The 59324-nt window shown below is 40.5% G+C and overlaps 1 protein-coding gene across 8 annotated transcripts; it reads left to right on the top strand.

The window, feature by feature from the left end:
- Nucleotides 1-1192: 1192 nt before the first annotated feature.
- Nucleotides 1193-51752, top strand: LOC120573638 (multiple PDZ domain protein). Of its 8 annotated transcripts, none has more exons than XM_039823486.1 (49): nt 1193-1304; nt 4026-4111; nt 5793-5959; nt 9423-9584; nt 9961-10100; nt 10716-10929; nt 12224-12346; nt 12631-12828; nt 13418-13520; nt 14001-14089; nt 14666-14900; nt 17238-17324; nt 17651-17730; nt 17955-18101; nt 18996-19166; nt 19844-20029; nt 20352-20561; nt 21660-21818; nt 22134-22286; nt 26386-26730; nt 27029-27143; nt 28076-28274; nt 29198-29239; nt 30512-30619; nt 31406-31486; nt 31750-31927; nt 32156-32266; nt 36726-36788; nt 37023-37091; nt 37891-38050; nt 39086-39282; nt 39480-39571; nt 40177-40255; nt 40494-40562; nt 41549-41644; nt 41727-41801; nt 42066-42174; nt 42256-42401; nt 43098-43181; nt 44363-44556; nt 44708-44722; nt 47449-47596; nt 47692-47778; nt 47882-47978; nt 48080-48243; nt 49057-49161; nt 49574-49668; nt 49892-50015; nt 50105-51752. In XM_039823486.1, exons 2-49 carry the CDS (start codon nt 4096-4098, stop codon nt 50249-50251), a joined length of 6234 nt encoding a protein of 2077 aa, XP_039679420.1. In that variant the 5' UTR covers nt 1193-1304; nt 4026-4095; the 3' UTR covers nt 50252-51752. The 8 variants fall into 8 exon arrangements, with proteins under 8 accessions (XP_039679420.1, XP_039679414.1, XP_039679422.1 ...); XM_039823480.1 differs by having other exon boundaries at nt 41979-42174; XM_039823488.1 differs by lacking the exon at nt 18996-19166 and having other exon boundaries at nt 41979-42174.
- Nucleotides 51753-59324: the final 7572 nt, after the last annotated feature.

Here is a 59324-nt window from a genome sequence, read left to right as displayed (position 1 = left end):
AAATTCTGGTTTTATCAGCAGGCTGTGTCCTTTTCCAAGGTGCCTCCTGGGCCTAAGAATACTTTACTTTCTACTTGTAATCAAAAATCACACCAGTTGATTGATTACACTGGAATTCTTAGTAGTCTAAAACGTGTAGCTTTTACATGTACTTGTGTGGGAGTATTATTGATATCTTACTTGTTCAGTATTACACTATGTCTGCATGTGGCTGACAGATAAACTAAATGTGTATTGGAGTTGGCTCGCTCATGTTTTATTTCTTGACTGACCAAAAATGGTCAAGAATCATTACAAACATTTGTGTCAATTCTGCCAAGAATATTTCCCCTGAAGCAATGTTGGTAATAGGCCTACATTAGGAATTCAGGTCTGCTTTCTTACTTATTTGCCCTACAATGACTCCAATATGTCGAAAAAAAAGAATGACAGCATTATTTCTCCGTATGAATGTTAGATACGGAGCTCAGCATTTTGCTCAAGGGCATGTAAACAGTGCACTGCTGCATCTGTGACCCGTATGGGTCACTCAGGCCAGGTACTCTCATATGTTATCATTTTAAGGAATTAACTCAGCGGCTTTAGACTAAACAGCATGATGTTAAGAAGTTATCCTTCAAAGTATCTCTGATGTAATTCACATTCATTCACAATCAACATTCATTGGTGCCCTTTAAAAACTGTCTGAGTGGTTTTCTAGGGCTGAAATATTCTGTGATAAGAAGGGTTGAATTAACACAATATGGGGGCCCTCAGCAAAAATAACCTGTTAGGCCCCTGTTGACCCTGCTATCTGTGCATTGTGTACAAGCTTGACTCTAAATACCCCTTAAGTGCACACTGCTGACTACAGCATTTCATCTACAGACACACTAAACTAGGGGCCCTGGGTGTCTGGGACAGTTACCCAGTTGGTAAACCATCAGTCTTATTAGTTATTTTCTTATTATTAGATAGTATAAAAGTTAGAGGTAGCCTACATGTCTTAGTTTTCTCCTTCAACGTATCAAGTGGACCTCTACTCTAGAGACAGATTTTATTATTTATTTTTATATTTGACCACAGCCCTGACCCCTGGAGCTGGGAGTCAGGCCTGACATCTCAGGCCTAGGTGTCAGGGCAACCAGCAAGCGGCGCTTCAGCCCCAGCTCAGCTCTCGGTGCCGCTGTCGCTGAAAATGTCCATAGAGGATCGAGTTACACTACGCCCCATCTTTAAGCCCCAGTCAGTGCGCCGTTAGCCGCAGGACAACAGAGGATAGGATAGGATACTGGCCGCCGGGAAAGCAAAGGCTCCACACCCATGTAAGTGTTTATTTTTGACAGGTTTCGCTTGTTACTGAAGATTTGGGAAAATATTACCAACTTTCGCTTTTGCGAGACGTGCCTTTGTTAGCTACATTGTCGCTTATGAGAGGAAAATATCTGAGACGCCTGTTGTCGCGGTGGGTCACTCAGCAAGAATGGCGGGATTTAAATTGCTTTTAGTGTCTCTTTTCAAGTATAAAGTATTATCTGTGTACTGTAAGTAGCCCCCGGGTGGCGTTTTCTGACCCAAACTAGCGACACTATCTAACTTCTTTACCGTCTCTCTTTCGGAAGCCTGTTGCTTTCTTGCTCCATGGATGAGATGGTGAAGGAGGAGGAGGAGGAGTTGAGAAAAGCGGATTGTCCCAAGTGCCTTGGCGACTTTATTCAAAATACTAGCAAACCTGACTGGATTTACAAACAATACGCATACTTCTATTGTAGCAAACGCTTTAATAAGATAAGAAAGTGTTAAATGGGGACGTACTCGACCGACATTTGCCAATTATTTTGGCGAAGAACTGCACGATGAAACGACAACCCGTTATCATTAGCTATTTGTGGTCACGGCAAAGCTCACACATGACTTCAACTGTTATTTTCGGAGGTAAATGTCACCTTAAAGCTCCCGTGTTTTGGGTTGAAGTCCACTGTGTCACAGTAGCTAATGAGTTCCTTAAGCCTCCTGTGAATCATTCCAAGCAACTGGATGTGCTACCTAAAGAGTGAATCACTTCTGCTCTTGCTTAAGAATATGTAAGAATATGAACCATAATACACGTCCTATACATTTAAACGGGCACTCTGCTTTATGTCCCTGAAAGCAACACCAAGGCTATATTATTTATCTTATTATAGCCGTATTATTGTAATAGCATCAGAATTTTTTTTTTTTTACACCACTACTGGGCACCCTACAGAAACAAACAAACTGCTAAAGCCCAAGGCCATATTGGAATATAATATACATGTGTATTTGTTAAGTCTGAAATGTAGGCTATATTCTTCTCTGGAACTGGGTGCCACTAAGTCATTTGAATCATTGTTTGAGGGGTCATACAGGATCAGTAGCAGTAATGAAGTAGTAAAGATAATCAGATTTATGCTGCACTAATATATTTTCCTGCAGCAATGTATTATGTAGCCTATACTAGTACAGAGAATTTAACACTAATCAAAACTAAAATAAACCCAATAATATACAGGTCTAAGATGAAGAAAACGGCCACATACAGTATTTAGGACGCTCAGTCCGGTGGAAAGTTATTAACATTTGATGACTCAAATGATGAACATAAACAAACCAGTGCTGTGGTGATCCTGTTGCCACATGTACTGTAGCTATTCTAAGCGTCTATGTAGGGCTTTTAACGGTCTTACCAATCTCCTTTAATCGTGTAATGTCTCCCTGAGTCATGCCATGCTTCCAAAGTCAAGTGTGACATTCCTAAGATGGGAGTTGACAGCCATGACATCATTGATAACAGCATTAGTCAAATCTAAAACACATAACTACCTATTTATGTTATTTCAAGCATGTGACATATACATGTATGTAATTTAATGGCAACATGTTTATGTTTAACCGGAGTCAAATTCCTTTTGTTTGTTTGCACAAACCTGGCCAATTAAGCTGATTCTGATGTATATAGTCTTCTTACTGTCAATCATATTATAAATCAGATGTATAAAGAGCTATGGTGGGCTGGGAAAGAATGAGGACCTTCAATATACCTTAATATATATTTTCATCCAAAGAAGCACAACAAATAACAGTATATGCAACCTTTGATTTGAAGAAAAAAAGCAAAAATCTACATTACAACTGGCTAGTGAAATCATGACTTAGAGCTGCAACGATTCAAGGATTAGTCAATCGACAAAATGAATCTGCTGAGGATTTTTTCTTTTCTTTGTCATATGTGATAGTAAACTGAATTTCTTTGGGTTTTGGACTGTTGTTAAATAAAACATGCTATTGCAATAGATCACCTTGGGCTGTGAAAAATTCTGATGGCCATTTTCACTATTTTCTGACATTTGAAATACAACAATTAGTAGATTAATTGAGAAAATAATTGGCAGATTAATATATGATAAAAATAATTGTTGTAGCCCCATTATGATGCAAGCAGGGTCTTACACTAGTTTTAAAATAACTGATAAGACTGTTTACCTGAATATGATTATTAATCATCAGAATGTTGTTTAAGGAAGAATTATGGCTATATTTATCAGATAGGATTAAAATGGATAATCATATTTAATGCGGGCTGCAGACATGTCTGGCCTATTACAAAACTACTAACAAAGTGCACTGAATGAAGTCCCAGGAATCTAAATTGCCAGGTGTTAATCCATCAATCAGAGCATTAGTCAAATATAAGGGAACTAACAACCTACGGTGGATGTGCGCTCAGACAGACACGCAGCACCATTGCGCTGGGGACTCAGTAAATAGCCTACAGTTCTTCAGTACAATGGTTACTCTGTGATGTTAAGGTGAAGCATTCTTAAGAGATAAATATGGCCCGACGGAATTTAAATATATCCATTTTCTCTTTCATGTTGACCTTTCGAATAGAGGAGAATGAGCCTTTCCAAGCTCTTATTTCCTGTTTGCATCCAGTGTGCTGTGGAAGTTAAAACATATCAGCTGATATTCAGTTCTCTGATTGTTGAGAAAAATACATAACACCAATGTGTTGTTCTTTGCAGCCCTTGAAAAAGGAAAGAGTTTGAAATTGCTGTTAATGGGGAGAAATCACATTCACATGGAGTTCTAAAAATGATAGAAACAATGGGTAAGTCATCTTTTATTTTTATTTTATTGTTTTATGGCAGCCAGATACACCTAATTGAGTCAGTGTGTTATTTATTATGATTACATATATACACGTTAGGGAAATGATAGTTACTTGTGCATATGGCTACAGTATGTATTCATTGCATCCATCAAATGTTCTTTTCTCTCGTTCCTCTGTCTCAAATTTAGCAGGCCCAAGCTTTAATGTCTCCAATAGTTAACATTCAATTCTATCATGATAAGACAAAACATGAAATATTGCTTCCATCTCCATCCAATCTCCATATCTAAAATGAGTGTTTTTTGCAGAGGGGTTTGGTCTAGTCAGTTGGGTGTCCGTCTTTGCTGGCTCTGCATCCGTATTTGGCTCCTGCTGTGAGTTTTTCTCAACCAGTATAAGAGGCACTGGATTCAGTTCAAGGCGTGTGGACTGCCAATGTTGCCATATCTGAAAATGTTGCCATATACTTGATTGTTTGTTTGTCCCCATAGAGGTTTATTTGTCCAACTGTCAAGAACGGAGACAAATTGGGGCTGCCAGCTTCTTTCTTTAAAGCCGCAATCTGTGGTCACTGTCAAGACTGGCATGTTGACCATGTACTTATGTACTATCAATCGCGTCTTGGTAGCATGAAAATTGAGGCTTAAATCATTTCAATTTATGTTTTACCTCATACTTAGAGAAACTGTATTCGTATTGTATTTATTTTTTGAATGGATCAAACTAGGCCTGCAATTTTGACAATTTTAATAGTATCATCCTGATGCTATGCTCCAGAACCCATCTTTTGGAACACACCCAAATGCAAACAGAGCGACGCACACGTACATGCCACACTCTGGTGGGTTATGCTCACTGAGGCAGGGCCAATGAAAAAAGTTACCTGCACAGGACCAGTGGCGAACAGAAAAGAACCTGCTGAGACCCCAATGTCATTGGCTTGTTTACAACCTTTGTTCCAACAACAAAGCTTGTAAGTGCAAAATGTGCTTTTGGACATTGTGCACGCCCTATTAGGTGTTAGTCACAGTTGGTGAGCTTCGGAAATTGCTTCATTTTTGTCCAGATGACGTTGGGTCGGCCCATCCTTACTAACAAGCCACTCTGGAGTTTGACTGTGGGGCTTATGCAGGGTCCAGCAAGCAAACTGTGGAGGGCCTGGTTCCTTTATCCCACCTGATACCCATTCAATGCTCCTGCGCCACCCACCATTAGCCCTAAAGGCAAAAAAGGAACCATTGCAATTTTGAAAACTTACAGAGCATGTTTTCTTTCCTCTAATACAAAACCTGATGCTACGTGATTTCAATATATTGTTAGGTCTGTTGAGAAAGAACCAGTCAGCGTAAGGCTACGAGATGTGTGGCTCTCTCCAACATTCTTCAGTGCTTATTTACATGCCATTGTAGACATAAAGAAATAAGTTAAAGGCAGTCTGGAATACTGTATATTTAACAGGAAGCATACTATTAAAAGTAAAATGAAATAAGGATACTCAAATGAAACAATGAGGCCATGTATAAACACCCTGCCCTGTTTCACTATCCATGCCCATGCACTGATAAAGCCTCTGTCCTCATCACCTTTCTCCACCTCTATCTCTCCCACGCCTGCTTCTCCCTGCATCCACTCCTTCACTCTGGCCGACGCTGTCACTGAAATATGCGGCGGCTTGCAGATACGCAGCGTGCCTTGCAGGCTGTGGAGCGTCTCCAGGCCAAGCTGAAGGAGCGGGGGGAGGTGCCCACTGAGGAGAAGCTCAGCCTGCTCAAATCAGTGCTCCAGAGCCCTCTCTTCCACCAGATCCTCGCCTTGCAGAAGTCTGTCCAGCATGTCAGAGATCAGGTAAACTCAAAATTATTTCATGGTGTCCACTTTTTGTCCCTGTACCTTGTAGGCCCAGGTATCCATAATAATGCAATACACATAACTACAGTATGACTTTTTTTTTTATCTATTAAAAGTTGTTTTTATTTACATGTAAACAATGCAGTATTGATTATTGTAAGCCTACCTGGGCCTGCGAGACTGTAAACATGTTAGATTAGAATGACAATGCTGAATACAAACGAGTGATGCTTGGTTCCCAGGCTGTGAAGGCTCCATGGAAGGGCATCAAAAGGTTATGGTTATTTAGAGCTCTGCATTATTAGTGTATGACTATAAAATGCCAAAATGCCAGATGGCAGCGCCACACTTTGTTAGCACAGAAGTAATATAAACAGAAGTAGTCATTAAGTGGGGTGGTGGGGGCTATTCCCATAGCTTAGCTATGGTGACATTTTGATGTTAATACATTAACCCTTGTGTTGTCCTTCGGGTCACCAGGACCCGTCCAGTTTATTTGACGTTTTGTATTGGCCTGGCGTTGAGCTTCGGGGTCCCACCCCCCTCCCCCCCCCGGTGACCCTCGCACACTACGTGATGTCATTTCACATGAACCCCGAAGCTCAACGCCAGGCCAATACAAAACGTCAAATAAACGTATAGCCTAGTTAACCCTTGTGTTGTCCTTCGGGTCACCGGGACAACACAAGGGCTAACTAGCCTTTAGGCCCAAGCATTATTCCAACCACAATGCATTTTCCTAGGTTACAATGGATTCGGAAGAATAGGTTCACTTTTTTCCATCTTAATAATGAATGCCAGGCCATGTACACTGAAAGAGTTCCCATCCTGAAGCAAAATCAATGTAGGTGATGGGGGACAAAAACCTTGGTCGTCCTGTGCACAAATGCATTCTACAGTTCAGCTGAAGCAAATATGGGGGGTGGCAGTAGCTCAGTCTGTAGGTAGTTGGGTTGGGAACCGGAGGGTTGTTGGTCCAAAGTATCGTGGTGGACTGGTAGCTGGAGAGGTGCCAGTTCACCTTCTAGGCACTGCCAAGGTGCCCTTGAGCAAGGCACCGGACCCCCAATTGCTCGGAGCGCCTTTCCATTAGTGCATGTATAGGTACTGAGCATGTTTGTGTAATTCAGACATATGTGTAATAACAACAGAGTGAAAACATTGGAATTTCCACTTGCGGGATTAATAAAGTATACATTATTATTATTATGAGGCTGCCAAATTAATTGTTGGTCTTTCAAAGTCTTGTCTTTTAGTGTTTTCACGAACAGTTAACTGTGGAGGAACTGTGGAGGAACAGATAACACATTATCAGACACAAGATCCCCACAAACTAAAATGACTGTGACCTTGGGAGGATATCCACTTAATCAGACAGTTAAAGCCTTATATTAACTTTAGAATGGAGTTTTGCACAGAAAGAGGACTGTGGAATCACATTAGGAAGGCTCTTAACAGCTGCTACAGACAAGAGAACCAGCGGGTACAATGTTTTTGATGTACATATGGGCATGTAAGTACTGGTTTAAGACTGACATGAAGTCTTATGTCAATGGTTACATGTTAAACATAACATCGCCAAGAAGAAGGTCAACTTGAAACTCCTGCGTTACCCGTATCGCACAGTAAGGTTAGAATATTTTCCATATCCACATTTTCCACAATTGCTACTGCCTTTATCTTTCCTGTTTCCTGGGCGACCTCACTGATTCTGTTTTTGGCTCACACACTCCCCCACCCTTTTAAATCCCCATTCCCAATAGTGTTGCTGCTATGGCCAAATTGCTGTCAGGGTTCACAAGAGCCAGACATAATATGGGTACATGAGCAGAGATAGTTGGTCTAAGTCAGGAACTCTTTTTCAAGCTGATTCTCTCCATTGAGAATAGAACATTTGAGTGGAAGGAAAGAGCTCTTAAGTCGCTGTGGAAAGGGGCCAGGGTAAGCATTTGAGAAATAGAGATGAAAATATGTGAGCTATGCAGTGGGAGGCAGGGATGCTAGAGCTTTTTTTTTTACCCCTTGTGGAATTTAGATTATAAAAGTCCTGCTGGCATTTTTGTGTGCTGGAGATTTCGCTTATTTCAAAAGAGGTACATTCCTACTGCGTGTGTTCATGTATGTTTTTGTGTTACTGAGCAAAATTTATCAAGCAGCCATTCATCATAAATTCCCTTCTGGATCTTGAAATGGATCCATTCTATGTTGTAAACACTGTAAAGAGACGTATATCAGAAACTGCAACAAGTCGTTGTTATAGAGCGTCCAAACAACTGCCTTTGTTTGTCCCGCATAAGCAAAATCAATTTGGAGAGAGGGTGTGTTTTTTTTTGTGAGACAAGAGCCAGACACATAAACACACACACTGTCCATCTTTTGGCTCTGCTAGTTAGGCCTTGCTCAGGCCATGTCGCTATGGCGACAAGGCCCTACTCGCCAATGAGAATGAGGCCGCCGTGTGAAGTGGGGCAGAAATAATTTCTTAAATGTGCAAGAACCAAACTGGAACTTTAATCCTCTTAGCCAGGCCCCAGCTAACAAAGCTCATGCATGAGGACAGCAACTTAGCAGCATGCTATGCTAAGTTAGCCCCTGGCCCATAGGGTTTTGTTTGCAGCGTGCAGCACTGTCCAATTGAGTTTTGTTTCTCAGGACTAATCTGGGACTGTATTTATTAAAGGAGGCATCATTTACAGTATGCATTTCCTAAACTGAAAGTTGTGCAGTCAACTTTCCAAAGTGCAAATGCACAAGTTCACAAGGCCAGCTTTAGCAATGCCATATGCCGAATGGAGTGTTTATGAAAATACTGCTGTATATTATGCCCATCCTTTTGAATCCAATTCAGATGGTCATAAACATTATGCCCTTTGGCTAATGAAATTGGAAAAACACCATTTTATGTAGTTGTCTCAGTCATGTAATTCATCTGTCACACAAGTAAAGTCATTGCACTAATTAAAACCCAAGCATATTAAGGCATCCAGATGGCCAGTGATGCTTCCCCCCCCCACCATGATAGAAATATTGTATTTGGAGCGTAGTCATTGTTAGAACATCAGCTAAGAGCCATTATACCCTGAAGGATTAGGCTGCCATAGATCTAGCTAATCATGGTGGGATAAACTGTCTGGCATCCCAATGGTTTCAGACTTTGGGGTTTTGGTGTCTAAAATTAAACTTGCTTAATGTTTACGTCCACAGTAGGAATGAGTCATGTTTTTTGTTTGAACTTTTAATTGTCTTTGGTTGGATTGTTGCTAGTAATTACTAGTCTCTGCAGGATCAAGTTGCAGAAAGTCAAAGCTGTTATCTAGCTGCAAACTGGAAACCTATCAGACAACATCACATTTACAGTAAATTTAGGTATTTAGTTGAAAATGCATATCAGAATAATTCTTCAGTGTAACATCTGCGGTTTTCCACATCACTCACTACATTTATTTCTTTATTTTTCCAGGAGAGTGTCCCAGCGTCACGTGGGAGTGACCTTAGCGATCACGTAGCAGAAGTCAAGCCCAATGGCGGCCATGTTTCCTACTCAGACATATCAGCTTCTACACTCATCACTGGCAAGACAGCATCTGAAGAATTTGAACACCTTATTCACACCATGGCACAGGTATAGACAACTGTAAAGCCAAATCAATCATTGTACTGTGTGTACACTACTTTTGAGTTTAATGTCAGTGTAATAACTTAAGCTTATATGTGACATTCTGCTGTTGGCCTGTTGTTTAGTTCCCAGTAGATTTATCACCACATTATTTTATGTTTTGGTCATTTTAACACAAGCACAAAAATCAGCACCTCATCTGTAAACAGGTAGATTACCTTGACTATGTCTTTCATAACTCCAACCAAAGACGAGAGCTACAGGCTGCTCACTGCGTTCTTTTCTCTTGAGACACTTCAAATAGACTTCTAAAGACTGCCTGCAGCTTTGATGCTATAGTGACTCAGCCTTGAGCCAAATTGCATATGTGTGTATAACCCAGGGGCGCTACGTGACACACGTGGACCTGCAGAAGCCAGAGTCAGGAGGTCTTGGCTTCAGCGTGGTGGGCCTAAAGAGCGAGAACCGTGGAGAGCTCGGCATCTTCATCCAGGAAATTCAACCAGGAAGTGTGGCTGACTGGTATGTAAGAATCAGCATGGCATGCAATGACTGATTAAACATATCTTTGAACAAAGTCCACTTTCCAGAAAGTGTTTCGATATTTGGTGAAGAATGAAGGAGTTAGAGAAGTCCTTTTCAGACCGTCACGGACGTTCAGGGAGATTTTGTGGAATCTTACAAATTGGCCCTTTTTTAGAAATAAGTTTTTACAACTGGTTTCAAAAAATTTCTTTTTGCCTAGACTGTGGCTTTAGATGTTTTCTTACACACACACACACACACACACACACACACACACACACACACACACACACACACACACACACACACACACACACATATATATATATATATATAGTGTCTTCATACAAAACAAAAATAGGAACTAAATGTGTACAATTATTACCTGTCAATTTCTGTCAGAGAGACATTTGACATAAATTGTAAGAACAAATGACACAGTAACACTGTCAATGAGTAGACAGTGAATATCCTATATCTGAAATGAGGAAACAGATGAAGAATAATTACTTGATCAGAGGCAGATTTAGTTCAAATATCAGCGGCTCTGACACCATATACTGCATTATGTCCCCCTCTCACTATGACACTCCATGCTTCTTTCCCCTACAGTGATGGGAAGCTCAAAGAAGCTGACCAGATCTTAGCCATCAATGGCCAGCTCCTGGACCAGACAGTGACCCACCAGCAGGCTATAGGCATCCTGCAGAGTGCTTCAGAGAGGGTGCAGCTCACTGTGGCACGAGGACCAATACCTCAACTGACCAGTCCCGCGGTGTCCCGCACGCCCTCTGCTGCCAGTACACTATCAGCCAACTCCAGCGCGGTATAGATACATTCTCATTCATGTCACACATGAAAACTTAAAGGGGAACTATGCAGGTTTTTTTTAGCTTAATTTACCTTAACTGAACGGCTTCGGAGTCATTGGAATGGTTATTTGACTTTTTTCGGGTTGAATGGTGGTCGTCTCGCTCCCCCCTAGCGCCTGTGAGCAGAAAAACCACCCTTGCAACTTTCGGCCGGCGAGCCACCGGCCACAGCGTCAGGAAATATCGCGTGATATCAGGTCTCGCGATGTAACGAATTGCTTCATGGCACTGCACACATAAACGCTGCTACTTTATTCACTGTCTATGACCGCTACACACCCCCATCCAGGAACCAGCTAGCTATAAGAACAAGGTAGCGATGGAGTTTTTCCACACTATCATCATGGCTGAGCCGGCAAAAAATAAGCAGAAAGCTAGGAAAGCATTGTTGGAGGAATAGACGGCAGACTGACCTAACGAGGAGTCAGACACGAGTAAATATCGGACCTGCGTTTTCAGAATGGCGAGAACTGAGACAAACACAAGCCTGCAAATCCGATGCTGCACTTGTAAGTATCTTTGATCAGAAACTTTATCTGCCACAGAGTTTCTTGTCAGCTTGATGTTGGCAAACAGCTTTTGACTTTGTTCTAAGGCCATTGTAGGAAAAAAGAATAATGTTACGGACCCGGGAGAGAAGGGTAATATTTCGAGAAAAACCTCAGTGGACATGGCTCCGTGCGTTCGCTGGCTTCATTGAAAACAAATGCACATGACCAGAGGGAGAAGATGGGAGGGGGGAGAGTTACCAACGAGTTTTTACAACAGCGTTAAAAATTCTTCTTATTATTATTCTAAAGCTTTAGGTGGAGCTCTATAGAGAAACCTGCGAGCAAAAAGCGAAATTGCCAAAACTGCATAGCACCCCTTTAAACTTGCACGCCCACTTGCTAATTTTGGAACAAGTATTGTGCAAACTGATCTGACATGATACAAAAAACTACACACACATGCTTGCCTTGACATAAGAGTGTAACACACATGCAACACAGTCACACACTTACATGTATACACAATTGAGTCAACATCAATCCAACATGGCAGTAAAATGTGACAACAGCAGACACAGTTTCTTATAGGAAAAAATTTAACTTTGCTACAACTACTGATTAAAAGTTATTCTTATAGGACACTGGAGAACACTATATTTTCAGTGACAACACCAACGTTTATGGTTGATTAAAGAAAGGTTTTTGTTCAAAAGTACATTTAGTAGCTTTATTGTTTCTTGTCTTTTACGATGCCTAGTGGCAGCACGTGGAAACAATTGAGCTGGTCAACGACGGCACCGGTCTTGGCTTCGGTATTGTGGGAGGAAAGACCACTGGGGTTATCGTCAAAACCATCCTTCCTGGAGGCATAGCTGATCAGGTGATTGCAATAATGCATCCCTACTTTATTTGGGAATTTGCTTTAGCATTGTTAATAGTTGTGTATACAGTGTTTACCATGAAAAGGCAATTTGTTTGTATTTTATGACACTTTCAATGTTCTAAAGAGATGGCTCTTTTCAGTTAGGTATAATGAGAATTGCAAGCAAGCACATAATTAACTGTCACTCTTGTCTTTTGTTTGGTACTGATATTGTCATTATGGGTTTGAATTCTACTGAAGCTACACAGACTTAGACAGAAAACCTACTTTTTCTACCTCAGGATGGCCGCCTGCGCAGTGGGGACCACATCCTGAGAATCGGAGACACTGACCTGTACGGCATGGGCAGCGAACAGGTGGCCCAGGTCCTCAGGCAGTGTGGCAACAGGGTGAAGCTGGTGGTTACCAGGGGTCCTGTGGATGAGAATCCCTCCGTCTCTGCTGTCATGCCTGTGGTGCTCCCCACTGTCAATGAACAGGTGAGAGGGGCTGTTTCACTCAGAAATGTGACACACATTCTTACAATATGAAAATGTGTCACATTCAAATGGATTTCATTATTTGGAGTGTCAATATAGCAAAGCAGTTTCTCTTTAACAAATGATTGAGATGATGATTGATGACCATACATGGCACACTCAATAGTCCTACACTTATATCAGAAACACTTAAGACTTAAAGTTCAGGTCTTTCATCTCCCGTTTTATCAGTTCTAACTCTTGACAGCTTTAAATAAACACAATTTAAAGAAAAGAGCAGGTTACATTTCCTGTGACTCATGTTTTGGAGAGCAAATGTTCCTTAACTACTCTCAGAAACAGCACTTAAAACAGCGATTTCATGACTATTATCAACACTCATCCCTATTTAAACATGAATGAAATGCAGTGACTCACTATGTGACATCATATCCTTTTGAATGCAAACATTAGCTCTGTTTTTATAGCTACGAGGTATTTTGGTCCCAATGTGGTGCCATGACTTGCTTTTCTGCTGTTGTCAAATGAGTCATCTTATACTTTTATTTTGTTGTCAGTGGATGTTGACCTGCCATTCATCTTTTCACAGGGCTATGAGGAAGAAGAGGATGAAGCATTTGATGTGAGCCTTACCAAGAACACGCAGGGACTGGGGATTACTATTGCTGGCTATGTTGGAGATAAAAATGCAGGTGAGAAATGGCAGAATAGATGACCATTTAATTTAAAGTGTCATATTGATGCTTAATTACTTCCGTGCTTCCCTAAATGCACATTTAAACTGCAATGATTAATACCTTTCTAGCCTATGAACAATAAATTAAATGTGTAATATGAAAGGGGTTGCTCATATTGATTACCGGTATTAACATCCAACTCTACAGCGTGTTTTAGCATCTTTTAGCTTATTGTTTTGGATGTATGTTAGACTTACGGTCGTAATATTGAATGGCCTTGGCTTAAAAGTCTTTATTTTTCAAGGCTAGCATAAGTGCACTGGGATCACCCCATCTTGTTCATGACTTATACAATATTGAAACATGCTCACTAACCCTGACTTTTAACATCAAACTAAAACATCTGTTTGCTTTTCTCCTTGGGTCTTATTTAATGTCACGATTCATGGCTGTTCCTCATCTCTTAAATTTTTTGTACTTGTTCCGACTCCTCAGAGCCCTCTGGCATTTTTGTTAAGAGCATAACAAAAGGCAGCGCCGTAGATCAAGATGGCCGAATTCACGTTGGAGACCAGATAATAGCTGTAAGTACCCCAATTATGCTCTTTGTAGCTATTACTATTTTCTCTGTCTTCAGTGGCATGATGTAAAATATGCAGTGCATGTTTAATATCATCTAATATAGTGATCACATTTAGTCAATGCAAGGCCATTTTGAGATAATGAATAATTCACAATGAACTGATAGTTCATAAAGTGTTTTTTTCTTTAGCACACTGAGCAATTAAGTTTATCATTTTGAAACATGATTTAATGTTGCCTTGTGTTGTGAATGTGTGCTTGATTAAGTTTTGTTCTTAAAGCATATATGGTGAAATGTTTTGGGGCCCAACTTAAAAACTTAGTAAAACACTTAATTGTCTGATTTTTTTCATCTTGAAATGATCCAAATAAATAAAGTGAATGGCTATAAATAGATGGGAATAGTCATGTGCAACACTCTCTATGTCTGCTGGTATTTATAACCACTGTAATTCATGTTTCAATCTCACCTCTATCAAACAAGAATCTAGATGGCAATTTAGCACACTCACAATGTCAGCACAAGCTGTTCTGGCCCTCGTCTAATCAATGGGCTCACAAATGATGGCCCTCTGCAGGTTGACGGTGTAAACATCCAGGGATACACCAATCAGCAGGCAGTGGAAGTGCTCAGACACACGAGCCAGACAGTCCACCTTAAGCTGATCCGGCGGGACTTCAGGCCTGATGAGATCCCCCCTGCTGTGGCCCCTGGTGTCAGCGCCCTGTCTCCTTGCACCACCATCCCCACCACCGCCGCTGTCATGATGGAGCTGGAGCTAGAGAGAAAGAAGGCTGAGGAGGCTGCTGAAGGTACGAAGGATGAAGCGAGGGAAATTTAATGAGGATAGACAAAAACACATTCCTTATCACCCTGCCAAAAAAATTTGTCATTTGATGTGTAAATGTGGCGCAGAGAGAAGTTATCACGATGTAGTAATGAGTGACTCCAAATGGAAATTTCTGTCACTTTTATCAATATAGTTAAAATACAGAACCAGGACTTTCTCCAGCCGCAAATAAAAACACTTACATGAGTTATACTCCAATAATACAGTCCAAATTGATGTCAACATTGTGATTTATTATAGAATGAGAACGGTGGCCCTCTATTTAATATGTAGCAGGTGTCTTTATTCTGCTACTGAAGGATTTATTTGTTAATAGTTTGAGTATATTTTACACCATTTAACACTTTGCTTAATGCTGAAAAATTAATTACATTTTCCTCTCAGAGGGTTCTTCCTAATACCAGCAATAAAATGAGTACGCCCACGTTACTGGCCATCTTCACCTAAAAAGAGAGAAATGCACTCATTAATAATCACTGACAGAGGCCAATAGGACACAGCTATTTTCTCATACATGAAAAACACATGGAAAAGAAATGTAAACACTTCTGTCAAGTCCTACCCTTCTCATTCATTACTGTATTGCACTGGCAGAATAACGCACTGGATGGACTGACCCAACAACCACAATTCTAAAGAAATAACCCACAACCCTTCCTACCATGTTGTTTAGACCCTAATATATCCAGTAATGAATCAGCATATGATGCCCAACATCACCTAAGACAGATCTTCAACAGGGGGTCCGGGACCCCTAGGGGGTCCTCAGAGTCATTGCAGGGGGGCCTCCAAATTATCTTTAAAAAATGCCTTAACATAATAACATATTATTAGCAAATATAAATTCCCACTGATGATAGGCTTACTGGTCTATAGGTAAGGTAGTCACTAAGATATCAGCCCACAGATATAGTTTATCCTAGATTCACTGTGCCACATGTGTAACATTAAAATATGATTTATAAAATCATGCCAACAATTAATATTTGAATAGCTTATGCAAAAAGGATATGTAAGATGGAAGTTATTGTAGGCCCAGTTTAATATGCAACTTAATTTGATACAATATGTAGTAGGGGGTCCCTGCTACATCTCACTTTCAGTTAAGGGGTCCTTGGCTTAAAAAACGTTGAAGAACCCTGATCTAAGACATTGACAGTTGGGTTACAGCTGAGGTCTGTATGTGTGTGCAAGTACCTATAATAATTTTGCAATTACTTTTTGCATTTTTAAAATGTTAACAAGATAGACAAAGAGTAAACAGAAAGATTCTTGTCCCCAGCTGTTCCGACAGGACCTCCAGGCTAGTACAGAAGCAAGAGAAGCAACTTGCAAAAGTTGTCAATAGTGATAGATGGAGCTTGAAAGTGATTCGATCTGGCAACAGGAAGTTCTAGCCCCAAAAACCTGCAGGAAAACTAGCAGCAGGCAGTCGACAGACAGAGGATTTTTCTTGGCTGCTTTGCAACCTGTTAGAAATAATAGAGTTTGCACTTCTGAGTATTTACAGATAATAAAAAAGGACTACATCAGTGCATCCCCATATTATATGAGGTTATGTCCATAGAGCTCCCTTGTTAAAAACACAAGTTTGCAGAGTAAGAATATATTTTAGCTAACTTACTGAGCATGAGCTCATAGGTCTGATTTACAGAGTTGTAATAGGCCATTAAATGGTTGGGATTAACAAAAGAAAATGAACTACTCACTTAAATTGTTGTCAAGTCAGTGTTAAGGTTGTCAAGCTCCTTTTCACATAGCAGACTAGCTAGTATTAGTTTTATGTTAGCACTTAAAGGTGCTGATGTACAGCGTAGACCCATGGCTTGCCTGGGCGCATGGGTACTAATTTCATGGGTGACTTCAGTGCCCTGTGGAACTCCAAAGACATAAACAGTGGTATTAAGTCGTAAAAAAGTACCAGGGTCATTAAACAGATATTTGAAGTCCTGGAATGTTTAAGTCTGTCATTATGGATAACATCATCAAGGGCATGTATATCCGTTTTCGGGCTAATAAGGACATGAGATAGGTGGGTCCTTCTTCTAAAGTGAGCGTCATTATTAAAGAGTAGGAAATGCTCAAACTATTTTAGAACAGTGAAGTAGTAGTGTGTCAAATAAAAAAAGACACTATTTCAAATAAATTCAGCATTGGTATAGGTTTGTGTTTTTTTTGTCTGTTGGTGTGCTGTTAGTGGAAAGTAGATGACTTTTTCCAGTGGCTGTGTGCCTACATTGTCATGTGTCTGTGCCGCTGCCTGCTTTGGTCTGTCTCACTCTTCATTGTGTGTTTACAGTCACCACAGATGAAAAGCCACTCCAGACAAAGAGTGGAGGATCTGATGTCAGCCCAGCAACGGATCAGCTAACAGAAGACACACATGGTACGAGGCTGGGATTCTTCTCTAAGTGCACCAGCAGAGATAATGGCCACACATCTGACAGATAAGGGGTTATTGTTGTCAGTACCACACTGACTAGCGACACACATGCTGAGGAAATACTGAGATGGGTGTTGGGTAGTTTTTTTAATAAGCAAAGATAAAGATTTTTTTTTTTTTAAGAGGGTCTTATCTCTGATCTTAAAGAAAACATTAGTACCTTGCAAATAGTTAGAAATGTATGTTGCATTGCTGGCTATGAATGATTTATAACAATTTTCCTTAAATGTTGTCTTGTATATTAATACTGTTGTATTGTGTTTATCAAGGGATAAAGCTAACACCCGTTGAAGAGGAAGATCTAATGAAGAAGTGGCTCGAGATTCTGGGTCCAAGTAATGAAGTTGTAGTAAGTTTCTTTTTCAAAGTCAATTCCTTTCTCTCATGCATCGAATTGTATTTACCAGAACTTTGTTCCTGCTTGAATTGACTTATAATGTTAAATAACTCAAAACTGCTACCTTAAAAGGAAGAATGACCTTAGTCGGCAAACACAAGGGACTGAGTCACTAATAGATTTAAAGTGAATTACTACCATGCTAACTGAGATGTGATTTCTTCTTCCCGTAACAGGTGGCTCAGGTGGAGAAGTTTAGTGAGAACAGCGGCCTGGGCATCAGTTTAGAAGCCAACAGTGGGCATCATTACATCCGCTCTGTCCTACCTGAGGGACCCGTAGGTCGCTGTGGCAAGCTGTTCAGTGGAGATGAACTGCTTGAGGTGTGTGGTCTGTTAATATTTGCAGAGGCTTAACAGTAACACTTTACTTGACGGTATCGACATAATCGTGACATGACACTGTCATAACTATGACATGACACTGTCATGAATGTGTCATAAACATTATAAACAAGTCATAAACGTTTATGACTTCTGTCATTAAGTGTCATTCGGTTTTTGTCATGACAAGTTGGCCATTGTTTGGGTTGTCTTGATTATGTCAACTTGACATTAATCAAAGTGACATTACCAGAAGTTGTCTTGGTCATGACAAGTTGACATTAAATTTGTTTGGGATGTCTTTGTAATGACAACTTGACATTAACCAGGATGACATTACCAGAAGATGTCTTTGTCATGACAACTTGACATAATGTCATCCTGTTTAATGTCAAGTTGTCTAAATAAGGACACGCCAAAGAAATTTAATGTCAACTTGTCGTGACAAAAACTGAATGACACTTAATGACAGAAGTCATAAACATTTATGACTTGTTTATAATGTTCATGACAGTGTCATGTCATAGTTATGACAATGTCATGTCACCATTATGTCAATACCTTCAAGTAAAGTGTTACCGGCTTAACTACCTACATGTATTTAAAGCTAGTTTGTTTATGGAGCAGTAATGAACAAGTTATTTTGATATACTGTATACACATACCAGAGCTAAAAGGTGGCCAGAGACATGAGTCCACATGAATGCTAATGTTGCTCTGTGTCTGCTGGATGTGTGAATAGGAAACCGTTTCCACATGTTTGCCACAACAAGTTGAAATTTGTTCTGCTGCCCTCAAATCACCCAACAAAAGAAAACACTATCATATAATGCTGCTTTAAATCTTAGCTACTGCATTTAGTTTTGAATAAAGCTAATGCTTACCTCTCCTTAGGTCAATGGTATATCCCTGATTGGTGAAACCCACAAGGAAGTAGTCAGGATCTTGAAGGAGCTTCCACTTTGTGTATACATGACATGCTGTAGGCCCGCCCCTTACCTGCAGACTGTTATGGATGCTGTCCAACCAGAATCAGAGACTTTATCCAAAACGTCTATATTAAAGGTACTGTGCTGAACCATCACAAATTTACTCATATGTATTGTTTTTAAAATGTACATTTTTCAACTTTCATAACTCCTCGATATTTGTCAAGTATTGTTATGTTTAGGAGTAAAAACCGTGTGAAAAGTGATGGAATCTTTGCTTGCTCAAGGCTAAAAACACGCAGCTTTTTGAAGCAGCCGATGCCTATACGAGATGGAAACTCCTTGCATCACCTCGACATGCAGCAATGCATCATGAAAAATATTCCCCTCCCTCTGCATATGAGCAAGGAGATATGATTGGAGAGAAATACTCCTAAAGTTCTCCTCCTGTTATTAGTTTAGCTCGAGCTGCCAATCGCTCCATTGGCTTCCCACATTGTCAACCATGATAGATTAAGACTAAGCAATAAGCAGGGGAGGCTGAAAGTTTATTAAGACCAATTCTAGTAATACCTCAGCAGCAGCCAACAACAACATTTGCTAGAGATATGAGACATCAAAAGCAGCTTCCCTTTGGGGAAGGGCTTTTCATCTCTCCAGCTTTATCTGTGATAATGTACTAAGGCCCTAGCATCCCAAAGATATTTCCCTTTTATCTGCTGCCAGAAACAGGACTAGAGGGTAGCAGCCTATGGGGTTGGGAGTAAAAGTGAGGAAGCTGTTACATAGAGATTTGGGGCTTTTCCTCTGCAGAAACAAATAGACCTGAGCAGCGTTCTGGTTGCTGAAGACTCAGAGGTGAATGCAGCAGCAGCGGCAGAGGATAATGTGACACAGGAGGCGATAGGATCTCCTTTGGCTATGTGGGAGTTGGAGATCCAGAATATCGAGCTTGAAAAGGCCGAAGGGGGATTGGGATTCAGCATTCTGGACTACCAGGTGGGAAATCTTCCTGGGACTTATAGGTTTTTATCAAAAAAAATTGGGTAATTGTTATTATTTTTGACCGTATTTGTACTTTTATAGATGTTGTATTTTTCTATCATATATGTGTGGAGCAGTAGGATGAAATGTTTGATAGTTTTTTTTTCATCCACATTGAATTTCTTCATACAAGTATTTCCACTGGAAAAAAAGGACATAATGTACAATGCTAACCATATACATTCATTTTCCTGTGATTTCCATGTAAGTTTAAGGCTGTGATAGTTTACCTGTTGACCTCTTGTCACTGAACTTTTCTGGACTGGCTCCGCCACAGGACCCACTGGACCCCGCCAAGACGGTGATCGTGATTCGCTCTCTGGTTCCTTGCGGTGTGGCCGAACAGGATGGCAGACTGTTGCCAGGAGACCGACTCATGTATGTTAACACTACCAACCTGGAGAACGCCAGTCTGGACGATGCTGTCCAGGCCCTGAAGGGAGCCGGCCTTGGCAAGGTCCAGATAGGAGTTGCCAAACCACTGCCTGTAAGCATTAGAATTAGTATTGTTTCTTTTTTCTTTGCTTTAAACATGTCTGAAAATTGAAGGTAAAATATGACTTGTGTGTCGGGGGATAAAGGGACAAGTGTATCCATATCTGTTGGGGTTACTAAGAGTTTTTAAACATATTGCTTTTTGTCAAATTTGTTCAGCATGTCAGGGATTTATCACTGCGTGTGTGTGAGGTTGTGAGTCCGGTTGTCTTTATATCATGTGCCATTGTATCCAGTCATGAGGGTTCAGCTTACAAGGGCTTGAATATTTCATGCAGGAAATAGAGTGGAGGTTGGCCGCAAGGTTTAGCATTCCACCCACTGTTTCATTCAGAGGAGGCAACCAGCTTAAAATGGCCTGCGCCCTTTGTGTCATGTATTATGTTATTGAATTTTCCAAAAGCACAGACCCTCTTGTACATTTAAACACATAGGGGCACCTGTCAAAATATTGGGTCAGTCCAACGGCATGTTCGTCGTACCAGGCAACTGTACTCTTTGTACGGGATGTTTCTCTCTGCAAAACCACTTGCATTCTTTCTGCCTCAGTGCTGCATTTCTCTTGTATTGAATCTGCCGTTGGATTACACAGTGAGACCTCTGAGCGGCCAAGGTTAGCTGGATTACTGAGCTGTAGGAAGCCTCTGTGGAGTTGTCCAACTCTCCTGCAGGACGTGGAATGTACTTCTGTGGGGTATTTTGTTGTATTGCCTCTCAAAATTGAGTCTGACAAGTGTAATCCTCCAGTATGCCTTCGTGGTTTTCTTCTATCTGTCTAGGATGCATGCGACAACAAAATCGATATCAAGAGCTATTACGAAAGAATACATATGAAATGTTCTTGAGCTTTTCTGTTCAAATAATTCAAAAAGAGTCATGAATGTGCAGTTTTGAGCAATTTCTCTGCTTGAACGCTTGTGCACCAAGATCAATTTTTAACTTTAATTAGCATTGGAAAAATCTTAACTTCTAACATCTTTTTTGATTCCATACTAATTTATTTGTACTTGATTTGGTCACACACAAAAAATAATCAAAAATCAAATTACATGAAACTGGAGACACTGAAAGAATTTCTCCACTTTCCTAGGGAATATGTGGATATTCCCACTCTCCACACCCATATGGTGAGCAGGAAATTACTTCATCATCCATCATCCATTCATTTGACTTCAACAATATTTTGGTTGAAGAAGGAGAGGAAGAAGGACTGACTGAGGGCATCGTTTACCGAGCAGAGCCTGCATTGGTTAGTTAGCTTTTGGGAAAAACTGATAAATTAATCAGAACATCCTAAAAAATGGAAAACAAATTGTACTAAACATGTGATATTTGCTTCAGCCTAATTTTTTACCAAGAGAGGTGTGTTTGTTTGTAATAGTTCATACAGTTAGCCTATATATGTATTATTCTGACAAATAGATGCCATTAATTAAGGGATACATATATGTTGTCTCAACAGTATTTTTTGTAGTTCAATGTGATTGGATAGTTCACCAAATTGATTATTACTAAAGGCCAGTTTTGTGTCAGTTGGTTACACTATTTCCATTCATTATCACAGATTGACACCAGCGAAGCAGACCTGTCTGATGAAAAGGTGTTCGATCACACTTACTCTGGGATGGAGGACGACACTTTCCAGGCGTCCATGATTGCTCTTCATGGTAGCAGCTGTAGCGCAGACCTGGATTACCTGCACGCATCTACGCCCAAGGTAAGCATCCGTTAGACAGCACGGCAGAGGAAATCCACTACTAAAACCAAAAGCACAACTTGAAATTATTCCCTTATTTCATCAGATGTTACTGCAATAGTAGTCTATATCCACGACGCTCCACTTCCGCGGTTGCTACGTTGCCGCCGGATTTCACTCTCTTCGGCTGGATGCCTGTTACCTTACGCTTTCTTTGTGTTGGAATTTTAAACTCCGGTTGATTTAGGACTATGGTTAACTGCTCCTCAGATCTCTGAAGGGTAAATCCAGACAGCTAGCTAGACTATCTGTCCAATCTGAGTTTTCTCTTGCACGACTAAAAAAAACCTTTGAATGTACACATGTTCCACCAAACAAGTTCCTTTCCGAGGCTATTTTGCAGCGGCACCGTGGCTCTGCCTGGTGCTTAGCGCAGCCCATGACAATTGTGATTGGTTTAAAGACGTGGCCATAAACCAGAGCACGTTTTTCTCCCATCCCGGAATGCTGTGTGGACTAGCCAGACCCCCCTCCGCAGCGTGTGGAGGAAGGTCTGGCAGAGCCAGACTACTGCAATAGTTACTGGCCTTTGTTACAATGAGCTATGCAGCATGTAGTCATTATTCTCTGTTTGTTTTTTTTGCTATGAAGAACCAAAATATCATGAGAAATGTTTTTTTGTTTTGTTTGTTAAGGCAGTAACAACATTATTGACTTTTTTGTTATGTGAGGGCTGTAGCTGTGTCTGCTTCTGTTGCTCTGGGTGCACAAGAGCAGCAAGTCCCCAAATGGATATTCAATTATAAGGAAAATAAACAAAGAAGAGCAAGGGGTACACAAACTGTTTCCCCAAAGGTCACAGCTGAACTTATTTGTAGGCCTTCCACAGAAATCTACACTATAACAGGGGAGCCTAGAGGGACAGCTATGGGCCAGGACAACATGGGGAATTTTATTTTACTGGGGGATTTCACAAAACAGATCAAATGTTTGTATGAGGTCAGACAGCTCAGTCTTCTTGTGATGATTAAATGTTTTTTTTCCCTAAAGCTTGAGAGAGAGGCAACAAGTCTGTTGATAAAGCTCAGATCTTCTTCAGTGACAGTAAATGGTGGACCAGCTTTTTTCACACTTGCTGACACTATCTAAGGTTATATTCTTTTAGGAATATAAATGTTTTTTTCTTTCTGGCCCATACATGTGAAGGTCAACTGGGCGTGAAAGATCAGATGAGTGAGTCCACAAAGTCAGCCTCCAAGCCACTGTCAATAAAACAGTGACAGCTCTTTTCCTCATGAGTGCATTGATAGATTGCAACTGTACTTCTTGCTTTTCTGGTGTCTAGCTTTGAAGAGTCATTCATGTCCACATGCATTAGTTGTTCTGTCCAAGACCATAGAAAAATATATTTAGCATAAGTATTCTAGTCTTTTCTCTTCCTATATTTAAAATAATGCAGCCAATTTGAATAATTTAACAGACCAAACCAATATTATTTAGTGCTGTGAAATAGATTTATTTCAAAAGGTTATTTAAAAAATTATGAGTTTATTGGCATCCTCAGCTTTATCTGGGTACGCCAGAGGGCTGTTTTCACAAAACCAAGATAAGGGATTAGGCCGGGATTTCCCAGTTATCCTGGATGACTAGCCTTGACTCACAAAAGCAGAGGCACCTAAATTACCACGGAGAGTTATTCTGTGCAGCTAGCCTGCTACCGACCAGGCTAACAGCCAGGATTTATTAATCCTCAGCAGTGGTTTTACCTTATTATTATTATCAGCCTGCATTAAAATACATGTGCATATTGCTGTTCATTTAAGTACTGTTATTATTTAAAGTTGTAATTATTCATGTGACAGTCATTGTTACTGTTATATGTATGAAGACTGCTGTTCATATTGTTGTTAGAAGTTTGATGAATATATTATGGCAGTTGTTGAGATAATTAGAAAAGGTTGATCAAGTTGTGTTTTAAATGAAGTCAGTTACTAAGGGCAATATATAAAGTGCTGTACATGTGTGTTTCTATAGTGGACCAATGCACCTTAAATTATTTTAGTTGATTTTTTTTTTTATTCTTTAACAATAAAGGATTCAATAAACTGGCATTCTTATCACACAATTTGTGTTGTCCAATAAACTGGGACTATAATTTGGGAGGATTGTACAATTATAAAACCTATCCTAATTGTCCAATCCTCCTTTATTATAGTCTTAGTTCACTAAACCAGTAACTATATAGTGTAGACTACTACACTATACATGTTGTACATTCATGTAACAACAGGGAGAGGACACCATAGTGTTTTTTGACTTTATATTTTGCTGGGGGGGAAATAACTGATGAATATACTCCGTTCCATTCATGTTTAGGCCTACAGTGTGCATTATAGTTATCACTTAATTATCTTTATAAGTTTCTAGATTTTAGAGACCAATTTCTTCAGTGTCTTTCTTTTCTATGTCCACATATACGAGGGAGCAAAGCATATACTGTAATATGTAAAGAAGGAAACTCGTCCTCTATAATAATAATAATAAAAAAAACGTAACAAATATCGTGGCAGATAATAGCGGACCGACTGAATGATGATAGGCTAGTCTAAAAATATACATTTACGAACTACTGCTCTTAACTGAAACCATTCAATGAGCCACTTGTCATTTGCAAAAACGAACAGTTGTACACTTTGCATTAAAAGCGAGCAGTGGAAGTTAATATGACTTAGGAAATTTATATTTTAGCCCATTAGAGAGAGAGGGAGAAAGAGTGAGAGAGATATTTATGCATCATATTCTAGCATTTTAGAAAATGGATCTTCATGGTAAATTTCCTGAGTAACATTATCTTATGCTTACTTTTAAGGCAAAGAGTAGGTACGGTTAACGGTTAATTTGTGCAAATGTTTAGTAGCCTAATTCTTGAATGGTATGATTATGACGGTTTCAATTCAGAGCAGTGGTCAGTAAATGTATATATTTAGGCTACTTACGCATTCAGTCGGTCCGCGATCATCTGCCAGGCTTTCTCTCGCTTTTTTACTACAGCGCCCGTGTTTCTTTTTTCACAAATAATGTGTTGCACATTATCATACTTCCACAAGAAGCTGCTGCTCACTCTGTATTAAGTATGAACAATGCGTATTCTCCATTGTAGCATCAGTAAATCTGTGATCGACCTCGCGGTCTGTTAAGGAAAGCTGTGAACGCGCATCTATCCAAATTACTTCAGCCCGGCTCGACCTAGTCGCTCCTCCTCAGCCTGGCTCGGCCTTCGTGAAACGCACTAAGCCAGGCTGCACAGATTAGACTAGGTCAAGTCTCGCTTTATCGTTTATCCTGGATTTATAAATTCTACTTTTGTGAAACAGCCCCCTGGAGCATGACAGTCAAAGTTTGATGTTTTAATTGTTTTGATACATTTTTAGAGATGTCTGACTTATTCTGCCCTTAGATATTTGCAAAAATGTCTATGTATCACCCTCCTCTCTGGTAATCTCTGCATACCATTAATCAACCCATTACATGTAAAGATGGACACTTTTTAATGGTGTGAATTTACTATAGACATACCATATACTATACACACTATATTATAATACAGGAATTCCAAAAACGTTTGGCTAAAAACTATACATTTTTCACTGTTGCCTGTAAATGTCTTTTCTATTTTTATAATTGCAGTATAGGAATACTTATACAGCCCAGTTCACCCTAAATTTATAGCACTACCTTATTAAAATGAAACCTATTTCTTGTTCTCATGTCTGCTTATTGAGCCCCACTTGTAATACATATTTGCATATTTTAACTTTTTCTAAAGATTTATACTTCTGTTCTGGCTCCCTGAGGGAAGTGCTTATTGAGATTCATCACTACTCAGTCTGGTTCTAAAAAAGTCTTAAATGCTGTTACAATAAAACTACATTTTTTTGCACGGCCAGCTCAAGATCACCAGTAGTTCCTGTTGCTCTCTATTGGCCACTGATGGCTTTTCTATGGCTCATTACAAGGAGGGTGGGATAGCGACTGAGCAAGACAAATTCCCCCTGTTGGACAAGTGTCTAACTATCAGAGTGGAACGTTCATTCTGCTGCTATACTTTGTTTTACCCTAGCTGACAGCTCGCCTGGACTTGTTGGATGAGCATCCCTGCTTTGCAACACCATCCGGCCTTGCAGACAACACTCAAGCGTTCTCCCCGAAGAAGTCCGCCTCTTTCTCTCCTCCGAGTTTGAGAGGTCACGTCCCGACTTTGAATGCCATACTAAGCAGTTCTGATCAGTTTCTGGCACAGCACTCGACCAAAGAAGAACCTGTGGAGTGCTCAAACTCATACAGCCCGTTTGCTGAAATAGGGACCAGATCGTCTGTCCCAGATGAACCTGTGGAGTCTCTTCCCTATCAGAAGGAGCCACCCATGGCTTTTGAAGACATTAAAGATATAAAGATGTTCATTAAGGTAAATTACAAACTATAGATTTTGGAGGATTTACCATATAATAAGTTTGTAGGAAAAAATAAGATGAGCAATGAATATTCTGTTTGATTAATGAGTATTAGCGATTGGCATGTCGTGAACATCACAGATATTTCGAGGTGCATTATAAAAAGTAAATAGAAGTTCTACGTATTTTTTGGCTTCACTTCATTCCTACAGCCAATTGGCTGAACATATCTCGTCTGTTAAGACCCCTGTTTTGTATGGCCTGATATTTTCATTTACTCGTGAATAAGTGTGTTGAATTATCACCCTCAAGGACGAGGAGGCTGGTGTGAAAGAATCAGCAGAAGACGGTGACGAAGAAGAAGTACTGACCTCAGGGAGCAATTTTGAAAGGACTATCACAGTCGTCAAGGGCAACTCCAGCCTTGGTTTGTCTAATTATTTTTTTTTTATTAACATTCTTTTATTTGTTGTTTTGTTTATTTTCTCCTTATTCTTCACATAAGTGTAAATTAGGTTGCAGGACTGAAAGTATTGGTCTTTTACCTTTGTGGCATTTTTCATGAATGCCAGATTTGAAGCAAAATGATCGAAAAGATTTGTCAGTCTGAAAGGGTAATTTCTTTGCTATACGGGGTTTTCAAAACCTACCCACGGGGCTGCTACTGGCTCAGAGAATACTAAGTCTCAGCTTCTAAAACAAATAGGTGTTATGAAGACACTGTTTATCCTCAGTGCCTCATTGAAAACAGTACCTTGTTTTGCTTTTTAGTACTCTTAGATTGTTTCTATTTCATGCTCAATTCAAAATGTTTTACAAAATACATTTGGGTTTTGTATTTTTTATCTGTTTCCCACACTGAATATAAACCAAAATCCACTCCTAAATAGAACATACTGATGTTATTTTTATGATCTTTGCAGAAGAACCCCTGTACACTGCACTAAAAGTAAAGAGTTTAAAAGTTTAAGATACTCGTCTCCAAATCCACACTCTGAAGTAACTCCGTTGAGAATGAACAAACCAAATGTGTGAATACTCTGAGAGTTTCTAGGATACTTTGCTGCGATATGAGGAGTTTTTCTATTTTTCAGACCTGATACCGGTGCCATGAATCAGATTTATTTTGATTAAAAATGATCAATGAAACTATATCGTTTTCTATATTAGGGGACTTTTTCATTTAAAATGGAGTTAGTCCTGAAAATGTTTCTTGGTGGCATTGAGGTTTTGTTCTTTACTCGAGGTGTTCAGTTTTCAGTGATTGCTCTTCAGTGTCAGAGCTTTAAACTATTTGTTATCAATTCAGATCAACATGCAAACTTAGTGCTTAACAGTTTCTTATAATCTACCTCAAAGGGATGACTGTGAGCGCCTTGAAAGATGGTTTGGGAATGCTGATCCGCAGTATTATCAACGGTGGATCCATTAGCAGAGACGGACGGCTGGGTGTTGGCGATCTCATCCTCGCCATAAATGGGGAGCTTACAGCCAACCTGACTAACGCTCAGGCTCGCGCCATGCTCAGACGACACTCTCTCATTGGACCAGACATGGGGTAAGAGACTATGATTAGACAGCAGTGGCCACACATGTTTACACATATTATTGAAACTCTGCAAAGGAAGTAGTTGATTGTGCCACAAATACAATTGTTGAAATTGTTCAATAGAAGTACCAATATGTTGGTAAGTTTTAGAACCAATAGCAAACATTTTTTCCCTACTACTTTGCTTGGTAAAATATAACAAAAACTTGTTTTGGGCTAAATGAATAGTGGGAGGGCACAACATAGACACAATTGTGATTTAAATAAGGAAATATCCAAAATGTTTGAAACTTATCAGTCAATAACTGATCCCTCAACTCTGCTGATCTGGCATTGATTCACAGTAAATTACATAATGGATTCCTCTTCACAGTGCAGTTGTTTAACACACTTGCAAGGATACAATGTGGTTGGCCATTTACATACTGTACCAGTTTGCAAAGTGATTACAAATTTGAAAAGAAAATCTTAATAAGCATTCTGTGCCAACTTTTAGTGCCTGTTAATTCTGCAAATGCAAGCCTTACAAACAATATATGTTGATGTAATTAATGTGCAAAATAAATATATAAAATATTAACTTTTAAGCATTTAATATTTGTACTTGATTATGCACATCATTGTTATTTGTTTCTATAAACTGGGTGATGTAAAAGAGGTATGTTTAAGTTGCAACTTAAGTCAACTTTGAAAGCTTTTCCAAACATTGCTGGGAATGCAGTCAAAAGTGGTATTCAGTGATTCTAAAAGCAAAATAAGAAAAAGTAAATCCTCTTACATAACTGGACTTTGCTGTTCCTGCAAAAGTCATATGTTGCATTAAAGGAGTTACCGTTCCACAAGAAAATTGGTTGTGGTGTTTCACAAGTTCTGCTAAAAACCTTGGCAGTTTGTCAGCTCCGGTGCATAAAAGCCAACTCTTCACATTCTAGATCTGCTTGTGCACCTGAGGAAGATCTGTGCCCATTTTATGTGTGAGTATGACTAACTTCCACGCTGGTGGCGTTTCGGCAAGAAGCTGCCATTTTTGGTTTCCTTCCTCTCATTCTCTCCATCTGCTGTCCGGCTTCATTGCAGTCTGTTAAAAAGCTTTATCCAGACACAGAAATAGAATAGTTTCATTTAGCGGAGTGTCAAGAACAATGAAAACAACAAACTATAATGGTTAAATGTTTTGGAATTTAATTGGTGAAGATGCGGTTTTTAATTCATATTTTAATTATGCTGAGACACTGCACTGTGTATTAACCAACATTTGACATTTGTCTCAACAAAAAATAAATAGTGTCAGTGCACACATCGTCAAAACACTATCTGGATAAATCTTAATTGACTGCATCACTTACTTACTGAACTCACTGCATAAACTCCTTTTCTTTCGTTTCTTTCAGTTATTACCGCTATGTTCTCTGGGTATTTTTGTACCATTTTTTAACTCCCTGTTTTTTTTTTATTAACCATTGGTATTTAAGCTCCACGTCGTCTCTCACTGCATGCTGTGATGCTCTCAAATGACTCATCCATTTTATTATTTTACTAGGATTCATTTCCCAATCTGTCTGCATGCCATCGTGTTTAAAAACCTAATCAACCCGTCTGTTGAAGATCTGTCAGCTTCACTTAAATGTGTTAATGTGCCCTTCGGAATCAACTTCACTCCGAATTGTTTGGAAATGGGACTTTTGAGTGGGTGTCAGATTTTGTCAGCTAGCATTTGGTTCATTTCTTAACATAAATTAGTAACCTGCTCATGAATTATGGATGGATACGCCCTGGAGATTTGTCACACAGTAGGTGATAGAAGATGATTTGCTCAAACATTTATAAAAGGTATCTGTTTTGAACAGTCAGAGGTCATGGGCCTATATAGAAGTCATTGCATCTCACTTTGGGCTGCTTATAGAGAGAATGCTTTTAAAGAAATAGACAGTTCAGTGTTACTGCTCTTTTTGCTTACAGGTATATTTGCTGGAGTTGAGAAAAAAAAGTTTCTGAATGTAAATATGCAGATTTGAAAGAAGCTCCTCTGTTCAGTTAAAAAAAGGGGCAGTTTTAGTGCTTTCATACCTGATTGCGCTTGAATGCCAGCTCTTCTCTATTTTTCGTTAAATTACTATGTGAGTTCATAGTGAACAGAGGCATAATTGCTACTAAGGAGGTAATGGAGTGTCTAAAAATGGGGGATGCCAAGTTGTTTGCTGCAAGAAATGTTTTACGTGTGTTTGTGTGTGTGTGTGTGTTTTCAGCATTACATATGTTCCAGCAGAGTATCTGGAGGAGTACAAGACCAGCCTAGCGCAGGCTAAAGATGATCTCTTTTCTGAACCAGCTCCAGTCCCAGTTCCAGATCCAAAGTATGTTCTCATTCTCTACCCCAGTAACGTGTGTCTTATTACACTTAGAAACAGGTACTTACAATGTGCTCTGTTGAAAAACAACGTTGGCTTGCATAGAAGTCTATGGGAAAATGTTCTACTTCTCACTTGATTTATTACCTGATAGTTTCAAGTCTTCGTCACTACAGCATGATGTTCATTTTGTAAATTATGGTCCCATTGTTTTTGTAAATAAATAGTTTACCTGCCGGTAAATCTCCGCCGGTTGAAAATCGCCAACTTTGCCTCTTTAGCCATCGAAACCATAATCAAGGATGGTTTGGCCGCGTTCTCCTCCCCAGCTCCACCCTCTTGTCCTAAAATTGTCACGTCTAGTTTCAAGAAACCGAGATGGCAACTGCCAAAATGCCAAACTCAAGGATTTAAAACGGTAGTACAAAAACCAATGGGTGACATCACTGCTGTTACGACCATTTTTTTTTTTCTTTTTTTTTTTATAACAGTCTATGGTGTGAATCCATGAGATCTAACAAACATGTTTAATGTATTTCCTTTATTCAAAAAACATATTTTTTATGTATGTTTGCTAGCCAGCAGTCTTATTTAGCACATTGATACACTTCAAAAACAAAACCGGGACCCACTCGTGAAAAATTGCTTCATAGCACTACTACGTGGTCAGAAACTCCACAGGTTATATAACAAAACATATCAGAGTTTTTTTGTCCCTAGAGCTTCAATGGACTTCTGATAATAGGTTTCAGAATTTTAGCAAATTCTTTCCTTCCACTTTTCTCTATTCAGAGATATTCCTAACCTCCCTGAACGGGAAGATGGAGAGGGAGAGGAGAGTGCCTCTTACAGCAACTGGAACCAACCTAGAAAGTGAGTACACACTGTATATACGCATCTAATCTGATTTTGTGAACATGACCATGACAGATATGGTTTGGATAACTTATACAACAGAATGATGGCACAAGCTTGAAGCATTGACACACAAAGACACACTTTGGAAAAAGAAGATTTCTGAGATAAAAATCTTTTTTTCTGTCTAGCATACAATTAAGGTTACTGTATCAAATCAGTAGCACAGTCACAGCTTTGAAGGGATAAATGTTAAAATCTAGCATGCGTACCTTCATCAGGGTGGAGCTCTTTCGAGCACCAGGCAAGTCCCTGGGTATCAGTATCGTCGGGGGCCGAGGGATGGGCAGCCGGCTGAACAATGGTGAGGTGATGAGAGGCATTTTTATCAAGCACATCCTGGAGGACAGTCCTGCTGGACAGAATGGGACCCTAAAGACTGGAGACAGAATCGTGGAGGTAAAGAAATATTTCAGGTCACAGGCTAAATAAAGGTTGTTTTTGACCATTTTTTTTGAAGATCTTAATCAGAATGCTTGTTTTGGACTTATTACGTCATCCAGTGTTATTTTATTTAGGTGCAGTAATTCGAGAGAACCAAAAAACCCTTAGGAGAGTTTGAAATCCTCATGTGGAGCGGAGATTGTGGGTACTTGACAGAGTCATTACCCTGATATTTTTTGTCAGGTGGATGGAGCAGATCTAAGAGATGCCAGTCACGAGGAGGCAGTGGAGGCCATTCGCAGGGCAGGCAACACTGTCTCTTTCTTGGTGCAGAGTATTATCCACAGGCCCAGGGTAAGTCTGTATAATAGTGTCAAACCAATTGCTAGTAACTGCCTCATAATCTATAGGTCACAATTTCCTTTTCCATTTTCATGGACATTCTCATGTCAGGGCACTTTCAAAAACTACAACATACAATATACAACTCCTGAAGTATCAAGTTTGCTTTTGATTGTTGAAAGAAAGCCAAGATTAAATCTTTTATGAGAGCAACAACAAACCCTGTGTGGCATATTAAATAGTTTAGCAAGTTTTAACCTTTAACTGCGACATTGAAAATCACCATATCAACAACCTTGTGTGTTGTTCGAAAGTGCCCTCAGGCTTCTAAAGCATGACTAAGTAGTTTCCTGCTGGGACTGCAACTGGTTTGGCTCCAGTGTCAGATCTCTCATAGTCAATCACTTTGAGTGTCATCTATGAGATATTCCCACTTGCTTTCCTAAACATTCTGGTTACCCATTGCCTTGTAGCAACTCATAATGTGCTGTGGCACACATAGAGGGATCAATAATTAATGTTAATGGAGAATCATACTCAACTGTAGTGACTTGAAAAAAAGATCTTAAAGCAGCTATAATGAATATTGTTTAATAACAATAGAGGGTGTTACTCTGTTCTTTTTGGACCTAGCAGCCAGCGGTTTGGAGTGAAAAAGCCCTAAAACCCACTCTATGCTAAATGCCCAGCCACAAACAGCAGACAGACAACGTTAGCAACTAGCGGGTAACAACAATGGAGTATTTAGCAGCTAGCTTAACTTAGCAGTCAGATATTTCCCTCAGGAGAGTGAATATTGGACTTGCATTTGCCAGGTGACAGAAAAAAATGAATCCTAATGTTGCTATGTGTCGATGTGTATAAAAGAAAAAGTCAGTGGTATGTTTACAGCTTTTTTCCACTCTCCCAAGTGGACAAATAACTAGTTAATGCAATCATTGTAACAATCTATAGTACAGGAGAATAGCTTCATATCTTACCCTTGAAGCAATAGTTCAACATTTTGGGAAATATACTTAGTCACTGGAAGTTGGATGAGAAGATTGATACCACTCTCATCTGTCTGCTAGCTAAACATGTAGCTAAAGTAACAGCCTGCAGACGCTTAGCACAAAGACTGGAAAAGGGTAAACAGCAAGCTTGGAGGCAAAATTGGCCTACCAGCACCTCTAAAGATAACTAATTTACACAACTTTTGGACAGAGCCAGGCTAAAATTAGCCATTTCCCCCTGTTTCCAATCTTAATGATAAGTTAAGCTAACTTTCTGATGGCTGTATCTTCATATTTAGCATACAGACATGAGAATGGCATCTCATGTAATTCGCAGCAAGAAAGCAAATAACTATAATTTCCCAAAATGTCAAACAATTCCTTTAAAGGTGTTAATACCTTGATTTTAAGAGTTTATCCTTCATTTTTAACCTTGCTACATTATGAGTTGCCTCAAATCTGCATGTTACTCCGCACTGCTTTCTCAGCCTGAGTCAATATATAAGCCAGCTCCATCGCCTGCTGTAGAGAAACACACCACCTCTTTCACATGCATGCCACACCGCACATGTCAGGTAATCTGTCTCTCTCATTTATGTTGCATCAGCTATCCATTACAGTTCATCTTTGTTGCATTATCTCTCCTGCCTCCTCTTTCCTTCCGTCTCTCACACTGTTAGCAGAGTCTTTCTTTTTACTGCATCTTTGACTTTGATATACACATAATACGTATTGATGGAAATAAAGACAAACTAGAATTGGAGGTTTCTTCTGGGAGAAAAAAAGAAACGGGGGTTTATTTTAATATGCAGACATCCTATTCTATTTTTTATCACAAAGTGATCTGACCATAAACAAACAAATGACCCACAATTATGTTTTTAATTAAAAGGTTGAGTAAATGGTAAATCTATTTTGTCACTGGCAATACCAAGTATTTTAGTAAAACCTCTGTGCTGAAGGTGTGTGATGCTGACATTCAATACACATTCAGACTAGATTCTTAATGCAATTTCAGCATGGGGGTTATTGAAATTGCATTGCTATATCTTATAAAGGAACTCATCAAGTAAACAATAGAAAAGCAAAAAAGGAAATCATTCATACAGTACGTACAGGCCAAAAGTTTGGACACACCTTCTCATTCCATGTGTTTCTTTATTTTCATGACTATTTACATTGTAGATTCTCACTGAAGGCATCAAAACTATGAATGAACACATATGGAATTATGTACTTAACAAAAAAGTGTGAAATAACTGAAAACATGTCTTATATTTTAGATTCTTCAAAGTAGCCACCCTTTGCTTTTTTTGATAACTCTGCAAACCCTTGGTGTTCTCTCAATGAGCTTCATGAGGTAGTCACCTGAAATGGTTTTCACTTCACAGGTGTGCTTTGTCAGGGTTAATTAGTGGAATTTTTTTCCCTTATTAATAAAAAAGCAAAGGGTGGCTACTTTGAAGAATCTAAAATATAAGACATGCTTTCAGTTATTTCACACTTTTTTGTTAAGTACATAATTCCATATGTGTTCATTCATAGTTTTGATGCCTTCAGTGAGAATCTACAATGTAAATAGTCATGAAAATAAAAAGGAAACGCATTGAATGAGAAGGTGTGTCCAAACTTTTGGCCTGTACTGTACCTGTGTGACTAGGCAGCTGTCAAAACATGCTTCGACCCAACAAATTCAGGAAAAAGACATTTTTCAATTTACTATAAAGTCACTGATATTGAGTTACTGAAATTCGCAACAATGGACTGAACAGTTTGAAATATATTATTTTGATTGGATAATAGGCTACCTGTAGGCAGATAGTGCTGTAGGCAGGTCAGTGAAGCCGTTTTTAAATGCAGCCACTGGGATCCACCTAGAGAGTATAATAGCATATCCATGCTGTCTCCCTTTAACTTTCAAATCCTTCTCTTGTAAGCAGTGAATAATCTCAAGGTAGCCTGGAGGAATCTTTGAAACATTTTGTTAAAGTATTTCAGAGAAAGAGGCTTAGCTCTGATTTTCTTTTTTGATGTAGAGGAATGGCTGTCCTCAAGGAAGCCGCAAACTTTAATGGTTACTCATTTAAATAAAACCTGAGGTGCCTCTGTCTTCCACACACTCCCATTTTTTTTTTCTCCCGGATGGCCTCTGATTAAATTTTGTCAGGAAGGCTTGGCCGTCATAATACATATTTGTCATGTTGTCAGCTTGTCGGCCCTGTGTGTTGCTTTTAGAGGCCGCCGCTGCCCTTTCTGCAGCTTAATAGCCACCGCGGGTCAAGCCTTTGCTGCACTAATCAAACCTACTTAGCACCTGCCCTCCCTCAGGTTAGAAAGCTACCCCATGTCTGTGTCTGCCTGTTTTTGTATTGGTGTGTCTTTCACTTGACATGTACTGCTTTGACTTGTTAGAATTGTGTTAACAATTCCATGGTATGAGTAGAAGAAATAAAAAAGAAGAAAATGAAAGAAAGACTGCAAGTGTTTGTGTCATGCGAGTCATGCGATAAACATTAGAAATTATTTGGTTTCAGTCTGCAAGTTTACCACATAATTTAATATAGTGTCAAGATAGCCATTCAAATTTGTATTGTTCAGAAAAAAATAACTTATTTTCCTTTACAGTGAACCTCTGCTGTCAGACATGAAAATGATTATCCTAAAACTTTTTTTTTCCTACTTCTGGTTCTGTATATACATGTGTGTATGCCTATTTTGAATCTATATTTTTTCTCTCATCTGTTAGCATATGTTGCCTTATTTATATCTCTCCTTCAGTGCTTTGCTGCGTCCGTCTGTTGCATCAAACACAATCATAGAGGCTTTTGCTATAAGTGCATTTTATTTTCCTCCTGTCCCCAGCTTTGGAGGCTCAATTTCTCCCACTTATCCCTTAAACGTTGTGCCAAGCGTCTCAGTGCCAATGTAACGACGACAACTTGATAAGTCAGTCGGCACTCGACACAAATACCATTACGTGAACAACTGTAAACCGCAATATCTTTTTTTCTAAATGTCACGACTTTCTGGATAAAACCTTTTAAGCTCAGTCATTGAGGAGAAATGGTCAAGCTTGGATCGACATGCAGTGCTGGAAAAGCTTTCATCAGTGTTTTGGCGTAATGAGAGTTTGGTTTTGCCAAGCTTCAAGTTCGCTGAAGAAAACAAGTGAAAGTTTTTCTTTATTTAATAGATGTGGATTTTTCTTCAGTAGTGCCATTTCTAAACAGATGGCTTTTCATGATACAGCATATGGTCCTGGTATCAATCGTTCAGAACACTTATGACTTTATATATGAACGTTATTAATATTTATGGGATTACAATATGAGTCAGTATCTTATACTATCTCCTCCCATTGAAGTGAATATAATGAATTTGCTCTCCATACGTGGCGGTGCAAATTCATTTAAAATTCCTTATTGTGAGTGTCTGATGTAGAGTGATTTACCTTCATGTCTGTCCTATTGTTACCGCAGTCATCGGTAACAGACTCCAGTGAGGAGAGAGCTGCAGCTATGACAAGGGACAACAAGGACAAGGTTGGTGTTTCCAATTACCCTCCTCTGACAACTTGTATCAGTGTTTTGTGTTTGTCGTCGTTCCACAGTCCACAGAACCAGGTCTGAAATATAAAAAGTAGATGTGTTCAACTTTTCACCATGCACTCAATATGTTGTCAAACGCAACACTGGCATATGTCTGTCAATAGATGTAGGTATCTGTCAGCGATGTGTCGTCATCTAAAGTTGTTGCCCTTTGTCTCTTCTCCGTAGGAGGGTTACAGTCACAGTAGACTTTTCCGCCTCTCCCCAATTAACCCTTTCACTCCTACCCCGTTTAAGGTTTGTGGGTCTCTGTGTTGTGCTTTCCACTTTCCCTCTCTGTGTATGCTCGTACAGATATGTTGATACACCACATTACAGTTCATGTACTGAATATACTCGTGCTGTACATGCATACACTCGTATGTGTCCTAACATCTCCTCCATCTGTCTGACTTCCTTTGTACATTTTTGTGGAATCAGAACACGTTTTGTCCTTTTTGTTTTGTCTTTTGCTTTTTGTTAATTTTTTTGTTTTTTTTTTATCTTGAGCTGTACTTCAGTGGATGACAAAAGCAAATTTTAGATTGTTTGGCATGATATCTTGTTTGTACTCAGCTTTTGTATTTAAACAACAATTAAGTAATCAAAAGTGTGATTTGTTGCTCTTGGTTTTCAGGTAAGTGCACACATGATGGTTGAATGTGTAATTGTAATTACCGATTTAATGATAAGCAATTATATCAGTAATAATTAAGCAATTAAATGTCTCATTTATGACTCAGTAAGCATAATGTTATTAAAAATTGAGCTATTTCTTATTAACCTCATTCTGATTTGAGCCTCTGGCATCTATATGGAATAATCACATCATTATTCCTCAGGCTAAAACTAACCTATCCTGCTAAAACTGATGCAGCTGTTAATGTGAACCAGGCACATGGCTACTGTCGATTACATCAACAGCGCTCACATGTTTTCCTATCTCTGTAAACCTCATATCAAGTTAATTCAAACTTAAGTACAAAGATAAAACGTTCCTCCTTTTCTTTACCTTTCACTAATAAACTATTTTCCAACTCCATCTGTGGCGTGACAGCTGGCGAAGCGTGAAGCGGCGAAGACATCTCCCACCAGCACTGTCCTCCTGCCAGTGGTGCCCCATGTGGGAGAGACCGATACAGACACGCTGACAGAGATTCCTGGCAGACCTGCTGAGACAGAGGAGGAGGAGGAGGATGAGTTTGGATACAGCTGGAGTGAGTTCACTTCATCGTTTTCTAAGGGTGCAATGATATATTCTGTTAGAACCAGCAGTAAAAAGGTGTAATTTGTTCCATTGTTTTTCATTTGTTTATTTCATTTCACACTGGCCTATCATAAGTAAATCCTGTGTGTTTGTGTGTGAATTCTTGGTGTGACTGTGACTTGTGAGGATGGTGTGGGTCTAGAGACTTGCATCATATACTACTGGAAGTTTCAGCTAAAAAGAATAACTTAAAGGAGACAGACAGTATATTGATTTACTAGCTGTAGCATGCTTTATCACCTATCTGCCACTAGATGTCCTCAAAGGTACATTTTATTTCCCGACTGCTCATAAAGCCATCCAGAGTCTGCAATAAAAAGAGCACTGATTCACATGCTTGAGGTGGCTGTACTTTAGCAAAACCTAAAAGGACTCAATGTCCCAATTAAACTGTTAGCATCCTGCAGACGCTCTAATGTAGGAAGCACTCACCGCTTCAAGGAGAACGGGTCACAGTCAGCCACATTCAACTCAGGCAACCAGCATAAAGGACAGACTTCCAGCCTCCAAACACTTGGGACAGTTGTGAATGTGTGTGTGTGGGAGTGTGTTCCAATCCTGCGGGGATAAGATTGATGAGGTTAGGGCCCGGGGAGGTGAGTTGTGGAGATTAGTACAGGACTGATGGTCCAACAGTGGCAGGGAGCCCAGAACAACAGGAGCTCATTGGTCTGAACAGCGGCTATCTAACACACCAGAGACAGCAGAGGTGGAGGGAGAAAGAGAGGGGACTGGAGTAAGAAAGGAAGGGATAACAGTGGACACCACATTGAGACAAAGAGATAGAAACCCAGCACTCTGACATTTAAAACTGTTACCATTTTTACTTTTGGTGCCTACACATCTCACCCAATCCAAACACCTTCCCCATTTTTGAGCAACATGACAAACCGGTATGGAAACCCACATTCAAGACAAATCTGGCCCTATTCAGCAGTATTGTCAGCTTACATCTGTCTGCAACGACTTTACCTGCTTCTTTCAGAGAACATAATCCAGCGCTATGGCAGCCTCCCCGGTGTCATACACATGATCGAGCTGGAAAAAGGCAAGGCAGGCCTGGGCCTCAGCCTGGCGGGGAACAGGGACCGCTCTCGCATGAGTGTGTTTGTGGTGGGAATAGACCCCAACGGGGCAGCCGGCCTGGACAAACGTATGGTAGTGGGGGATGAGCTGCTGGAGGTAAGATGTGTATCGATTGTGGTTCTCAACTCTCGTGGGTTTGAAAACAGTTGGCCTGATATGTGACTCCTTAATATCTTTTATCTAGAATTTAAGCATGCTTTTATGTGCATGTCTTTTGGCGGCACTGTTTTGCATTACACATTTACTCTTGGAGAAAAGGTGTGTATAATTCTATATTTTGTGTATTCTGTCAGATCAATGGGCAAGTCCTTTATGGCCACAGTCACCAGAATGCATCCTCCATAATCAAGAGCTCTCCATCCAAAGTCAAAATCATCTTTGTCAGGTAAAAGACAACATTTTTCTTCCTATTATAAAGCCTCGATGAATACATTTCCATGGCAACAGCAAGTACATTTCATTCTTAGACTGCTTATGATGAAAACAGCCCTGAAAAAGTTCAAGTCTATTGTAATGTTATTCAAAATTCAATAGAGGGAGCTATTGTAATTCAACAGAAGGATGTGCTTGAAGGTGAAGTGATCCACATTCAGTGGTGACTAACAGATTCTCTCTCATGCACATCAAAAAAGAAGAAGCATATTTATTAGCTAACATAAAACAGTGAACTGTCATTTCTTGTACACTAACTACAAAAATCAATATACTATAAAGATGAGTATGTAGTATAAACTGTATACAGTTAGTATGCAGTATGTAATTGGGACATACTGTAGCAGCTGACATATCAGCACAGAGTCAGACATGTTTGATCATTGACCCTTGCCTCAAACAGTCTTTGCCAAAATCACACTACTTAACCTTCTACTTAACTCGTATCCCTTTTCTGAACCCTGGAAGAGACACTGTGATCAGCCCACGTAAATCATGGCTCCGCTGTCACAAAGCAGAGGAGCGACGATTTACGTGAATTATGACTCTTTGGAACAGGAACACGGAGGCGCTGAACCAGATGGCTGTGGGACCTGTGAGAGAACACGAAGGAGACAAAGTGGAGCCCCACACTGAGGTATAAACACACACACACACACACACACACACACACACACACACACACACACACACACACACACACACACACGATGTGTGGTCCTGGAGTTCCTAACCTCCCAAGCCTGTGTGTAACTCCCAAGACAACCAAAAACCACAAACACACTCAGTACTGTCTTCCCACTAGCCAACAGACACGAACACAAGTTTTAGTTATTTACTTCATACTGATTCAACTACTGCCCGTTTCCTCACAGCTAGAAACAACTGCTGCTAACGGTGATGCCCATACTTCAAAATATGAGCATCACGTCATAAAGCTGAAGGTGAGATACACTGGACCCCCCATACACATCACACACACACACACAGGACAACCAATAATAGAGAGGAAGTCTTGGAAGCAAATATGCTATAATGAGGGAGGTTTACACAAAAAAAAAGTCAATGGGGTATGATAGAGGGAGCACACTGGAGCAGTCAAGTCTGACAAGCTGCCAGGAAAGAGAAAAGAGACAGACAATTGTCAAACGAAAGGGTGAATAAACAAAACACGTCAATGGGAGAAGAGCCGTTCCAAAAGGGACATAAAGGCTCAGTTCACCCAAATAATAAAGAGGAACAGATTTTTGCCCCTTTGTGGTGTCTTCTTTCTAGCAATGCAGGTATTTTCAGTTTTATTTGCCAAGATGTCAGACATTTAAAAAAAATATCTAATTTCAAAAACTCACAGCGACATGTCATTTCCAGAAAATAGTTCCCACAGAAAACTGCCCACAGTGAGGTCTGTGAATTATTTTGTCATTCTTTGAAACTTCCAACCAATAACACCATCCATTTAGCTCCATCATATCAAAGAAGTTTCACCAGGCGTTATCTCAAACTCTTACCCATTAAACTAGAAACATCTGCATGGCTACATACAACAAGAGGTCCAGTGAACTAACCAAATGAGTGAAAAAGAGACTTTGATGGTAGCCCCCGTTTGGGACTATCCATATGGTATGTAAGGCGACAGGGGATGCCATTGTAAACGCAGCAGCATCTGGGCAGCTCATTGATATGAACACGCAAGCACAAAATGTTCCCTGCTGGGAACAAAAGATCAGAAGTGTGAAGGATGGAAGGTGAAGCTGTGACTAATTATCCTTCTGGAGATAATTGTCATCAGTTATGCTTGTTTTCGGCAGCTGGTGCAGCTACGTTACTTAGCTCATGTTACAGCTATGTGTCAGTCTGCAGGCTATGTTTAGACTGTACTAAATTATATCAATTTTACTCCTTTTTATGCAATCATGTTGTTCTCCAATAGGAGGACGGAGGACTTGGCATCACCTTCGTGGAGGGAAACACTGAGAGTGGAGTTGAGATTCAGAGTATATCTGAAGGGAAAGGGCACACAGGCAAAGTATGTATTACACCATGCAGCTTATGGTTTGTGTACATTCTACAGGTGATTTCTAATCAAAATTGTGATCTGCTCTACGCAGGAGGGCTGCATGAAACCAGGGGACAAGCTCTTAGCTGTGAATGGTGAATCGGTGCTAGGCTACACTGTGGAAGAGGTACAGCATCACTGGAAATAAACTGTAATCATGATATTGTATTTCCTGCAAAGGCAAGGATTTACTTAAATTTCCAAATGTAATGAACATGACATTTGTTGTTTTCATAAGAATTACTTCGAAAACAACAACAGTCACGATGTAAAGAGTCTGATTAGTAATTCTACTGTGTTTTAGGTCAATTCTCTACTGAGAAAAGCCAAAGGTCCAGTGAAGGTAGCCTTCTCTACAAATGAGACCCCCTCCTCCTTGTCCTCTCTCCAGTCAACCTGCCTGGATGGTGATTGCTCGCCTGACGTCCTTGCCAGCCTACCCAGCATGCTTAGTGCCGCCACGACTACCCTGAGTCAACAGGAGGCGGAAGCAGTCACTAGTGAGTCCCCTTTAAGAAGTTTGATTTCTTATTCAGGAAGCTAATTTGGGGATCAGTCAGGTTACGCCTCCACTATTTTAGGTCTGAGCCGCTCTTCCACCCCTTCCACTCTGGCCTGTGACCCGGCGACCTGTCCCATCATCCCCGGCTGTGAGACCACCATCGACATCTCCAAGGGACGCACAGGCCTGGGCCTTAGCATCGTGGGAGGCTGTGACACCCTGCTGGTAGGAAACAAAATTATGAATTACAATCTGGTAATAAGGGTATATCCATTCACTAAAATAATACAAAAAACACTACACAAATAAGGTCAATACATATTTGCACTGTTTCCAATCTACAATCCTTTTTGTTGAAATATACTGTAAATTTGTAATGACTTAAGTTACATGACTGTATTTTTAAGTTACCACCCACCATGCCACCCACTTAGAATCTTTAGTGGTGGTATAACCCAGGTTCCAAATAGCCACGGTGGCTCAGGAATGTAGGAAATGATGTTGTCACAGGCTCCCTCCTCCTTCCGTCGTCCTCTCCTCAGCCCATCTATTCTGTCTGCTCAGTCAGGCTTGGGGGAGCAGCTCTTTGTCTGGCCTCGGCCACAGCACACAATATCCAGCCCTGGAATGTAACCTCTGAACCCCAAATGACACTCACACTGGAACGCAGAGAAAACACACTAGAAGTCAGGAACATACACACTCAGAATGAGAATCCAAAATAATGTCTGAAATAATGTCCGTCTGCTGTCAAATGCTAAATGTAGTATTATCTTCAACATGTCCCCCCACCCCCCCACTATTTACTGTTATTTCCTCCAAATAAATCATAACTTCTCTTACTTCATCTCCTACAAATCCTGTTCACCTTCTTCTGCTATTCTGTTCTTATTTGCTCTATTTTTTTCCCTCTCACTCCAGGGGGCCATCATTATCCATGAAGTTTATGAAGAAGGGGCAGCCTCCAAAGATGGCAGGCTTTGGGCAGGAGACCAAATCCTAGAGGTGCGAGGCTGCGGCGGTATAATGAGCGTTACATATGACCTAAATTAAAAAGAGGCTGAACACATTTCAATAACTGAGACGTGGCTGCCTGAGGAGCTTTAACATGAAAGCTTGGGTTCCCAAGTTCATTCAAGGATCACATGCAATACATTCTTTAATATACATCTCAAATATATCTAAAAATTATATCAATTTTTGGCAACAAAACAATCTAACCCAAACAACTTATTGCTGTTAGTGAGACAAGTACTGAAGAATGAAGTGAGTAAATGGTATGAATCCTGTATGCATTATGTGGAGAGACAGGTTAAGTATCAGCTCAACTTGGATTTGCCCTGTATCTGACCTTATGCTTTGTCACAGAGGGCGGGCAGGGGTGGAACGCAAGACTTCTGTTAAGGCAGCTCAATCAGTGGACCTGAATTGAAAGGCACACATGCATGCACGCACACATACACACCCTTATGACTTAATTGCCCTCTACTATTCCTTTCTGTCCTTAAGCCAAGCTGCTGTGTTTAGAGAATAGGCTCAGAGAGGGAAAAGTGAAAAAAAAGCGGTTTCCCAGTCCACAGCAATGCCATTAGCTGCGATGGGAAAAATCCTTTGCATGTCCATGGTGATAGCTAATGGGCTATTTCCCCTCTTTAATGTGGTAAAAGAAGCAGGACATCAATCCTTACACTGACCACTCACGCTCCTCGCAGACTTTACTGGGAAGTCTGCTTCCCTTAAGTAGAAACTAAGCATTGTAGCATTTTTAATATTATGATCCAGTGTTCAAAAAGCTCAGCAGTTTGGGTTTCTGAAGAAGAAATGTGACCTCAGCAGTTAAAAGGAAAAATCTGTTTTGCCATTAAATTAGGCTGTTGGCACTTTTTATAGCCCTCTGCTGCATTCACTTTATATCAGGAATAGAAGAAAAGGGCTTCGCTACTTTGCAGAATGCCTAAAAATGGAAATTAGCCTAACATTAGTTGTTTGTTTTTTTATTTAAGGTAAAGTTAAAGTAAAGCAGATATTTCTAGTTTTTAATAAGTACAGTTCAGAACAATGGTTAGGATTATTAAGACATTAGGCTGTCTGTTATTATATTTTTCTGTTGGCCAATGGTTGCTACAATAGAACAACACCATATTACTGGAGCACACAAATACTAAACTCCTTTTCTCTGGTCACAGGTGAACGGCATCGACCTGCGTGCAGCCAGTCATGATGAAGCCATCAATGTGCTGAGGCAGACCCCGCAGAGAGTCCGGCTGGTGGTCTACAGGGATGAGGCCCAGTACAAGGAGGAAGACCTGTGGGACTCCTTCACTGTGGAACTCCACAAGAGGCCTGGCCAGGGCCTGGGCCTAAGCATCGTAGGGAGGAGGTGAGAATAACAGATTTATTATTAGTACTACTGCTTAATACTATGCAGTTATTAAGTTGCTTTTTATGATCACAAAAAGAGTGAGCATACAAGGAATCTTCCACATAGTTGTACAGCAGTAACTTTATGTATTTTTCTTTATTTAATGCAGATCACGGGACGAGAGGTAATCATTGTTAAAAGAGCTGTATATTTAGATATACACTCACCTACAGGATTATTAGGAACATCTGTAAGATTTCTCGTTTTCAATCTCAATTATGTAATCAACCAATCACATGGCAGCTGCTTCACTGCATTTAGGGGTGTCGTCTTTCGTCGATAGAAAGGTGATCTAAGCAACTTTGAGCGTGGCATGGTTGTTGGTGCCAGACGGGCTGATTTGAGTATGTCCCAATCTGCTCAATTAGTGGGATTTTCACGCACAGCCATTTCTAGGGTTTACAAAGAATGGTCTGAGAAAGGAAAAACATCCAGTAAGCTGCAGTCCTGGGGGGCAAAAATGCCTTGTTGATGCTAGAGGTCAGAGGAGAATGGGCCGACTGATTCCAGCCAATAGTAGTTCAACTTTGACTCAAATAACCACTCGTTACAACCGAGGTATGCAGCAACGCATTTGTGAAGCCACAACATGCACAACCTTGAGGCGGATGGGCTACACCAGCAGAAGACCCCACCGGGTACCACTCATCTCCACTAAAAATAGGAAAATGAGGCTACAATTTGCATGAGCTCACCAAAATTGGACAGTTGAAGACTGTAAAAATGTTGCCTTGTCTGATGAGTCTCGATTTCAGAATTTGGCGTAAACAGAATGAGAACATGGATCCGTCATGCCTTGTTACCACTGTGCAGGCTGGTGGTGGTGGTGTAATGGTGGGGGGGGGGGATGTTTTCTTGGCACACTTTAGGCCCCTTAGTACCAATTGAGCATTGTTTAAATGCCACAGCCTACCTGAGCATTGTTTCTGAGCATGTCCATCCTTTTATGACCACCATGTACCCATCTTCTGATGGCTACTTCCAGCAGGATAATGCACCATGTCACAAAGCTTGAATCATTTTAAATTGGTTTCTTGAACATGACAATGAGTTCGCTGTACTAAAATGGCCCCCACAGTCACCAGATCTCAACCCAATAGAACATCTTTGGGATGTGGTGCAACGGGAGCTTCGTGCCCTGGATGTGCATCCCACAAATCTCCATCAACTACAAGATGCTATCCTATCAATATGGGCCAACATTTCTAGAGAATGCTTCCAGCACCTTGTTGAATCAATTGCCACAAAGAATTAAGGCAGTTCTGAAGGCAAAAGGGGGTCAAACACGGTATTAGTAGGGTGTTCCTAATAATCGTTTGGTGAGTGTAGATAGTGCGTAGTGTATAGAGAGTTAGAGAAATATACAGCTTATATCTGGGAACGTTTTTACTTTCCTTCCCATTAGAGCTGTGGAGGAAGATTTACATAAGTCTTACTAGGATTGGCAAACTGTCTTACACATAAACTCAGCTCCGTCTTCGATTCTCGCAGTAGCATTTATTGGTTAAGGGCACATTTGGGTCCATAAGTGTGTGTAGTGTGGTGATTGATCTCACCTCTGGGATAACCCTCAGGAATGGCTTACACAGACCACAAATGCATATGCACAGCTGATTATGTGTGTGAATAACCGTTTGTATAACTCTGGATTTGTGTGTTAATGTGGGTGCATACAATTTTTGGTTCTATGTTGAAATCAACTTGTCAAAAACACACAAAACAAAGTAAGACAACTGCAGGTTTGTCAGGTTAGGGTCGTGGGTTGCACAGCTTAGACAGCTGTAGGCAGTTCAACTTTAAATGTAGTTGTAAATCTTTGCCTCTGTCAAAGTGGTTTTGCTACACAAGTGGAAAAAACAACAACTGAAACGCTCCATAGGATGGAAAAGGCTGCAACGTAACAGACAACCTTAAACCCTGGGCTAAAATGGAAATGCAAGCTAGCAGTTAGTGGTGAGGAGCTGTGACAGCCAAGCATCTCTGGCACTGGGGATTGTATGATCAAGTTGCCTCTCTTCACAGCTTCTGCTTGTGTTTGTTTAATCTACGTGGAGATTTGCACTTCAGATATGGAAAGTCAACGTAGATATGTGCTTTTGGAAAACAGACGCAGGTCTCTGCAGTTAACTTAATTCCCCAAAGGTCAGTACTCAGAGCAAGCACATGTGTGACTATGATGACCTTTGGCTTTAGACAAAGAAGGTCTAATTGTATTTTCCTGTGACAAAACCAACAGGTTTTTTAAACACTCACTGCTTATTTGGCAGATATAGAGCCTCAAAACCCAAATATGCAGCAGGTGACATCACCAACAGCTGACTTTGGTAGAGGTGTAGACACGTCAATCAAGCAAACAATCCGCAAGAAATGCTTCTCATAAATGCTTCTCATAAATGCTTAATATCTCCTTAACATGAAGGATTCTTAGAACTGCCACCAATACACTTATTCGAGGAAAGGAACTGACTAAGTTAGTTGAAGTCAGCATTGTGCAGTTAAATAAGTGTTTTCTCAATAATACATGATAGCTTCTCACTTTTTGGGCCTGAATGTTCACAGTAAGCATATGCAGGATTTGAGATGGAAAACATTTATTGAGGTCACAGTTGCTATTAAATATTCCATCTTACCAGCCGTCTGCCGCTTCCCAGGAACGTAAGCCACAACTGTGCAGACGTCCATTGGAAAAATGTGAAAATAGCTGGATCAATAGTGTACTATCAATTACATATTCACGTCAGCAGTACGATACGGTTAGGGTCAACTAGTAGAGACAATTACGGTATGACTTACAGTAATAATAAATGATATTGCACTGTCACGACTTTGTCTTTCAACCTTTCCTACCAGGAATGACACCGGAGTGTTTGTGTCCGACATTGTGAAAGGAGGTTTGGTGGACACTGACGGCCGACTGATGCAGGGCGACCAGATCCTGTCGGTCAACGGGGAGGATGTCAGGTCGACCACTCAGGAGGCCGTAGCTGCACTACTCAAGGTACATCTATTGCTCTGGCCCTCAGAAGTGAATGACACATCTGCTTTAAACTGTGTTGGATAACTGTATTCAAAATAATGTGCCATGTGTTGTAGTGCTGCGTGGGGCCTATAATAATGGAAGTAGGGCGGTTTAAGGCAGGCCCTTTCCACTCAGAAAGACGGCTGTCTCAGTGTAGTCAGGTACTGTAATCTTTGAAGGATAACATTTTAATGTTGAACAGAAATTGTTCTGACAGAACAACAAAACAAAGGAAGTAACAGCGCTGAATGTCTTTTGTTTCAGATGAGTGAAACAGGCAGCACCAAGGTGGCCTCACAGTCATGTTCAGACTCTGGGAACGTGCCCAGTGACTGTGACAAACTAAGCAGGAATCCAGATTGTAGGTATCTTCAGAAGGGATTTTAATTTGAGGCGGTCATAGGAAAAATGACCGCCTGTGTACAAGGCATCCTAACATTTTGCACGTTTGCTTCCTTGCAGCTCCAGAGCATCAGGACACCAGAACAGTTGAGTTCACTAAAGGTCCCAGTGATTCTCTGGGTATCAGTATAGCAGGGGGCGTGGGCAGCCCTCTGGGTGATATTCCCATTTTTATCGCCATGATGAATCCCGTCGGCCTGGCTGCTCAGACCCAGAAGCTCAAGGTACAAGATTTACACCTCCCTCTCCGTAAGCTTTATTCAGCTTCCAGCGGAATAAAAGACTAAGAATTTGCACGTCAGTAATTCTTGTGTAGGATTTAATGTGAATCTTAATTATGGACAGCGATGTCATTCCCACTCACTTTACTCCGTGTGACTCCCAAAGGTCAAGAGCCTACAGCCTTAAGCAGTGACCTCAGCAGTTAAATGACAGAGAAAGTGACAATTGTAGCTCTGTGTGACACAGACTGGAGGAGAACAAAAGCCATTGCTAACACGGATAATAAATCTCCCACTCCTGCATTCAGATCATTAAGCCTACAGAAGGGCTCATTGAAATGAAAGGGGGGGGGGGGAATCTTGAATAGTTTATTCATGCTGCTTTATCTTTTTCTGCAGGAATGAGAGATAAGAATGCTACATAATGTAATTACTCAGCCAAACACAAGCATAGTTTTGCTTTTGTATGGCTTGGAGAATTACATTTTCAAATAGTATTAGCCACATCCTGTTATCATGCAGAGCTATCCAGACCTTTGTGAAGTAACATCATAGAAATCACATAACGGCACTTCTGCACGCTTTGAAAAGTGGTGACACATATTCATACCGGTTTTAGGGATTAAGAAAACATTTGAGTGTTTATTATATAAAACAGACCACAGAGCTAAACTTACATTTCCAATTGTTAACCATTGTTTCCAACCCAAACACTGACGTGTCAGAAACATGGAGAAGCCAGCTTCACAGCTGAACGTGCCAAGTTGGTTTTCTCTCATCTAGCATTTTAATTGTATTAAACTCTCACTTGTCTAGATTGGGGACCGCATCGTCAGTATCTGTGGAACCTCTGCTGAAGGCATGACCCACTCACAGGCTGTCACTCTGCTCAAGAACGCCACAGGCACCATACAGCTGCAGGTCACACACGCACACACACACACACACACACACACACACACACACACACACACACTTTGTGTTCTAATTAGATTACAACTGCAGGTCACACACAACACACACACACACCCTTTGTGTTCTAATTAGATAAACATGCAGACATTTAAATAATCTACAGTTGAGTAGTCTATTCTTTACTTTATCTGCGTACAAAGGTTTTACCTGAAAAGAAAAGTTGAAGGCTACCAGCGGCAGGCTTTGAAGTACCATAAAACTTGTCTCCCTCATCCAGCACAACCACAATGCTATCAGTCTTTATCTAAGTCTAACATACCATAAAACGTGTGTGTGTGTTGGTGTGTGTGTGTGTGTGTGTGTGTGTGTGTGTGTGTGTGTGTGTGTGTGTGTGCGTGTGTGTTTCGTGCACCTGTAGGTGGTAGCGGGTGGAGACACCACCGTGACGGGTCCCTCTCAGGAGCAGGCAGCTGCAGGTCTCACACCCAGCTGCATCTTCCAGGATGACCTCGGGTATGAAGTGGTTATTACACAGAAAGAACATTCTGCTGTGTCTCAGCATCCATCTTACCCCTTACGTCAGTCTGTCTAAGTACTGTATGAAAATGATTAGTGAGGGCGGGGGGGGGGGTCACAAAAAAGGGGAGGGTTATGTTTTTTTTTTTTTTTCTTCTTTTTGCTGAAGCGAATGTAGTCTGTATACAGTAGTCCCTAACTGTCTTTGTCTTCCCATCAGCCCACCTCAGTATAAGACCATCAATCTTGAAAGAGGACCAGACGGACTGGGTTTCAGTATAGTGGGAGGGTACGGCAGCCCCCATGGAGACTTGCCGATCTATGTTAAAACTGTTTTTGGAAAGGTACGTAGCACATTTCTCCGTTTTTTAATTTGCACAATTGACAAACAGCGTGTTATTGAGCAACTCTATTTGCATGGGTGTGCGCTTAGGGGGCAGCAGCGGAGGACGGCCGCCTGAAGCGAGGAGACCAGATAATGGCCGTTAACGGGCAGACTCTGGAGGGCGTCACTCACGAAGAAGCCGTTGGCATCCTGAAAAGGACCAAAGGAACGGTCACGCTCACAGTGCTGTCATAGATCACAGTGCTGTCAGACACACACACACACACACACACACACACACACACACACACACACACACACACACACACACACACACACACACACACACACACACACACACACACACACACACACACACACACCGTCTTCAGTTATTTTCCTACACTTCTTATCACACCCACAGTTATTCCACATCTATAAAGACTGAAACTTTAAAATAGCAACACAGCTTGATGTCACGTCTAACAGTAGGAGAACTCAAACCAGCATTATTTCACGACTAGACGATTGTGTTAAAATCACCAGCTGTTCATCTGTGAAAATATGCACACTGAAATAGGAACAACCATACACTGATAATTATGAAGGAGCCTATTGCTCAATGTAGCTTTGAACACTGTGACCCACGTAAGCCTACAGCAAGTAGACTTATGTACTATATAGTCATGATAAAAGAGCTTTTATCACTGAAACAGTCCTGCAAAATAGTATGGAAAGTAGATCTATGAATTCATAAAAAGTTAGCCATACAGTTTTAATTAAGTTGTTATGCATCTTAAAGAGGCCGTAAATAGTATTAGAACTCCCTTACATTCCATGGCTCTGGATTGAAGTATTCACTGAACATTGTGGCTCAAGTTTTTGTTTTTTTGCCGTTTCCTGCTTGATATAAATGCATTGGGAGATCATTATTTTCAGGAGTATTTTACAACAGAGAGCACCCTAGAGCAATATCAGAATATTTCTACAGAGGAGAGGCCTATTCTTCAAGGTTTTTAACAGTCTGGAGTCTATTATAGAGATGACCTCCCACTAAATTCAGAGCATGAAGCAGCATGGAAACGGCCTTGAGGCAGTTAACAGATGAGCAGAATTAAGCTAATGGCTGTATTAGCTGATAACAGCATTATTTGTCATTGGCATTGCACTGCTGTTGGCCACTAAGCATGCTGATTATCCTGAAAGGCCGATGCTGCTCCAACTGGTGTTAATCAACTTATTATAAAAGTGTTTTAGCAAAAATGGCCAATAGAGCATTTTTAAGTGCTGATGGCTAGAAGTCTCATATTGTAAATACACAAAGATGTGAAATCCTTAAACTAAGAAGCATGGTTTGAGTGCACATTTGGCTAGATGATGAATTGTGAGTGCGTGTGTATGACCTACACACTGAAATATAGTGCTGCTAAAGGCGATATATAAGGTATTATGTCAGTATTTGGATTTTTTTTTAAGTATTAAGTAATCACTTCATGGAAGTACACAGAAAGGCACCTGCTGTTTGCTAAATAAATATATAATGGACCTGAGCGCATTCTGACCTTATTGTTTACCCAAAACAAAGTCATCTAATGTGTACTTCCTAAAATCATTAGGCATGTGTTGTGTGGTCTAGTCTATGATAAATGTGTCTGTTCTCTGTCTTATCGCTTTAAATATCTGTCTCTAGCACTGTCAATGTGACATTATTAAAGTTATTCACACTGAATTAAATAAAAGTGACCTTTGGATTCAATGTGTTGCACTTTTGCTTTTTGTTGTGCCTTTTATGTCTGAAGAAGACAGCATTCTTATTTCAGCATCCTCTTTTGTACAATAATTGAATCCACAGAGAAAAGTAGCTAGTTAAGCCTAGTAGAGTGACTATAAACTCAAATATGAAAATATAATGTTCTTAAATGAATAATAGTTAAGCATCGTGAAATGCAGGGCAACCTTCCAAGTGCACCAGCTGTTACTCTATCAAACTGCTCCTTACTTTTGATTATTGCACAGTATACATCTGCCATACATTACATAAATACATTTTCTATCTAGAAATTTACTGTTGCAGGAGGTCAGAAGCTAAAACGCGCTGAAATTAAATGCACATGAATAAAAATGTATAGATATGGGATAATACGGCCATGTGGAACAGCACATGTGGACTTGCTTGAATAGACTCTCTATTGTCACTTGAGACTTAATAAAGCGTGGATAGAGAGAGACCGAGCTCTCCCTTAAAATATGGCATCCCATCTGTCTGTGCGCTGACAAGCACAGCTGCTTCACAGCCTGCTGCGTGGTTTGTGTGGAGTCCTATGCATAAAGTCCATTTCTTAAGCCAGTTTACAGCAAACATGGGGGCTACCAGTTAATCACACCAGTCACGCAAGACCTTTGAAGCCCTTTGTCTAATGAGGTCTGGGGTGCGTTCAGATTCAGTGGGCTGTTAGTAGAAGTACATATGCTCAACTGTTGGGCGACTCCTTCACCCTGAGGTCAAGACCCAACAGTTACCTGCAGCTGCTGCGAGCGAAACCACAAGCTGGCTAGCCACCGCCTGCACTCGACAGCTGAGCTTTCCTCCAGCACCTGTTGTTTTAATGGCCCCAGTGGGTTTTAGAGGTTACCTAGCCTCCCTCCAGGTTCAGGAGACGCTGGTTGGTTTACACAAGACTTGTCTGCACAAGCCTTTCAGATGTGAGATCAGATGTTGCCACCACGCCACGCTTGGCTTGAATGCGGGCGAATGGTGTAAAGTTACCACCTCGATGGCGCCAAAGCTAAATCACTTTAAAAGACTGCATTATCAAGATGTCAATCAGGCCTTTTGTACATTTTCATGGGATTCTACCGAGAAAAAGACTTCTTTCTTGACCCTAATAAACCCGAGCTATAACAAGCACACCTTTTCTGTCCCGTTCCACGCAAAATGTCAACTCCATAAGCGTTTGCCCCCGTAGCTTTAGATGCAGCCTGTGTGGTAAGTTTGTCGGCCGCCCGTTCCAACATTTCAGAGCTCAGTATCATCATGACTCATGCTAGCTGCACACTGGCTAGCAAGAAGTTAAGCAAACAGAAACCTATAGTTGATGATTGGGCCATGATGACTCATACAAAATGGGACCCCATCATGCTGGTTAAACCGCTCCAAAAGGAGTTCTGCTCATTTGTTTTGAATATCAGAGGGCAAATATGGAGAGGTGGCGGAGAAAATTTGAATCATGACAATGTGAAAGCGTGTTTTGTTCAGGCTTGAAGGCAGTAGATTTCTTTGAACTGAGGAATGTATCATTTATCATCTGAGAAATGTCAAACGTGCCAAACATGAAATGCATCAAAGAGATGCTTAAATTGGGTTTTCATCAACCGTTACGTGTAATTGTGTCAGCAAACATGGTGTAACTAAGACTTTGATAAAGGTTCAAATGTATCATCAACACAAGTCACACTTGAGTGTCAGATGTTTCTAATTCGCTTCAGAATCATTGGCTCATTCATATTCCCTCCATCACCCCAACCTCCTCCTCCTCATGTGGTTGTTCGTTTTGTTGATTCGTTGAGATTAATGTTCATGTGTGTTTGTTAGTGGACTGTAGTGATCCTGTCACTCCACGACAAACAATAAGTCAACTATAATTTGTGAAATATCTCTGCGTCTACTGGACGGATTGGTGCACAATTTTAAACAGATGTTCATGGTCCCCAGAGGGTGAAGCCTAATGGCTTTGGGGTGATGCCATTATGTTTTCTAGCGCCACGATGGGGTTTACATTTTTGTTTTTAAGTGAAAACTCAACAGCAATTGGATTGCTATGATTTCTTTTATACACAATCATGTCCCCCTTACAATGAATTGTAATCACCTTGCTGATACCATGACTTTTCATCTAGCGCCATAATCAGGTCACAATATATTGAATTTAAATACCAGCCTCATCTGTATTTTGTGTGTAGTGTCAATTAGCAAACATTAGAATACTAACGCGCTAAACTAATATTGCGACCATGGTAAACCTTATATCTGTTAAACATCTACATGTCAGCATTGTCAGGGGAGTCAGACTGGGGAGGGGGACTGAGTACCCGGGGCCCTCGTGTGAAGATGCTAGAATGAATAGCTGTGGATGCAGGGAGGGGCCCATAGAAAATGCCTTGCTACAGGGCCCAGAATTTGGTGCTACGCCCCTGAGCATTGTCACTGTGAGCTTGTTTGCATATTATCATTAGCATTGAGCTGTGCCTATACAGACACAGAACCACCAACATGGCTGTAGACTCTAGTCTTTTTCAAAACTGGCAGCTTCTATTACAAGTCTCACAGTGGCACGCCCTCACATGACAGTATGAGGAAAGTAAGTATTTGTACAACAGCCAGTATTTGTTTTTCTTACCAGTGTTAAAATCATTTTTCCATTCTCAAACCTGCCGACATATCAAACTGTCACAAGGAACACACGCAGCTTTGAATAGACCCGCTTGGTTAAACAACATAATTCATCTCCTGACTACCTGATCCACCTTGTGGACTCTTGATCGTCACGGAAAAAGAGTCAGACATAATCAGACATCTCCTTTTACACGCTGAGTGACTTTTTGTCTTGGAAATCAGAGGGTCTTAAAAGGTCACCTTCTGCCTGCCCTTGCATACACAAACTAGCAACCATAATTAAATTTCCACTGTGGCAGGGGTGTAAAATTGCTGCTTGATGAACACACCGCTCTAGAGGAAGACAATATTTCCCTTCACCAGCTTTGCAGGGAAGAGCTAATCATAAAAAGGTTTCTGAGGCAATCGTTTGGCCTCGCTGCACGGTGCACTCTGTTGCCTCAAGTCTTTACTTAGCTGTCAAACTGATTAGCACATCACAGGCACACAATCCTCGGCATTGTTTGAGTCAGCATACGCTAGTTGCTCTTTAACAGTCCTTTCCTCTCAACGCGGTGGTGGAACCGCAGGCAAATTTGGGTAGAGATTGTGAATCTATCCGCTCGAGACAAACATGTCACATGAACATTTCTATCTTAAACTGATGTATTGCAAATCCATATCATTAAATGGCTAATAAACATTGGAATGTGAGGAAGCAACTCATCATGCTGTCGAGTGCATAAGACTGATAAACAAGTCCAACAACTCAAATTGGGAACGTGGAATTATTGCTAGTATAATGAATAGGGAGTGAGACAATTTTATTTTTGCATGACAAATTTTATTCAGCCCTGCTTATTTGGCGTTTTAATTTGTTTACTCTAGTTTTACATATCTCGCCCTGGCGTCTCGTTTCCAGAGCAAACAAAAACATATATAACTATCCTCCTTTTTTTTAGATGCTAACAATTATGTTTTTCTGAGTGCAAGACACAAACAAACACATACTTTGCTTCTTCTCCATAAACCCAAATTATGCCAGAGTCATACTTTGCAAGCAGGAAGCTGGATGCTATCATGATTTACAGTCCCAAGGATAGCTACAGCTTGGCACACACTCCTGCGTTCTTGTTAAAATAAAAAATGTTTAAAAAAAGGCTGGGAGTTAACCAAAGCAGCGATGACATCATGCAAGATCTGTGTTTGCACAAAGTGGAGTGTGAGGGCTGAGGCGCGTGTTTACACAGACAACAGAGCACATGTTGAGCGAGGGAACACTGACATTAAATGTTTGGTGTTCAACCCTTAACCGCAGTTATTACATGTTGGCAATACAAACAGTCTACTCAGCTCAGACTCTGACAACACAACACAACAGACGAGACCTTTTTAATGACCCATCCCATACAGTAAACTAAACTATCTCTGAAAACAGGAAGCTGCTTCCCCATAAGGCCACCGCCTGTCTCAAACACACCTTGCGTGTTTCTCTTGGTATGTTTGCATTTCAGTTACAGCTCCCAATTACATCACCGTGGCCGAGGCCTGATAAGGCAGAGTGTGTAATCATCGTTTTATGAGCTGTGCGTTAAGTAATGCGGTGACACAGCCGCTGGGACATTTTTGCAGAACTGAGGGTGCAACAATCACCTGTGTTTGCCCGTGAGAGGTGCACATGTCTGACCGTGTGGAAGGACGCGGCTGCGAGGCTGTGGCGCAGCATTCATGGACAGAAAACAGACATAGACCAAGGACATGACATCAAATGATGCATGCCAAGGCTAAAGTTGATTGTGGCCTATATTAGCATGCTAACATTTGCTATTAGCATTAAACGCAAAGTACAACTGATGCTGATGGAAATGTCATCAGCATTTTGTCATAAACCAAAGTTTTGGAGAAAAATTTGACCTGCTGGTGGAACTAGAGGAAAAGTCCTGGGATCACCAAAGTTATAGCAATTCTTTCTGTATGGAACATAAATGTATGTACGAAAATGTTATGGTAATCCATACAATATTTGTCAAGAAATTTCACTCAAAATCACAGGTTCTACCCTCATGGTTGAAGAAAAAGTCATTGAGGATGAGTGAATATATGTTTGACCTGCTTGTGGTGCTGAATGAAATAGTTAGGTGTCAACCTCATGGAGGCACTAGAGGAAAGGCCTAATCCTCTGGGGACCATGAATGTACAGTATATACAAACTTTTATGGTGACACGTCAGATAGTTGTCGAGCTATATCGGGGAAGTGGTGGGAAAACCCACAAGCTGACTAGAGCCAACACACAGTACTGTAACATAGCAAAGGTCTAGCACACCGCAATGTGCTTGTGCCACATGTGTTAATGGTCTGTGTTATTGACTGCTGTCTCTCTGCATTGCTGGCGTAAAAACAAAGGCATCCTATTGATTTTAAGGCAGGATGGAAAAATTAGCTAGTGATAAAAGCCCATTCATGCCTCCAGCCTTTGCGGCCATTTGCGCCCATTTCCTTCTTCCCCCTGCAAATCTGCCTGTGCCATTACATTGCAATGCATGTCAAATTAAATGATGTTCCATAAATAACCTTTTTTCTCAGGCTTCAACTTGAATGTCTAACTTTTGTTTCATGCCAAGCTCCCTTTATTATTCTGAGGATGACATGTTCAGAGACCCCCGTTATCAATCCACTTAATCTAGAGCTGTAAACCCTTAAAAACTTTAAATTCATATTCAAACCTGTTTCCTCCGAGAGCTTTCTGCCGTCTTTCTGGCATCTTACCAAGTCATTACTTGCATCACGCAACCTTTAACTCACCTTAACCTATAATTGGTGTTATACTGTAACAAAGGCTTGATAAAGTCATAAAATTCAGCCTGTGTGAAAGTTATTTAGCAATTTCTTGCTTCAAAGCCTGCAAGGTTTTTTGCGCTACTCTATTATTATCATCTTACATGTTGAGTAGCGCTCCAGTGATGACATGAAGAAGCCAAACAATACTGGTGAGGTGTGAGGTTGGGATTTTGAGGGCATTCTTGCAAGGTTGCATTCTCAGACAGACCTATAAACAGTTTTTGAAAAAAGGCTCTGGACTAAACATTTAAGTTCCCCCCGTTGAATTCAGTTTTGTTTCATTGGTATGTTAGCCAGTTTGGTTTTAAACAACATGCACATTTTACAAAGTTACCATTTCAGGAGAAACTGCATTACCCATTTTATAAAATATATTAGTTATAGAGCACAAAAAGACATCTAAAGTCTAAATTCCTTGACTTTCAACAATATGTTTGCCTTTGTATCCAACAGTAGCAGTGTGTGAAGCTGTTCTGTGGCCATTGCAAACCATGACACTGCTGTGTCAGTACTTAAGGTGTTGCACTTTAAATCCTGCTCTGCTGCTCCTCTGCTTGATTTATGAGGACTTCCAGTTGCCTCTGAACGAGACCACGACATGCTGAACGCAGAGCTCAGCAGTGCTTTAAAACAGGTTTACATGCCGCAGACCAGGTGAATGTATCCCTGCGGTAAATGTCTGTTTGTGCCGTTAAAGTTTGCTTCCACTGCCCTTTTTCCTCAAGATCACAGATGCTAGATAGTTCTGATGGCGTTATACTTCCTGAGTGGATTCCAAGCTTTAAACAGGTGTAATCACGTCTTCTAGTCATTGTAAAGTCAGGCAAAGAGGGAACACAAACTTGTTTCCCCTGCACAGGCTTTCATACTCTGCTGCCATTTAGTCGTTGCAAATAGAAAGACGATGAGAAGCACCCAAGGGCGTCATAGACTGGATTTCATTGATGGTTATCTATCTGACATGCGTCTGGTTGAAGGTCACACTAGTGATAAAAGAAAGAAATGTCACTTGGTGACGATGTTTCATGTCCTTAAAAGATAAAAACGCATGCTTGAGCCTGACTTATTCTGCAAATGCATCTAAGAGGAAAATATTTTGGAGAGCTCTTCAAAAGGAATCCTTTTATGCATGTGGAGATCGGCAATGATTGGAATTTAAAATTAACAACTGTCAATCCTACTCAAAGTCAAACAATGTAAAACATTTAGCAGTGTGTGTATACAGGACCATATCTTGGAGTAAATACATATGCAGTTATTTAGCATCGCCATAAGATGCAAAAACAAAATAGCTGCATATGATGGCCAAAACAAAATCCGTTCTCAACAATAAATGCCCTTTAGCTACGTATGCAGCACTCTACATTGTTTGATTAAGAGCACATTTACTCAGGTCCCACATGAGAAAATGTCAAAAGCAAAAGAGAGCACACAAGTGTCAGCAGCCTACAAAGCACCCATCACACCAAAGCTGTGGGGTATTTAGGGAGACACTTTCCATCAGACCTGCATGAACCTGTTATTTGCAAGGAGCCAAACTGATTTATGCACTCCTGATATGTTGCTATGTTCATCTAGGCGTCACCATCCAATGAATTTGGGCTGAATTGTTACTTTGCTTGGAGGATTTATTTAATGACTTCTAAAAGCAGACATTGGCCCAGTCGGCGCTGTTGTTTTGTGAAAGTTATCAAGTCAGCAGCACATTTGTGTTTTGTTGAAAAGCACAGAGAGTGAGCAGCCAACAGACATGGCTGCAGGGTCTTACGAACACATGACATCATTAGTGGACACTTTCACATGACTTGACAGGTCTCATTTTCCCGGGGCCAGATCATCGACACACATTTCTTGAAAGTTTATATGCTGTTGTGTTTGCCGATATAATGAACTGTCACAGATATCCTGCTATTCTCTATCCTTTGAAGATCAGTGCACCAATAACTCCAGAATGCATCACATTTAAAAAAAAAAAAGAAACAAGATGAATCAGATCACATCAGAAGAGTAACCCCCCTGCTGCAAATGTATGCCAAGAATTGGGTATTCCTTAGTAAGGACTTGTGTTTGAATTTGCATAATGGCTTGTATTCAGTGTTGTGTTAAGCTCATCTTT

This window comes from Perca fluviatilis, chromosome 14 (assembly GCF_010015445.1).
Source record: "Perca fluviatilis chromosome 14, GENO_Pfluv_1.0, whole genome shotgun sequence".
Lineage (NCBI taxonomy): Eukaryota > Metazoa > Chordata > Actinopteri > Perciformes > Percidae > Perca > Perca fluviatilis.
Note: the sequence above shows the minus strand (reverse complement) of the source record. Positions and strands in the feature narration are given on the sequence as shown.

Coding starts and splice junctions, on each gene's coding strand:
- LOC120573638 (XM_039823480.1), top strand. Junction 30,620..31,405: donor GTCCCAGTTCCAGATCCAAA/GTATGTTCTCAT, acceptor TTCTCTATTCAG/AGATATTCCTAACCTCCCTG. Junction 43,182..44,362: donor CAGGAGACCAAATCCTAGAG/GTGCGAGGCTGC, acceptor CTCTGGTCACAG/GTGAACGGCATCGACCTGCG.